Source organism: Lissotriton vulgaris, chromosome 8, assembly GCF_964263255.1.
Source record: "Lissotriton vulgaris chromosome 8, aLisVul1.2, whole genome shotgun sequence".
NCBI classification, from domain to species: domain Eukaryota; kingdom Metazoa; phylum Chordata; class Amphibia; order Caudata; family Salamandridae; genus Lissotriton; species Lissotriton vulgaris.
In genome coordinates, this window is record NC_141696.1 from 28524502 (window position 1) to 28596590 (window position 72089).

At 42.7% G+C, this 72089-nt stretch overlaps 1 protein-coding gene across 1 annotated transcript; it reads right to left on the reverse strand.

The window, feature by feature from the left end:
- Positions 1 to 8613: 8613 nt before the first annotated feature.
- LOC147693285 (vomeronasal type-2 receptor 26-like) lies at positions 8614 to 22876 on the reverse strand. The gene is made up of 3 exons (XM_086935893.1): positions 22868 to 22876; positions 18687 to 18807; positions 8614 to 9551 (listed from the first exon to the last, which is right to left on the reverse strand). Exons 1-3 carry the CDS (start codon positions 22874 to 22876, stop codon positions 8614 to 8616), a joined length of 1068 nt encoding a protein of 355 aa, XP_086792019.1.
- Between the last annotated feature and the right edge of the window lie 49213 nt (positions 22877 to 72089).

The following is a 72089-nucleotide window of genomic DNA, read 5'->3' on the forward strand; positions in this document are numbered from 1 at the left end:
GTCAGGAACTCGTGACACAGCTCGAGGCCTCCCAGCAGGTAAGAAAGGGCACACACCCAGAAATAGAAAAAATTATAGTCTCTCTATTTAGCGAAATGAGTGAATGGTTCAATACATTGGAGAAGAATCAGGAGAAGATTCAGGAATGCGGGTGAGGGCTTAGAGCTCAAGATAAACTCCTTAGTGTTTGTAGTCTCTGTGGAAAAGCCAAACAGGGAGGTCGAATTAAATCAAAAGGAAATCTTTTCTGTCAAAATGGGCGAAAAAGACCTATGGGAAAAGATTGAAGTGCTTGGGAATAACGCCTGAAGAAACAATATCAGGATTCTAAACATCCCAAAAGGATTTGAGGGGGACCACATAAAGAGGTCCATGATAGGTCTACTGAACAAATTAAACCCAAATCTTAAGATAGGTATCTTTTGTGAGGACATACAATGAATTCATTGAGATCCTTCTCACAAATTTTGAGCCAGGAAAGTACCCAGGAAAATGCGGATTCATATCAAAACATCTCACTTACAAAGAAAAAACTAGCTAAGGCCATTAAAGCAGGCAGTTACATAAAGGAAGAGTGGTATTTTCGAATCAGATCAGATATCTCTAGAGCCACCCAAGACATGCAATGGGAACTTGGCAAATACATTTAAGAATTAGGATCATTAGGAGCCCAAGCCCAGATGCACTTCTCTGCCACATTGAGAATAATGTGGAACAACAAAAGGCAAAATATTAATGACCCAAAAGAAGTGGAGATGTTGATTGAGCAAATTTAAGCACGAAAAAAATAATTGCTTAAAGAATAATGGAGGGAAAAGAGCGTTTGAATGGGTAGTTTTTTAGCAGAACTCTTGATGACATGTGGGAGGGTTCTCCAGGGTGGAGTGCGTGGGTCACAATCACAAAGGAAAGTGTGTTTAATTTTTAGCACTGGGGGGCATATTATCAAGGGGGTTTATCTCCCTATTACCTAGCTCTCGCTAACACCAGTTAGCGACAGCTAGTAGGAGATAGCGACCATCTTGGGCCCCACTTTGCATGTCAGTGATATTTATCACTAATGACATGCAAAGTGAGCGTGCCAAGATGGTAGCAACTGGAAACAGTGGCTAAAATCGCTATCTCCTATTACCAACTTTTGGAGATATTCGCGATAAACGCCAATATCTCCAAAAGCTAACACCTGCCCTGAGCAGTTCTTAGCCATGTTATCCAATGGGAGGTGGATAACATGGCTAAGAGCATTAGCTCGCTAATGCATGAATATCGCTGACTTTTCAGCAATATTCATGCATTGCAGCCGATTTTTATCGCATTTGCAATAAACCTTGGTAATACCAAGGTTTATCTGCGATAAAAATCGGTGCAGCTCGGCGATAATTTTTTCACGCTAACCAAGCAATAGCGATAATTATCGCTTTTGCTTGGTAATATGCCCCTGGGTGTGGGAGTATGTGGTAGAAATAAAGAAATAATTGAAGTCCTCATTAACTTTGAGAATATTTGTCGGATTTATAGGGATCTAGGTAGGTTATTCTTACCCTCCACTTTACAACCTAGAATAGAGCCATGATAGAACACGCCAAAGCTAGGTCCCTCAGGATTGTAACATGGAATGTTAATAGCCTTAGAATTGCTAGCAGATCATGAAAAATCTTCGAATATTGGAGATTAGCAAATAGTGAAATAATAACAATACAAGAAACTCATCTGATAAAAGAGGAATGGGTGACCATTTAAAAGAGATGGTGTGATTTGAGGTGAGCTGGCTCCATTTGGTTAGTTGGATGTCTGTGGGAGTAGCAGGGTCATTGTTTTGCTTGAAGAAGTAGGAGACATTGGGCTGGGGTTTGAAATTTCTGTAGATGTCGTGGGAGACGTTTGCAAGGTTGTTGCGGAGTTCCTTTGAGGGGGTAATGTTTGTTGATGCTGACGGTCTGGAGAATTCTTTCACGATGTGAAAGAGTTTTTTGCTGTTATTGGAGTTTAATTTGATTTGTGAAGCTATAGCCTTTTTCTTTGGTTCTCTCAACTGGCTGTGGTAGAGGTTGAGGGCCTACCTTGAGGGCAGTCTGGATGGTCGTGTCCTTGCTGGTGCGTCATCTCCTTTCCAGCTATTTACACCAATGTTTAGAGGTTCTAAGGTCGTCAGAGTACCAGCTAGACTGCTTGGTGAACCTTTTGTGGGTTTTGTTGCTGAAGGAACATTGCTGATGGTGCAGTTAGTGATCCAGCTTTTAAATTTCTTGAAGTCCTTGTTGGTAAATCTTGTTGGAAAACGGCCCTCCTTGAAAGGTCACCCAAAACATTTTGTCTTCCTCCTCCTCTTTTTCTGACCATGTTTTTGTTGGATTTAGGACTCTGAACATTTTACCACTGTTGGCCAGTGCTAAAGCAAATGTACTCTTTTCACTTAACAGGGTATTCTTGATTTACCTTTTTGGCATATTTAGTTTACTTGTAAGTCCCTTGTAAAATGTATACCATATACCCAGAGCCTGTAAATTAAATGCTACTGGAGGGCCTGTAGCACTGATCGTGCTATCCACATAAGTAGCCTTTCAGAACTGTCTCAGGCCTGCCACTGCAAGGCTTGTGTGTGCAGTACACTAAAACTACTTGCCAAGCCTAAAACTCCGCTTCAATTGTGAATATGTCTCCCCAAAGGTAGGCTGTAGGAAGCCCTAATAGCAGGGGCATGTGTAAGTAAAAAGGTGGGACATGTACTTGTGTGTTTCACATTTACTGGTATTAACCAACACTCAAATTCATTTTCCACTACTGTTAGGCCTACTCCTCTCATAGGCTAACATTAGTACTTCATTGAAACACTTTGAAGCTGTAATTTCTGATCATGTTTAATATCCTTGGAATGGTAATGATAAATCCTCTTTATTGGTTAAGTTGAATTTAACATTACTATTTTAGAAATGCCATATTTAAAAATGCTCTCACTCCTCTGTGGGCCTTGTAGCCTGTCTCCAATACACGTCTGGGCAGGGTAACAGCTAAGCTTTATGCATTCTCTCCAGACAGCCACAAACACAGGAAGGCTAGGTGTGGCTGAGAATCCATCTACATGCATCTGCATTCTGGTGGCCCTTTTTGGGCAGGAAAGGAGGATGGGGCTCACACTTACACTTCAAGAGATATTAGCCTGACCCCAAACACAGGGCCAAATACCTCCTGCAGATAACCAGGCAGACAGGTCTGGGTTGAAAGGCTATGTGTGCACTTCAAAGACCACTCTTTAAAGTCACCCACACTTCAAAGGCACTTTGGGTATAAGTACTGGGTCTCAGACCCTCTCACAACTGACATTTCTAGAACTACAACTGCACTTTGGCAGAAGGATTCCTGTGCAGCCTAAATGACTCATCTTTGGACTGCTGACCTGGAAGGCCTGCAGTTCACTTGTGTTGCCCTGCTGCCTGATGTTCTCTGATTTTGCTGAAGTAGAGCTGGACTCTTTTCTCCAGGTGTGCGCCAAAGGCTTGGTGGCTTGCCTCCTGTTATTGAGACTCAGCGAAATCAAAGTCTCTACTCTTGCTCCTGTGAATGGTTCGCTGGAAGTGGACCTAGATACCTGCAAAAGTAAAAATTATGCATCTCCAGTCTGCTGGAAGCAGAATCAGTGCATCAACCCTGTTGCAGGAGTAAAAATCGGAGCATCGCATTAGGGTCAAAAGCAGCTTTACCAGAACTCCCGCATTGACCGATTCATCACCTCCACCACAGAGGGACGATTGATGCAACCGTTTCAAAATTGTGGAGAAACCCCGCACATCTGCTTTGGAACAAATTCATTGCAGCTACAACATTTGTCTTCAGAAACCAATGCATCACCATCAACGTGTGAGTAAAATCAAAGCATCCCCTCGATTGCTGGAGTGATATCGATGCATTGACCCGCATCCCATGTTTCTGACCAGAATCAAGGTACTCTGTTCCCTGGGCCAGCGTGCCTACTGTACCAGGCCCGATCTACAGCATGGTTAGCATGAACTGTTGACTTTGCCCTGGTCCAGTGTGACCGCAAGTAACCACTGAAGCGATATATGTTTCTAAGCGCTATTTTTCACTTATTCTTTTAAAATTCATAACTCTACTAGTACTTATTGGATTTTTGTCTTTTTAGTCTTGGTTTGTTCATAATACAATACTCTATTTTTCTAAACTTGTGTGGAGTCTTTTTGTGGTGCCTTCATTGTGTTACTGTGTGAGTGTGTTGCACACACACTTTACACATTGCCTCTTTAAGTAAACCTGACTGCTCTTTGCCAAGCTATTAGAAGATTAGCACAGCTATCTGGCCTGCCCTGACTAGAGAAGTGGTTCCTTCTTGGACATGGGTATACCTCTGCCAAACAGAAAGTCCATTTGCAACTTTTCTGGTCTAGGTTGTTGGGGGAGATGGGGTGGGTGGTGTTGAACGCGTTGATTCATGTGTCAGTTGAGACTTTGCTTCAGCTCTTAAGGGAGATACTTGGCAGACTTGGGGCTGAGGCCTGTGAGCTTGTAATGTTGAAGTGGATAATGTTTTTTTCACCCAGATGAGTTCTGTGGTGTGACTGTACCTGATGTGGTCACTGGAGGTGAAGATGGGGTCTAGTGTGTATCCTGCAATGTACGTTAGGTTTTGGATGAGCTAGATGAGGCTGATGTTGATCATGCTGTTGAGGAGGTTGATAGGGTTGATGTCACTTGGGTCTCAAGATGGAAGTTTAGGTCCCTGAGGAAAATGAAGTTGTTGAAGTCTATGGTGAAGGAGTTGATGAAATCAGCATTGAAGCTGCAGAAGACTGGGCATGGTCCTGGAACAGGGCAGGTGAGGGTGTCACAATGGTGGTGTTTTGTCTGTTTTGAGCCTGAGGTTGAGGTGTTCCATGGCTAGGGTGATGTTGTCATTTGTGGAGGTGCATCGGATGGATTCCTTGTGTACGATGGCAATCCCATCACCAGGCTTGTTGATACAATCGCAGTGGGTGATCTTATATCCTTTGGGTATTGCGATGTCGGGCGAGGAAGTAAAAATACCCCACTTGACCTGCCATAACAGTATGAATGCCATGTTAAAGTCACCATCTTCAAAGATACCTATAAAATTACCACTTAGCAGGAAAAACCCTCTTGGTGATGGGGACTTTCATTAAATAGCTCTTCTTCACATGCAGCTGGCCCCACTGGTGCAGCCTCTTGTCATAAGCATTTCATAAGCGGGGCATATACAAGATGGCAACTGTGTGAACAGTTGATTTGGACGCTCCCCTGCCATTCCGGTACCAATGATGTGATTAAGGAGATTTCCCCCAGTGAAGGATTGGACATTAAGCCCTTATGCAAGACGTGACTGACTGGTAGTGAAAGCCCCAGACCTCGACGGTGATCCAGGCATTGGAACGGCATTGGCGATGGTGGTGTTGTCTGGTGTGTTGGCTGCTCACAACGCACTGCGGCACGCATCAGCATTTGCTTCAGTACCCGAAGTAGGAAGGGCCGGCAGGATCGGGTGGCAAGTGTCAAGTGACAACACCAACAAGCAGATGTCTCACAAGGCAAAACGTTCAGTGCAAGCAAAGAGCGCTAACAACAATGTTACTGCTTTGACAGCATCAGCATCGGCTAATGAACACAACACAGTTTTTAAGCACTCCAAGGCTGGGCAATCAGGAGCCAATATCAGAACACCTGGGAAAGGGAGGCGCACTCTGGCACACTCTTGCAGTTGCTAAATTGGGAGATGGAAAGATGGAAAAAGTCAATACCAAAACACTACAAGGAGAAAGTCAAGACCCCCGGAATAGTCAGCAGGAGCATCAGCAGAATTTTTTCCCACTATTGTGACTACTGTTGGAAATCCAGCAATGGGAATATTAGGTTCTCTCCTCTTGGCTTCCGAGGTTGAGATATCAGCGTTGTGGCATCGCGGATGAGCCTGGCCCGAGGAATGATGCAGAGGAGCGCATTTGGTCCCTGCAGTGTTTGCTCTACCGCCTGAACGTTTTTGAGATGCTTCTTTCCGGACTGCGGTCATTGCCAGGGAGGCACCTGCGCCTCATCCCTGGTGGCCAGTGGTAGGCCGTAGGTAGGTTTGTTCATCATCTGCTTTATTGCTTTTATTGTATTGCCTGTATTTTCATAGTTGTGTCTGCTGTTGTCTGTCTTCCCCCGCTGCCTGTATGTGGTCCCTGCCCCTTTTTCCTCCCTCTGTTCCCCTCACTGCCCCTGTGCCTCTCTGCCCTTCTGCCCTCTGTTCCACTCGTGTTTTTGTGCCCTCCTGCCCTCTGTGCCACTCGTTTTCACCTCGTTTTTGTGCCCTTCTGCCCTCCGTTCCACTCGTTTTTTTTGTACCCTTGTGCCATCTGTGCCACACGTTTTTCCCTCGTTTTTGTGCCCCTTTTGCCTTCTGTTCCACTCGTTTTTTATGCCCTCCTGCCCTCTGTGTCTCCTAAAAAAAACATACACAAAGGAGCTCAGCAACTACAGAATCATGTTACTCCTGTCCTAGCGATCCATAGTCATGGAGAAAGTTACAAACAACTCTCCAACCATCTCAGATAACACCACCTACTAGACTTCTTGCATTTGGGTTTTCTGAAACAAACACAACACAGAAACAGCTCTCAGCACAGCAACTGAAGACATCCAGATCATCATGGACAAAGGAGAAACTGCCACACTCATACCAATTGACCTCTATGTCTCCCGCAGCACCTTTATCACAAGACTCCAGAACTCTACTATACATGGTCCTGCCCTGAGCTGGCTGGCCTCCTTCCTCTCTGACCAGTACTAGCAAATCAGACTGCTGAATCCAAGAACCTCATCTGTGAAGTTCTTCAAAATTCATCACTGAGCCCTACCCTTTTCAACGTCTACATGGCACCACTTGCCACATCACAAGATCCAACGGAATTAACACGGTATCCTACGCAGATGACTCCCAGGTCATCCTCTCCCTCAAACACAACTACAACACTACCAGGACCAACTTCTACACCTGCACATCCAACATAGTTAACTGGATAAAACAGAACTGCCTAAAGTCCAGCACAGATAACACTGAAGTACTGATCCTCAGCAACAAGAGACCAACAGGCCAACAGACCTGGGACTATGCCCAACCCCAACAATCATTCTAAAAACCTCAGAATCATTGCGGATGACAGACTCACAATGGCCAAACAAGTGAAAGCCATCATCTTCTCCTGCTTCTTCATACTATGCATTCTCCACTTAATATCCTACTTGTTTCCCATCAATACCAGACGCACAGTCACCCAGGTCCTCATCACAAGCAGACTGGACTATGACAACACACTCTGATGGTATCATGAATCAACTCCTATAAATACTCCAGACCACACAGAAAGCTCCAGCCAGACTCATCCTCAACAGCCCAGTGCAACACATACATCACACCCCACCTCAGAGAGCTACACAGCCAATCAATCCAGAGCAATGGCAATTCAAACTGCTCACCCACACATAGAAACCTTTCTATAATGTTGGACCTAGTTACCTCAACTACTGCCTCAGCTTCCTCCAGCCCATCAGGCAACTGTGCTCAGCTTCACTCCACCTTGCGCAAACACCCCACATCTGCAGGAGCGGGTCAGGAGATGCTCCTTTTGCTACATGGCCTTCAAATTATGGAATGACCTTCCACACCACATCAGGACACCCTCATCCCTACTCAAATTCCTCAAGAATCTAAAGACCTGGCTATTTTACTAGGAGACAAACAGGCCTCCACATCTACTCCAGCACCTGGATACCCTGGGGGTATTAATCCCCTCAAAAAATCCACATAACATAATATAACATAGCCAGAATTAAGATGGGGTCAGCCAGTCAAGGGGAGAACACATGTTGCTACTGTTTGGAAGAATACAGCATCAGTGACTGCAGACCCATCCAGTGAGATATGGCTGTAATGCAGTCAAAGATGCATGCAAGAAGGTCAGGTGCAACCTATGGAAAGCAAAAATAAAACCTGCTACCATCAGAGTAAAAGTAATATGGGACATCAAGGAGACTACAGGCCGCCCAGGCACTCTCCATGTGGGGCGCCCAATGGATGAAGAGTGGATATAGAATTATGTGGGGTCCAAGTAGGTCCAAGGAGCTTCAAAGGAGTGTTTGAAAGTGATAAAAGGTAATGCAGGTGTTCTCTACTGACCGTAAAAGAGTGGTTCAAGAGATGGTGAGTGCTCCATGCAGGCACCAAACAGGTGAAGCCAAGTGAGTGAAAGGAGAATAGAAGTGTGAGCTGGCTGACAGAATCAAATCAGAATCTTTAAAACTAGACAACATAATTTGACAGACTCCTGTAATCTCCTTGTTGATTTGACGGTATAAGGAGGCATACATTTTTTAATCAGTTAGCTTTAATAGATCTAATACATACACCTTTTAACTGATTTGCATAGGAATAAATGTCTCTTTCTATTTACAAATGTCTACGTTCTGTTTTGGGCACTATAAATAAATGCTGCAATTTACACAGTGCTCAAAAAGGATTTTAAAAAGAATTGTTTGCAGTCTGCTCTCCATGCTTCTTCTCCAGATAACTATCCCTCAAAAACAACAAGCATGGTCCTTTTACGGATTTCATGTCATTTGTTTGCTACTGAAAGTTGTTTGTTTGCTACTAAAACTTGTTTTACTAACTAGATGTTCCCTGGTGTTCATCTCTGGCCTCAGCAGCATAATGTAACACTTGGGTATGAATATACACCCCAGCAGTCCAGCGCTGGAGCACAAGATGGCAAACACCTCCACAGCCACCATGTACTTCCCCCGCGTGCTCAGGTACGCTGGGATGAAGGAGATCCACACACTGACAAACACCAGCATACTGAAGGTGATCAGCTTGGCCTCGTTGAAGCTTCCAGGGAGATTCCTTGAGAGAAAGGCCACAATAAAGCTGACTGTGGCCAGGAGGCCCATGTATCCCAGCATGAGATAGAAGAAGATGGTGTCCCCTTCATTACACTCAAAAATGATCTTCTGAACGTATGAAGAAAAATTCTGTTTTGGAATAGGGGGAGATTTCAACAACCAAACAGCACAAATAAGAACTTGAACCATAGAGTTTGAGAAGATTATATAACTTGGGGTCTTTGATCCCAGCCATTTCCTTGCTGAGCTGTTTGGATTTGTTGCCCTGAATGCGATGACAACAACTATCGTTTTTGCTAGGACAGCGGAGACACTGAGGGTAAAAATTACCCCAAATACAGTTTGTTGTAATAAGCAGGTGAGTTCCTTAGGCCGACCGATGAATATGAAGGAGCAGAGGAAGCAGAGTATCAGTGTGACAAGGAGCAGGTAACTGAGCCCCCGGTTGTTGGCTTTGACGATGGGAGTGTTTCGGTACTTGATGAAGATACAAAGGACAGAAGCATTGAGGAATGTCAACAAACTAGCTGTAATGGCAAGTGTTAGACCCAGCGGCTCTTCGTATGAGAGGAACTCAATCTCTTTTTGGATGCATTGATCGTGTTTCTCATTTGACCACTTGTGAGCAGGGCATTTTATACATTCATCTGTACCTGAACGTGGAAAGAAAGTAAATCATTTCAACAGGTATACAATGTCTCAAAAATAGAATTAACTCATTCATTGAAATTACTAAGATGCATTAGTAGAAAACATCAAATCAATTTATTTAGGTATTAGTAGTATTTTATTTTTCTTTCATCTAATGATTTAGGAGTTTCCCCCCTTATAAAGCATTGGTCTATCAAGTACACTAGAGACCATGGATTCTCCTTCCTTTTACAGGGACAATTTTTGTTCCTCACACCCAGAGCACTGAGGGCCGGAAGAAGAGCAGTTGCCATTTTTTTTCTACGCATTCTTTCTCATTCATTTCCATTATGAGGTTAGTATAACTTTTTCCTTTAGGTCCATATTTATTTCTATGCGTTACTTCATCAGGTTTCTCCCTTCAGTCTTGAGCCCTGTGGAAGGAACAACCTAAAATGATTGCTTCAGGTAAAGTAAACTTAAGATGTTGTTAAGTCCACATCTCTATGATAGAAGGTGATGAGTTCAGAAGCTGTTCTAAATATATCTTATTCTATTTTTCTTCCATAGCAGAGCTTTCCAAATTCAATCACTAATCACTGTACTCTCAAAGTCTATAAAGGAGGACATGTGCGGTTTCTTCATTCACCCATTTTTTTCCATTTCCATTTTATTTTATAGTTCTGTGCTGTTTATAAGTCCCCTGATAATAATGGAGCAATGACTGTCCCAATTTCTTTGAGAGCCAATGAGCAGTTTGACCAACCCTGTTACATTTTGCAAAGAAGTAATTAGAGTCTTCACCAGGATTACACTGAAGGAACATTTGGGGGGAAACATTGTGTACATCACACGCGATACATTGCATGCCATTACAACACCGTGTTGTTACATCGCAAACCATTACAATGCAAATCATTACAACGACTTGCTGTAGGGGGCAGATGGTGTCGGATTTACAATCCCACACCTTCGCTACTGCAGCACAGACTGGAGTTAGAATAGTAAATTATACTATTCCAACATCCAGCACCCCCTACAGCAAGTCGTTGTAATGACTTGCATTGTAATGGTAGGCAATGTAACAACGCAGTCGTTGTAACAACTGTGTTGTATGGCATTTGATGTATCACATGCATTGTAATGTGGTCTATTTACATTTGGGGGTGCCCTGACATAAGTTAATGCTTCAGCTAATATGACCATAGCATTATCCTGTGTCACAGTGTTCTATACCAGCCAAACATTCAGAGTCTATAGGATGCACTGTAAGTGTGGATTCTCTTGTTGAGATGTTAAAACACCTGTAAACATGTCTGTCCATCACCCACTTGTAAACACCTCTGTCCATCACCCACTTGCAAACACCTCTGTCCATCACCCACTTGTAAACACTTATGTCCATTACTTACTTTTAAACACCTCTGTCCATCACCCACTTATAAACTCCTCTGCCAATCAACCACTTGTGGATTCCTCTGTCCATCAGCCACCGTGAATCCCTCCATCCACCAACCACTTGTGAACTCGTCTACCCATCAACCACTTGTAAACTCTTCTGTCCATCAGCAACTTATAAACTCCACTTTCCATCAACCAGTTGTAACCTCCACATTCCATAAGCCGCTTGTAAACTCCTTTGTCCATCAGCCACTTGTAAACTCCACTGTCCATTAACAACTTGTAAACTCTGTTGTTCAGCCACTTGTAATACTCCTTTGTCCATCAGCCACTTGTAAACTGCACTGTCCATTAACCACTTGTTAACTCCTTAGTCCATCAGCCACTTTACACTCCTCTGTCCATCAGCCACTTGTGAACTCCTCTGCCTATCCGCCTCTTGCTTAATTAAGGCTTTAATACCTGAAGAATGTATTGCACTTTCCCTCCACTTTGAGGTTGGGCATTTAGTAAGTTAAAAATGGTTGGTTTTTATTATTTCCTGTTTTCTTATTTTTTTAAATGCCTACAAGTCATTTTATTTTTTCTTTCTTTTTCAGTAAACCTTTCCTCCTATCTTCTTTCTAGCCTATTGCAATTCTTTCCTTCTTGCCTTTTACTTTTTATGATACTTTGCTTTTTCCAAACACCTAATGTAGTTATGTCATAAAAACATATATTTATCCATAGGTTTATTTATTGCTGGTCCCCATACCGGGGTTGATCATATTTTTGATATGCCCCTCATTTATAAACCACTCTGCCAGCCCTGACTATGCCAGAAGGCTTCTATGGTCCACTGCTTGTCTTTCAAACATTGACAATGGTTTGGCAGCTTCTCCCGGTGGCAAGAAAGTATACCACCAGCTGTCTTCTGCTGGCTCCTCCTCAACGGCGGAGTCCTTTGGTGTCCCCCCCTTTCTTGTTCCTAAATGTTGTCTTCCTTTGAGATTTTTCAGGTCTAGGCTCATGCCTCTTCCTTGCTTTTTTGCACCTGTCTTGCTCAGCCATACAGAAGAGGTCCAATTCACCAAGAGCTCTTCAGTCACCAGTGTATCCTCTCAGAGTTCTCTGGTTTTCCTGATTAGGACTATGGGCTCTGTTCTTGCTCCATGCCTTTTTTCTCTAGATTCTTTGGCTTTCCGGTGTGTTTTCTCCAGTGGCTCAAGCAGAGTCTGTTTTTACTTTCTTTCTTTTTAATACTTTTTACATTTCTAGTCTTTCTTCACTTTCCATACCCTCTGTTTTCCTTTTCAGGTTCTACCCTTGTCACCTGAGCCCATAGTCCTGGTCCTTTTCGAAGCTCCTGTTTGAGGCAATCTTCTCAGGTGTCTCACCTTTTAACAGAAACTCAAAATTATGGACACATGAACATAACATCATGATTTCCAATGGAAAAGGGTTAAGAGTGCATAATATAAGTGTTAGAAAAATGCACTGCTGACAGTGCATTTCTCTAACACCTGTTATGCAATCTTAACCCCTTTCTCATTGAAAGTAATTCATAACTAAGCCAGAAAAGTCACCATTAAATTATTGTCAAGTTTTGTGAAATTCCTTGAAAATTTCACAATATTAAACTTTTTTCATTAAATGTGAATTGCTGGTATTGCATCATTTAATTTTTTTAAAATGTATTTATGTTACTGGATTCTAAAATGCCTGCTGATGACTGGTTTACACAGAATATACCTTACAAAGATCCATTCTCTACTCAAGCCAGTTTCCTGCTGGACCAGACTTTTAAAGGAAGGCACGCACTTGGGTTAAATAAGTGACATGAGATATCAGCAAATCATATTACACCGCAAAAGCATGATCTCATGACCCAAAATTGAGTCATTTAACCCAGCCTAACTTTGCAGGAAGGGTTAATTCGCTGTGGGTGTATGGAAGTTCGACTGAGATAAATTGAAATACTGAAGCAAACATGTTCCACCTACAGAACTCTGCCAAAAACGCCCAGACTATCGAGCCCACAAACTAAAGACACCTGGTGACCAGCACACTCTCATACACTCACATACACTCTGAGCGGAAAGCCTAGCTTGCAAGCAGTGCTTAATATGAGCCAGTGCTTGCAGGAGGTGCTCACCCATACTCATTTTTGGAGACCCCGACCTATGTTTTCATCTTAGTCTTTGACCCAGAACTAGAGAGAAAACAAGTAGAAAAAGGATGATAGGAGGAGAGAGACAGAAAAGGAGAAACATAGAGAGAAAGGAGGGTGAAAAAAAACCTACAACCCTGAGATAAAGAGGCAGAGAAAGAGTGTGGTGCTGGATGAAAGAGGCATGAAGTGGACTCAAGTTGTTGCAGGGATTCGGACATACACAGAACTACACACAGGAAAACAGGACCTCAGTGAATAGGTGGTGTACCAACCTACCACATCCGTACCCAAAATCCCTAACAGACTAGCTTTAATGTCTCATTCGTTCTCTGTCTACAGCGAAGCTACCAGTGATAGGACAACCCAGAACACATAACTCTAGCTTGGGAATCACGGGATCCAGACACTCTTTCGCTTAGCCACTCATACCTATCTACAATGCGAATAATCAGAGATGCAGTATAGTTTAAAATGTTTATTTCAACTAACGCGCTCTATTGTGCAGTACACAAGCCAACACTAGCAGCAGAATGCATGAACACAATATAGTCAGCATTGTTACAATTCCATAAAATACGAACAGGGATAACATGTTATAGAAAACAATGGAAAATGACGGAATGACCTCACCACCCTCCCCGTGACAAGAGATAGTTTATTATAGAACAGAAGACCTCTGGGCTTTGTCAGCAGACACCCATACCTGACAGCCTAGATGCAATGTTCACATCGCAGGACAAAAACGGGTCTTCTCTCTGGAAAGGTGTCTCTCCATGTTTGTAAAAACAGGTTGGGTTTGCAGTATTAAAGTACATGATTTCCAGAAGTGCAGCGGTGTGCAGCCTGTTATGTCTAGGTGCAAGGGGCAGATCAAAACAGAATAACAAGGGGCATTGTTGTTTAACCTTGAACATCGTGTGCAGACTAAACCTCAGAGCACCGCAAAGTGCTCTGAGACCTCTCTGTATTTTAAAACTTCTGCAAGCACTCACAGCGGATCTAGCGCTGTCCTTGACCCAGATCTTACGGCCGCCATCGCTAGCGCGAGGCCACGCCCACTCGTTAGGCCACGCCCACCTCTCAGCCTATGAAAAGCGCTGATTGCAAGCGCGCCCATTGTAACTGAAGACCTCTGAGGCGGAAGCCGGGGGCTGTGTGACTCGTGTTTTAAAACTGCCGATTTTGTCTTTATTTTTCATTTGTTCAAACTTTGTGTTTTATTCAGAGACCTCTCTGTATTTTAAAACTTCTGCAAGCACTCACAGCGGATCTAGCACTGTCCTTGACCCAGATCTCACGGCCGCCATCGCTAGCGCGAGGCCACGCCCCCTCGTTAGGCCACGCCTACACCTCCTTTTCCCTAAATGTGCCTCCCACGCAAGCGCAGCGGGAGCGCCGTTTGCGCGCCGAAGGCGCGCATAAGGCAAGCCCGTCTGCGCCCGTTCGCGCCTGTCCGGGGCTGGGGGCGCGTCATTCTGCCCAACTTACCATCTACTCCCCCGCTCAACTACGCTGCCTCCAGGGACCATGGTCCTTACCAGCCTCCACTCGCTCTCGCATTTCGGCTCTTGGCCTGTCTCCGACTGTTCCCCCCGACATCCCCCCTCCCCCATTCACCCCCCTCATTTCTTCTAGAGACAATGTTCTCCTGCTACCTCCAAAACCCTCTCGGCATTCTACTTAAACACCCGGTCTCCAGTAGCCCATGCGCACGAACTTTCGGTGCTACTTGACCTTCATGCCCCAGATCTTCTTTTCCTAACGGAAACCTGGTTCTGTGATGACTCCCTCCCTGCTCTACTGGCCACTTTACCAGCCCCATATTATGCCCTTCGCGCAGACCGCCTAAATCGCAGAGCTGGGGGCGGCGTGACGGTCATCGCCCGCACCGACCTTCCTTTCCAAACTCTGTCTCTGCCAGACATCGCCACCACTGAGTATCTAGCCATTCGCACCACTTTCATCACACCCCCTCTCACCTGCGTACTCACCTATCGCCCCCCTCAATCCCCTTCACTGTTTCTCCCTGACTTTTTGGAAGTTCTGGCCACGATCACATTTAACAACTCCTCCATTTTACTCCTGAGTGACTTTAATTTTTGGCCCTCTGACCCAGCTGAATGTTCATCCTCAAAAGAATTTTCAGAGACCCTTCAATCTCTCAACTTTACTTCTCATATCCATTCTTCTACCCATATCAAAGGTCACATCCTAGACCAGATCTGGTCCTTGAATTGTCCCGTAGAGTCCTTTTCCATCTTGCCCTGCACATGGTCTGACCACTACCTGATATCATTTACCCTTCCCATTCACCCTCCGGTCAAGCCCCCTCTCCCCAAAAACATCTGGGTCCGCGCTTGGGGTAGGGTTGATCCGGAAAATCTATCCTCCCTACTCACCACTTCCCTTCCCTCCTTACAAGGCCTATCCACCCTCTCCCAGGTCAAGGCCATTGAACAGTGGCTCTCCTCAGGCTGCGACTCCATTGCCCCTCTAAAACGGATCACCTCTAAGCGTGAGAAGGACGCCAATCAGTGGTTTAATGATGATCTCAAGGCCACTAAACTAGCGGTACGCCGTGCGGAGCGGGCCTGGAGGAGAAACTATTGCCCCTTACTGCGATTGGAGTTTATTAACATCCTGACCCAATACAAAAAAGACATCTTGGAGGCCAAAACTATCTATTTCTCCTCCAAAATCCTCGCAGCAGAGAACCAGTCGAAGGAAATCTTTTCGCTCGTGCACAATCTGGCGTTTTCGGACAGAACATCTTTAAAGCCCGCCCCTTCCAAGGAACTCTGTCACTCCCTCAATAACTATTTCATTCAGAAAATAGCCACCATCAAGGCCAATATCCCCCCCCTCCACAACTTTTGTGGACCCCCAGTGTCCCCCTCCCAAGGGACTACTCACCACTCTCCCCCCTCTGACTAAGGAATCTTTGATCTCCATAATACCCCTTGTCAAATCCGGCTCCCCATTAGATCCCTGCCCTGCTCATATTCTCCGTCATATCTTTACCACTTGTCCAGACCCCCCCCTTCACTTCCTCAACAGCTCTCTTTCCCAAGGCGTGGTACCTAACCCACTTAAATCAGAGGTAATTGTACCCATTTTGAAAAAGCAGGGCGCGGACCGCTCTACCCCCGCCAATTTCCGCCCCATCTCCCTCCTGCCATTTCTGGCAAAGGTGCTCGAGCGCCATGTCACCTGCGCTCTGAGCTCCTTTGTGGAGAAGCATGGAGCTCTCGCCCCCCGCCAGGCCGGATTCCGCCCCGCACACTCCACGGAGTCCGTAGTCCTCTCGGTCCTGGACAACCTCAGGGAGGGAATGGACACCAACCAGCCCCAGGCCTTGGTCCTCCTCGATCTCTCAGCCGCTTTTGACACAGTGGATCATACCATCTTGCTTTCCCGTGTCGAGGCGGCGGGGATCGGGGGCACCGCACTGGTCTGGTTATCCTCCTTCCTGAGGGACCGCACCCAGGCAGTTCGCCTGGGTGACTTTACTGCGGACGTCCGGAAAGTTCAGTGCGGGGTCCCCCAAGGCTCTTCCCTTTCCCCTCTTTTGTTTAACCTTTATATTGCCCCTCTTATTTTCTCACTGCAACAAATGGAGGTCGCCGTGTTTAATTATGCGGACGACCTCCAGCTTGTATTTAATCTGTCTTCTTCTCCTTCTTCTGTTCTTAACTTCCAATTTATAATGATTCACATCCGGGACTGGATGAACCACAACCATCTGAAACTCAACCCAGACAAGACTGAGCTGGTGTTGACAGGTGGTTCATCCAGCCCCTGGTCTTCTTTATTTTGGCCCCCCTCCCTAGGCTCTCCTCCTATCCCCTCTACCTCAGTCAAAACATTAGGCATTAAACTTAATTCTCAACTCACCCTTCACTCCCAGGTTAGCTCTGTGGTTTCTTCTTCCTTTCTTGCACTGCGTACTATACGCAGGGTGTCCCGTTTCTTTTCTCTTTCTGCCCTCAAATTGATCACCCTGGCTATGGTCGTTTCCCGCCTGGATTACGGCAACGCCCTATATGCAGGTATACCTGCATATAGCCTACGGCGTCTGCAGCAAATCCAAAACCAGGCGGCGCGCCTGGTGTTCAAACTCCCGAAGTCCCACCATACCACTCCCCTCCTAAAGTCTCTCCATTGGCTCCCTGTTCGTGCCCGTGTCCAGTTTAAGCTTGCCTCCATTGCCTTTCAAGCTCGACTGGGCACGGCACCGGCTTTCATCTCATCTGAGATCACCCCCTATGTTCCCACTAGGGATCTACGTTCATCCACCCTTTCCCTTCTTACAATCCCTCGGTTCCGGAGAAAGAAATGGGGAGGTTCGAAATTTGCGACCCTTGCCCCCCTCCTCTGGAACTCCCAGCCTCTCGAGCTCAGAGCCTTAACCCTATTCCCACAATTCCGAAAGCAGCTCAAGGCTCATCTTTTCACGAAGTCCTTCAACTGATCCACTAGCAGTTTGTCGCTTCTTCCCCCACTTCCGGTCCTTTTGCCCAGATCTTTTGTTACTTGTAGCGCCATGAAACCGCTGGTGTACGTGCGCTTTATAACTAATTTTAAATTCAAATTTAAATTCAAAGCACCTGCACGGGTCTTGTGAAATAGATGCTTGCAGTGTCGTGCGCAAAAGCAGCCCCATGGCAGCGAAGCTCATGATAACTTAGCAATTGTTGACAATGAACCTACAAGCCTCACTATAAAGGATGGAATTCAGAAGTGGGGTTCTGAGAATTTTTTGGGATCCGGGCACTTATTTCATTTTGCCAAAAGAAGAACTGCTTTCAAGAAATGAAAACCTATGTGGAGAAGTGTGGCTCAATGATTAGAGCGGCAGACACTGATGAGAGGTCTAGCCGGGACCAGGGTTCAATTCCCCGCCTCGGTGGGTCTTGGGCTCAAAAAAATTCCACGGACCTGACAATTCTCGCCTCAGTGCCTATTCCAATCATGGAGTATCACTCGGCAACTCTGGGAAATCGCTTGCTTAATCTCCACAACGGCTCCCACAAAGCTAAGGATGCCTGGACTCCACCTGGGGGGTGCTTAGGAGTGGACGCCTCACAGGGAAAGCCAGGATGGGTTCCACAGCGGTATTTGTACAAGCGCCTTGAGACCCTTTCGGGTGAGAAGAGCGCTATACAAGTATCAATTTACATTTATGAAACAACAATTCAAAGGAAGCTCACTTAATATCTGGCACTCAGGCTTACAATCACTCAGACCTCTGACCTTCTTCAAGCCTCTGAGAAGTAATTAAAGTCCTTACTGATCCCCTATAGCTGGCTCCACTTCCTAGATTATCCTAGCACTCATCACTAACTGCATTTTTGTGCTTTTATAAATATAGCTCCTCGTTCTGCTTATCTCCCTTCCACCAATCTTCCTTACAAGAAGCATCTACTCAGGTCAGGTTCCCAATATATAAAACTGCTGATAAAAAAGAAAGAAATAGAATTGATTTTAGAGCCACCTTTATTTGAGTGAGAGTTTATCATAAGTTAAAGCTGATTCTTCAGTTTTAATGCCATATTATATATACATCATTTTTTTAAGTGTTGTCTACAAGTCATCTCACCGGGGTCTGTGACCTCGCCTTCAGAGCAGAGAATGCACTCGAAGCAGCACACCGGCTTCCCTTCCTTCGCTGCCTTTCTGTGCCCAGGAAGACAGTTTTCATTGCACACGGAGTGTGGGACCTGCACAAGGAACAAATAGAGAATGTTGCTGTAAAGGATCACAGGTAAGATGTGAGATCCGAAGGTGCACAGAAAGAAATTATTAGGAAGCTTTGCACCTTGTCCTAAGGGACTCAAAGAGAACTGAGAAGTACTTGTGAAACATATCTAATGTCCTTGTGGGAATCTCCATTTAAGGCTGAACATTCAAGACATGGTTTGCCCTTGGAGAGTTGTGTAGGTTAGAGAATCACACACTTAAATGACACATAATGACTGGTTGTCCTAGGAGTACTATTATTTTAGAGAGTTTAAGACTTTTCTTTTCTGAACAAAAACATGACAATGGCACACAAATGTTTCAACTCAGTACGGGAGTGTGCGGTCTGCATCAGGTCATGATGTAAATTGTGAGCTCTATGCATTTGCTCATAAAGTGTTGTCTTTTAAGGGCTCTTATTTCTGGTGCTCATATACAACACTTCCTTTGCTGAGCCTCATAGCAGCCTCACGTTCAGCTAGCGCTTGACCTACTGTGGTTGATATGGGGCAGGGAGACAAAGATGACCAAGGTGATGCCTGGCAGTGGTTGTCACGAGAGCACAGAGGCAAAATCACAGTGCTCACAAAGGGGTGAAAGCAGACAAAAGAATTACTCCCCATGAGCTAAATCATTCATAATGTATTTTATTGCAGATTGGCAACCACTGCTTGTTACTTATTGCTGATGGTCACATCAAACCGGCATAATGCAGGTATGTGACCACTAACTTGTTCAGATAGAGAAAGAATTAGGGTTTTGGGAAGCGCCTTTTTTAATAAAAACTCAAACCCCTCTCCCCCTTTTTTGTCACAAACAGTCTGTTCGTGAGAAAGACTAATCCAGCCCTGATGAGAGTGCGGCAATTGATTTAACCGGCACTCGAAACGCGTCGGCAGACAAAGGAACTCAACTCCTTGGTTAAATATTGCAAATACACCCCCATGTGTCCCTGATATTTCAGAGGAATTGATTTAGCCTAAATATAAGGGTGCTAGTTGTCTAATTTATCATTTTGTATGACAACTTTGTATTTCGTATTGTGTATATATTGATTGTTCTTTGTGACATTTCATTAGTTTGTATTGATGTTTGATTAGTTTATTTGTAATTGTATGTCAAAACACATTTTCACGTTGTCCATTTTCACTGTGTAAGTACTAATGTGGTATTTCGTTTAGTTGACTATGTGGTCTTTTGTGATCAAAGATATTAATTAAAATATATAATGAAATAAAAGGCAGAAATTACTGCTAAGTTAAATGTATTATTTTGCGTTCACCTGAATAAGTGTTGTGAAGTCACTAGAGGCATGGGTAATTTTTTACTTATGTAGTATAACTGGCCCTACCTACCCTCTAATCCTTTGGGCCAAACCCCTCCTTTTTTGACAATGGCAAATGAGAGCAGGAATGCCAGAGTCCCTACCGGCTTGCAGAGGATCAAAAGGCCTTGAAAAACTCCCAAGAAGCCAAGATCGAAGCAGTCTTCCTTGGTAATACAGGCCGGTTCTCATCTTGCTCTTCAGTTGCAAGGCTGTCTGTCTGTCCTTTGTTACTCGTAGAGAATAGACCCTACTATTTAAGTACAGTTATGTTATGTTATGTTATGTTATAAAGACATAATATAGCACAACGACTCACACACACAGTCCCAAGCTAAAAGAGGGCAAGATGCCTTATCTTTCATCGCTTCTTGGTCACAAAAGCATATGCGAATGTGAAGTGGAAGCCTGTTCCAATGAAGAGGGTCAGATGAGCAAAGGATCTACCACCCATCCTAACTGTGTCAATACAACGTGGGCAGACCAATCATTGATCCTTAGATCTCAGATTTTTGGTGCACTGGTAAATTGACGGTTTGGTTAGGAGATACATTGGCCCTTTTTTTCCTCAAAGTTTTATATAGTGCAAACTAGACCAGAGACATCGGGTATCAGAGCACAAGTTTCGTTACAGAAGACACGTTTACTTTTGATCGGCACGGGAAGATTAAGTGATTGCCCAGAGTCACAGGATGTTGAGTATCGTTGCCAAGACTCAAACCCGGTTCCCCAGCTTCGAGGTCGTCCGCTCTGTGCTCTCCCTGACAAAGCTCTGTGTACTAGTCACAGAAGTTTGCAAGTCACTCACTTTCTAATGGGAAGCCAGTGCAGTGATATAAGCGTTGGTAGAGAAGGTGTGCGGGCAGGAAGTTTAAGGACAAGTCTGGCCACGGTGTACTGGATAACCTGACGTCTAGATAGGAGGGAGTCATTGGCCACTGCCATGAGCTCATTGCCATATCTAAGCAGCTCACCACTAGTGCCTGTGTGAAAGTCCTCCTTGTGTGGAGAGGCGGCCATTGAAACACTAGTCTTAGTAAATATGGGAATGCACCAAAATCAATGGGTGGATGTGTGCTGCCTTGTGTCACTCCAGATTTACTAAGCAACGCAATGTGCCTCTGAATGTCTTAGTAAATCTGACAAGCCCTTGTGTTGGCCTCTGTCATCTACGTGACGCAATAGCAAAGCAAGGGCTTTGTAAATCTGGCCCCAGGAGAGCAGCTGCATTCAAGGGCCCTTATTTATGAGGCCTTGCGTCAGTTTTGCGCCGCCGGTGCGTCACTTTTTGTGACGCACCAGCGGCGTACAAAATGCGCCTTGTTGCGCCATATTTAAAAAGTGACGCATCTTGGTAGATGCGTCACTTTTTAAACCCCTGCGCCACATTATACCTGCGTCAGGTATAATGTATGCAGAGTGGGCGTTCCCCCGCAAAAAGCCTCGTAAAAGTGACGCTGTGAAATGTATGAGATTTCACTGCGTCACTTTTAGGATGCTGTTGCGTCAAAATCTTGCGCCTGCCACACAGCAGGTGTACGACTGACGCAAGACCTTTCACATGGGGCTTTCCCCATGTGAAAGGACGCATTGCTGGAGTTGCGTCACTTTTGTGACACACTCCAGCAATGCGTCACTTTTGCGCATACAGATGCATCAGAAATACTGACGTATCTGTCCTTCCTTGCTACATGATGCGTCATACATTAAATATGAAGCATCATTGGTGTCGCAAGGAGTGCGCAGTAAAAAGTGACGCATCGCTGTTTTCACGCACGAATGCATCACTTTTCATAAATGAGGCCTCAGGTAAACTGAAAGGGGACAATGGAGGAGTCTAAAATGTCTGTCAGCAGCCCAAGGCCCCGTAGACACAGGGATTAGGAGAGTTTCCATGGTAGAGCAGTGGCTTAACAATAGCCCTTGCAGCCTCTACAGTATGGGGGGCCACTGTGCTCCATGGGGTCCCCTCCAGCTCTGTGCACAGTGCACAGGCAGTAGGCTTGAATGGGTCCGTAGTGTAGGGGGCCCCTTCATGTAACTTGCAGGGGGTCCCCCTCAAGTTTCGTTATGTCACTGTGGTAGAGCCAATTTAATAGGGTTGGATGCATTGTTTTATACTTTGTAGGAGGCTCATCTGGTACAGCTGTTCTGGGTTTGCTTGATATGACCTTGGAAAGTGAATTGTGGTTGTGGAGACTTGTCATTGGCGAGAAGGTTAAGGGTAAAGCTATAATTCTTCTTGAAGTTCAGCCATCTTTAGGGGTGATTTAAGTGTGCTGTTGTTAAATAAAATGTTAGTCCTTGTTGAGTTTGAAATTTGGCACACTGCAGGGTGAACAACCTTTACAACGCAGCTTTTACAACGCAGTGCCTTTACGACGCAACTTTTACAACGCAAACCATTACAACGCATTGCGCTGGGGGGCGCTCTAGGATAGGGAATCGATTTAATTTACTATCCAACACCTTCCCTACTATCCACGGGGACTGGAGTTGGAATAGTAAATTAAACAATTCACTATCCAACACCCAAAAGCACTATGCGTTTTAATGGTATGCGATGTAAAAACCGCGTTGTAAAGGCATGCGTGGTAAAAGCATGCGTTGTAATGTCATACATCCCACTGCAGACATTCAGGATCTGATGATGTTCGCACAGTGTCACACACTGGATATCAGTTCTCAATGACAACCTAAGGTAAAGTTGGGTTTACCATCAGCATCTTGATTCAGAGTGAGGCAGTGAATTCCTAAAGAGGATATTTTTGTAAACTATATTTTGGAAATTATGGTTGTGTCATACAATATTTTGTGCACAATTCTGTGACATACAAAAATAAAATCTTCTTGAGGTTGAACCTGCACCAGGTGAACCGCCCTTGTAATCTTTGCCCACAATGATAGCCTAGGTACCAGATTGCACAACAAAGTATTACTAAGCCAAATATGTTATTGGATTTCTCCAGTTTTCACTCTAGCTTTTTATATGAGAATCCACTGTTTGCAACTTCCTCATTATTTGAAGAAATTGTTTCCATTATTCTGAGTATGTTTCTCAAGCGAAGAGTCTGACAACTGAATTGCAGCTTTGAGGAAATTCACAAGGGAAATTTCATCAAGCCAACCAGATGGCTGGTTGGAGATCTATCTCTGGGACATACATTTAATACAGTTATTTCCATTGATAGCTTACTGCTCTCACAGTTTGTAACACTGCTAAAATGTTATAAAATAATAGTCTTTTAAAAAAACTGTTTACATAGTGCTTTATTTAATGTTTTGATGAAGCGTACATTTCTAGATGATATGACATCATTTATGTTTAACGTTTTTTTTACTTCTTATTCTTCTTCTGACCTGAGATGATTTAGTACGGGAGTGTTTCTTGTAGCACTTCTTTTCTACTTTATCTAAAAGTAACTGATGCCCTCCTATATTAACAAGAATATAGGCCAACACCTTTACAAACTATAGGCGACAAAAAACAAAAAGGTTGAGGTTACACTTAAGGGATATTTTATGAATTGCGTTTTTATTTGTCACCGCTCTGATATATACAGCTACACTTTCTAAAGAAAGAATATTTGTGATTGCTTAATAAAAACTGTTTCAAACCTAGACTTAATTTTTTGCAGCGCAACCACACCTACTTTTTTGTTGCAAGGAAATAGCACTACCCGTAACAGAAGTAAGCATCGTACTATGACTATACATTATAAGTAAACATTGCTTCCGAGAAGTAGGTTACTCAGAACCTTATTTAAATGAAGACCGCAACAGCACCCTTTCTTTTTCAACCCCCTCCTCCATACTATAATATTAGCTCCAAAGATGTAGCACTCCCAGTCGGAAAAGTAACCACCACATTATAAGTAAATACTGCTTCTGTGAAGTATCCCACCCGCTGACTGACTTAATAAAAAGAAGACCGCAACACACTGTTATTTTCCCACCATTATTTGTAGGCCCCACGCAAATTATATAAACGGCCCTTGAGGAGAAGTGTGGCTCACTGGCTAGAGCGGCAGACTCTGAACCAGAGATCAGGCCCGGGACCAGGGTTCAAGTCCCGACGCTGGGGCAGCTGTGCAATTTACAAGTATATTAAATTTAAAATGTTTTAAAAAATGACCTCCACAGTCCCTGTCCACCACCTACTGACCACTGTAGAGAGTTAACAGTGTTCCTAAACTCCCCTTTCCCGTACTCCTTTGAAGTAGGTCACAAAATAGCTGACAACAGTGAACTGTTCCCACCCAATAAGAAGCAAACTTGTACTCAGAACACTTTAGTCAATAAAATGTCCATGGTGTCCTGCAGAAGGGGAGGGAATGGATTTCATCACTTCTACTTTTATTGCTTCACAACCAATAAACATTCAACTTTGGAAGGTCCGGCAAAATTTACCTTCACAGTCCCTGTCCACCACCTGGTGACCACTGTACAGAGTTAACAGTGTTCCTACACTCCCCTCTACAACTTTTTTCCCCGTACTCCTTTCAAGTGCATCACAAAATGTCTGACAACAGTGAACCGTTCTCGCCCAATAACGAGCAAACTTGTACTTTGAACACTTTAGTCATAACATGTCCATGATGTTCTGCAGAAGGGGAGGGAATGGCTGTCAACAATTTTACTTTTAATGCTTCACAGCCAATGAACATTAAGCATGGCAAGGTCCTGCTTGGAACACGTTACCCAATGACATGTCCCTAATACTCCACGAAGGGGGAAGGAATCACTGACAACACTTCTACTTTCAATGGCTTATAGCCAATCAACATTTAGCTGGGTATAGTCTTCCTTGGAACAGGTCAGCCAATCAGATGTCTCTCCTACTCTGCAGAGGGGAAGTGAATGGCTGGCAACACTTCTACGATCAATATTTTGCAACCATTCAACATTAAGCTTTGGAAGCTCCTCCTTAAAAGACGTCAGCCAATCTGATGTCCCTCCTAGTCCATGGAGAAGAAAGGAATAGCTAGCAAGACTTCTACTTTCAATGGTTTGCAACCAATGAACATTAAGCTCTGGAAGGTACTCCTTAGAACATGTCAGCCAATCCGAGGTCCTTGTTACTCTGCGAAGGGGAAGTGAAAGGCTAGAACCACTTCTACTTTCAATTGTTCGTAGCCAATGAACATTAAGCTTGTTGTTGCAACACCTCAGCCAATTAAACATTAATTTTGTTCCACACACAGATACAGAACACACCCTCCCCCATATTAATACATTTCCTGTACCAAAGTGACACTATCCCTGATAAAAGTGAACACTGCATTATAATTAAACATTATTCCGCATTATATTAAAGGAAGGCCGCAATACGGTGCATTTTTGTTTTCCCAATATAATTTCTACAGCCACCTGAATCCCCCTCCCAACATGAGTAAAGCCCCGGGGCTGCGGGTGACCCAGAGGACCCCGCAATTATTTTTAAGAAATGTCCCATGGACCTAGCCCACCCAGGGGCCTCATTAAAATACTATTTTTTAAGAAATGCCACGGGACCTAGCCCACCCAGGGGCCTCATTAAAATAAAACTCAGGAACTCGCGACCCCAGCTTTATTCCTTTTTTTTGCCCTGCGGTTCCTTCTGAGACCCCCCTAAGCATGCCTAGGGGGTCAGGGTGTTTCTACCCTACCCCCTTCTCTTGTTTTATACCTTTGTTGATCTGTTTTCTGGTGACTCACTTCTACCGAGCCACAAGATGGCTGCCAATACTTCCTAGTTTAGAGTGTTTGCAGCCAATCACAGTGAAGCTCATGCACAGGACATAGGCTCCACCCAGATATCAAAACTTTTATTTTTCTAATCTCCCAGCAACTACTGACGGATTTACACCATTTAATAAAAATTTCGCTTTTTAATCCAAGCACTACCTTTTTGTCAAATTTGGGGCAATTTTCTTCAGTAGTTTCGGCTGTAGCCTTGCACAAAGTTTCCTATGGGAAATTGATTTTTTTCACTCTTATTTTTTGAATTTCTCTAAATCTACTGAATTAAAAAAAAAAAGGTTGCTTTCTGAACCAAGCTCTTCCTTTCCGCCAAGTTTGGGGTAATTCTGTTCAGCAGTTCGGGCTGTAGCTTTAGGTAGCACCATTTCATCATGTTGCACATTGGGGAATTTTCAGTAGGTTACTAGGTTATCATGAGACTGTATGAATAGAAGGAATAATATTATGGAATTCGTATGTACATAAGCTATAGGTGCTAAATAGATTAATGCATTTTGTATTAATATGTGATTTTGTGTTTTACAACTATGCACCGATTCTTACAATGGTGGTATTTAAGGCTTGAAAGAAAACACCATTGTTTGCCTTGCAACAACATTCTATTTTTGAATTGATTTTTATTTCGTATTTTACGATTATCTCAATTTTATATAATGAATTGACAATTTTGAAAGGTTTTATGTATTTTAAAACAACATTGTTTTAGAAATATTACGAACTCCAGTAGATACTTTTTCTATGTCCACGATGACGTGTCTGTAACTTAAACTGCACTGCCACTTTAAATAGCTGGATACTTTCCCAGAGCGTTGCCATGTGATCAAGGGCCGTTAGGCTTGAAACGCGTTATGGCAGAGGTGCAGGGAAAAGCACAATAAAGATTTCGCACTTCCAAACTTCTGGGTCCGCTGTCGTCTTTTGGATTTCGTGGTTGGCGACTGTTACTACATATACAAACACATATACATATATATCCAAACTTGCTAAAGAGGTCAGGCAGAGCAGGTACCACTTTCCAGCAGATGTCCCACATTCTTCAAAAAATTCCTTTAACCTACCTGAGATTGAGTGTACAACCTAGTCACTGGAAATGATCAATGGGATTGCTTCATGACATCATGGGTTGGTAGCACTTCTGCAAGGATTCCATGCTGCACATTAGAGTTGTGAGTTTTTTATACAGCAAGATAGATACTCCAGATGCCACTGTTGTGAATTACACCTTCCTTACCTGAGAGTCATCAGCCCATAAAATGAGCTCTGTGTTGATATTGACCTCTTCGTCTTGTTGGGGGTCAAAACTGCCCACATTAATGAGCTGGATGTCATCATCGCTGAATATCTGAACATTGAAGATGTCATAAGCAAGCAGGGCGTCCCCGTTCTTATCGAAGTATAATTCATCACCGGTTGGCATTGAGACATTGACAGTCCTCACATAGTGGAGCACCTATGGGGTTGCAGCACAAACACATATTTTGCTCTTATTAAAGGTTGTGCTAACATGTGGAAAGTGATGAAAATTAAGAATTGTTTAAGAAATTGTTTTTGCATGATTTGTCTTGTCAGTAGTAGAGTGTTGAGCATTGCACTACAAAATTCACAACCAGACAGATGCAGGTGATCACTTACAAGCATCTTTGCCATTACGGTGACTGCCTCATCTTAACATACAAATAGGTTAAGCACAGAAACTTAATGCATCAATGTGGGCACCTCAAGACCATTATATAACCATTGCATTACCTTAAGCAAAATGCTCAAAGTGCCATAAACACCTCTGCACAGTGCCTTAAAATATGTAGGGAAGCAAAGAAAGAAAGTCATGAATGTGTATGTGTTTTACTGCATGTATAAACCCATCTATCACTGGAGTCACATTCTCTGCTAAGACAAACACTAAACCATGCCAGATTGGCATGGATTAAATATTTTGCTGCAACTGCAATTTTGTAACCATTTACTTATTTAGAAGTTGCAGCCTTTCATCCAGTTTCTGAATTAGCATGTTTTTTTATGGGTTACAGATTGTGCCAGAAAAGCACACTGGGGCACATTACCAAGCAATAGCGATAATTATCGCTATTGCTTGATTAGAGACAAAAATGTATCGCCGACCTGCGGCGATTTTTATGACAGATTAACCTTGGTATTACCAAGGTTTATCACAAATGCGATAAAAATCGGCCGCAAAGCATGAATATCGCTGAAAAGTCCCCGATATTCAGGCATTACCGAGCTAATGCTCTTAGCCATGTTATCCACCTCCCACTGGATAACATGGCTAAGAACTGCTCAGGGCAAGTGTTAGCTTTTGGAGATATTCGCGCTTAGCGCAATAAAGTTGGTATTAGGAGATAGCGATGTTAGCGACTGCTTCCAGTCGCTAACATCTTGGCACGCCCACTTTGCATGTCATTAGTGATAAATTTCTCTGACATGCAAAGTGGGGCCCAAGATGGTCGCTATCTCCTATTAGCTGTCACTAACTGGTGTTAGCGACAGCTTGGTAATAGGGAGATAATTTTATCTCCGCTTTCTTGGCTTTTAAAGCAAAAAAAGCAGAGATAAACCCCCTTGATAATAAGCCCCACTGTTCTCTGTTTTTATCCCAAATGTGTAATTATGAAGCTATATTTAATTTCTGTTACCTAAAGTTTTCTTGAGCTATTTTGGAGGTATTTTCCTCCAGGGAGAAGCTGGAGTTAGTAACATTATTTTAATTGGCTCACAAGGATTGTGTTAATATCATCTGTGGAAATGACGTCTGCCTTTGCAAGTTGAGGATTGTTGATAGCATACACAGGTCCATCAACATGGCATCTATAGGAGCAGCTAATTGGATCAAAATTGGCATCCAAATCTGCCTTGTTTTAATTCAACCCAATATCTGTTTCTTCCACCACTCTCACATCCTCTCTCTTCATCTCATTCTAGCTGGTTCATTCAATACCTATCTTCTAATTTTGCTAGTGTTTTGCTATCTTTCTACTCCTTCCTCCTTTTTCTACCCTTTTCTCTCCTGATCCCCATGATGATGAAAAGTGTATCACCACCCCAAAAATGACCTGCTTGCCATCTGGCATGATGAACTGGGATAACGGCCTAAAGTGTAGAAAGAAGGAAAAAACCTTGAAATGTCCATGGACCCAAAGCTATCGATGAATGCTAAAGTTGACAAACTACCAAAAGCAAGCGTTGTTACTATGAAAACTCTGCAACAAATCTTCCCCAATTTGGGTTTTCCACACAAGGTCCAAGCAACCTTCTCCCTTGTTCTGTCCAAATTCGATTATGCCAATAGCCTCTACCATGGATCACCTTCAAACCATGAAAAGACTACACCGAAGTCAGAATTCAGCTTGCCAGACTACTCTTGCATATCAAACCTTAATACCATATCTCCCCTGCCTTGAAAGCCCTGCATTGGTTACCGGTTGCCAGAAGATCCATGTTCAATCTGCTTTGTATCACTCACAAAGTGATATATGTAATGGGACCGCTCTACATTAGGAAGAAAAATCACCAAACGCATTCAACTAAGGAACCTCCACTGTAGAGTGGCACCTCACCTCAAAGTACCAAGGTGCAAGAAAAAAAAACATGGGTAGCACATCCTTTTATGTTCAAGCAGACAAACTATAGAACTTTTTACCCCCCAACCCAAGATCTACGGAAAACCACCTTATCTTCAGAAAACTACTCAAGAATTGTCTCTTTCTCACTTAAGCACCATATGCAAACAGAAATATACAGCATATCCCTCTGTATATAAGAATGTATTTGTACTATAGATATGTAACCTATATATATGTGTATTGCTTTGTATAAACATATAGAATAGTTATCTTTTTGAAAAAAACTGTACAACAACACTTGAAAACCAGAGTTAATCTATTGTATTTTTAATCCGCATATACTTACTTCTTGTATGCATCTATATACCTTCCATTTACTTGGATCTATATATTTATTACTTTTCCCCTAAAAAAGTATATTCAACGCACTGCCCTATTTCTCACCGTATATCTCTATCAATATCTTAAATCTACATATACTTACTTCTCTTGCATGTACTTATGGATCTATATATTTATTACTTTCTTCCAATTCAGCATATCTAATGCACTACCCTATTTTTCACCCTATAACTCTCTCAATATATCTTCTAACTCAACTCCCTGACTCATCTAAAACCTATTAATACTACTCTTTCCAGTGCACTACCCTATTTCTCACCCAATACCTCTATCTATATATCCCCTACATCCTCTCTCTCATTAATCCCAAACCAATAGCACTACTATTATCCACAAAAAACCTGTTCTAGACTCTCCCCTACTCTACCCCTCCTTGCATCGCCTAATACCTCTTTTACTATACCAATCCCCCAAAACAAGCCTTTCTAATCTCTTCCGTCTGACTTTTCCACTCCACATCCCTTTTTACATCATCCCAAACCTCCTACTACTGGTATTACCACCAAAACAAACCCCAAAAAATGTCTAAATCCTTCACTCTTCTATCCCTCTACTCTCTTTTTCAATCAAAATAAAAGACCATCATGCCCACTTCTTAAATTTCATATTTCACTATACTAATTTGCCACTAATACTTTGTGAGTTTTAGACTAGCGTGCTACTCGCTGAAAAAGCAATTCAACACCTCATATGGGGTAGCAAGCTCTCTATATCGCAAACCTTTTTCCCTCTTCGATCCCTCCTCGGCCCTACTCTATCTAAGTAACTGACTACTCAAATTACTTTCATATTTGACCATACTAATTCAACACAAATTATTTATGGGTGCCGGAATAGCATACTATTCGCCAAAAAAGTGCTTCAACACCCCATCAGGGGTAACAAGTGCTACATAAATACAAACCTCTTCACCTCTTCTATCCTTCCGCTATTCTGCTCAAATCCAAATTATTGACTAATATCCAAAACTCAAATTACTTTCATGTTTCACAATACTAATTCACCACTAATCCTTTATGGGTTCCGGAGTAGCGAGCTGCTCGCTGAAAAAGCAGTTTGACGCCTCATCAGGGACTATATAATTGCAATTACAATACAATACAATACAGCTGGGTGAAAGCTACTCTTTTTATCAGTTTGCCTAGGAAAGGTTCATTTGAAATTGGTATGTAGTTGTCAGGGTTCAGCTGGTCCAAGTTTGTTTTCTTCAGTACTGGGCATGATTATGACTTTTTGAGTTCTTCTGGAAATAATCCAGTAGTTAAGGAGTTGTTGATGATTCTCCTTACTGGAGGTGCAGCAGAGGTTGTTGAAAGAATTGTCTTGAAGGTTTGCGGTGGACACGCGTCAGCAGTGCTACTGGCAGGCCTACTTGCTTTGACCAGATCCATAAATTCATCATGTGAAATGTGTTGGAAGGAACAGAGAGGCTGGTTTTGAGTATTCTTGGATTGTAGCTTTGTAAAAGGTTTAGTGCTGATGCTTTGTCTCTGTTTTACGTATGAGTCCAAAATATCTGATTTGTCTACATAATGATTTGCCAGTTTGTCAGTGAACTCTTGAGTAATAGGATGAGCTGCTTCTAGGCAATTTTATTTACGAAATTCTGTGAGACTTTTATAGAATCTTTATTTGCACACAGCATTTTGAATTCTGTCTGAATAGTATTTTTGTTAGCTTTTTTGATAGTCGACTTGTACAGTCTGTTAATTTGCTGTAGGCAAAGTTTGTTTCTAGATCTCTACTGGAGGTTAGTTGTGTTCTAAATTGAGTTTGTTCCACGGCCTATAGGTGGATGCACGTAAGGAGGGGTTAGGTGCGTCGCTTTGTGTTGTTTTATGTTAGAAGACAAGCAAATAGTGGTCTGACCATGTGACTGGAGACATTGTTTGAAAGGTAACTAGTGCTGTATTAGCAAACATAATATCTATTATGTGTCCAGCGATGTGTGTGAGTTTGTGGATGATCTGATACAGGTTCAGTGCTTCTAGGCTAGTGAGGATTGTTTTCGGATGGGTCATATTTGGTTTGTCAAACCTAATGCTGAGGTCATCTAGAATGCATAGGTTGGAGAGTAGTGTTTTTAGGTTTGAAATTGTGTCTTGAAATGTGTCTGGGAAAGTTGCCTTGCTAGGTGGTGGTCTGTAAAGGAGCAGAAAGTTACAGTAGGAAGATGGTGTAGGATTGCATCTGGTGAAAAGGTTCTCACTATCTTTTATGGAGACGTCATCATTTTTAGAGTTATGTAAGGTTTGCCTGAGCACAACAGCTAGGCCACCTCCTTTTTTGCCTAGAAGGTTTTGGGAGATTGTTTGATAGCCTAGAGAAACAGCTTCATGCAGGACTGGAGCCTGTCATCTCCCAACCATGAGTCAGTGATGAATAGTATGTCTGATGTTGCATCAGTGAGAAGGTCGTGGATGTGATGTTTGATCATAGAGAACAATTGAGCATTTATTAGTAGACAGTTTAGAGAATGTGCTTTGGAGATAGTATGGCTATGTTCTGTAGAGGAGTGAGGAGTATTTTGTGACCTTGCAGCTGGTGTGTCCTTCGTGTTGGGATTAGCTGTATGAGGGTAGCAATTGTGTGACTGTTCTGTATCATGGTCCTTGCGTAGAAGGCTAAGAAGGCATTTTGATAGGTCTTTGTGTGTAGGTGGTGGAGACCGTGTTTCAGGGTGAGTTGGTTTGCTGTGTTGTTTTTTTAGTGTAACCTTGTTGTGCAGTAGACATGGAGAAGCAAAGTTGTGAAGTGTTGCACGTTCCTTTTTTTATTTGCGTCTGTTTATGGTGGAGGGTGTATGAGTTAGGGGTAGTGGTGGAGCATGTGGGTCATTTAGGTAAAGTTCTAAATGATCCAATGGATGAGAGGCAGTTAAAAGAGTGTCTTGTGATGATGTATGTGTGCTAGGTGTGGTGGAAGAGAGAAAGCATAGTATGGGAGTTTGTTCATTTGTGTAATTTGAAAGGTGGGTGTATGTTTGTAGTTTGTGATGGTAAGTAGTATAGGGTGTGCTGGTGTGCGTGATTTGTTTTGTTTTTGAGGAGTAGTGAAAGGGGATGCTGATGTATTTGTTTTATAAAATTAATTTTAATAGCATTGTTTGTGAGTGAAAGTTGTAAGGTAAAGCGGTGGTGATGTGTTTGTGAGTAGAGTATAAGTTATGTGTAAGAGGGGATTAAATAGATTTGTGAGTGTTTGTCTGAGACTTGTTTGCTGCAAGAGGGAGTATTTGTGGTTTAGTGGGGCATAGATGTTGTGTGGTTGTGTTTGTGTGGTAGAAAGAAGAGGAGGGTGTTGGTTGGAGAAATGATGGAAGGCTGAGTATAGGTTTGATTGTGACAAAAAGGAGTCTATTAGGAGTAATTAGAGCAGGGAGTGTGCTCCTGGTTGGGAGCTCTCCAACCCCAGCTCCAACACCAACCACATCCCAAGCCCTGTGCGAATCCCTCGCCACCTTCATCCACTGCAAGATAGCAGCCATCCACAACAGCTCCAACACCCAGACAGCCCCAACAGACAGCAACACAACAGACCCTCTGCACACCATCGACCACAACCCCCTGCTAGCCTGGGCCAGCATTAGCATCGATGAGACCAACAATCCACTCCGGCTCTCCGTCAGACCCATTCCAGCACCACGCCTTCAACAGAGCAAGCAGCTCCATCGCACCCCACCTGCGCAACACCATCAATCTCTCCCTTGAGACCACGACCTTCCCAGAGATCTGGAAACCCGCCGAAATCAACGCCCTACTCAAAAAACCTAAGGGACCTGAAGAACTTCCGGTCATCTCTCTGCTCCCCTTCCCGGCTAAGGTCATGAAGAAACCATCAACAGACAGCTAACCCGATACCTCGAAGAAAACAGAATCCTGGACCCTTCCCAGTAAGGGTTCTGCAGCAACCACAGCACCGAGACTGCCCTCATTGCCGCCACTGACGACATCAGGACCATGCTGGACAACGTTGAGACCGCAGCACTCATTCTCCTAGACCTCTCTGCCACCTTCAACACTGTCTGCCACCACACACTATGCACACACCTCCATGCCGCAGGGATCCAAGACAAGGGTCTGGATTGGACCAGCTCCTTCCTCTCCAACAGAACCCAGAGAGTCCACCTCCCCCATTCCATTCCGAAGCCTCCGATATCATCTGTGGCGTACCCCAGGGATCCTCCCTCAGCCCAACGCTGTTCAACATTTACATGGCCCGCTCGCACACGCAGCACGACATCAACATTATCTCCTATGCCAATGACACTCAGCTGATCCTCTCCCTCACCAAGGACCCCATCACCGCCGAAGCCAACCACCACGAAGGAATGAAGGCTGTCGCCAACTGGATGAAGACCAGCCGTCTGTAGCTGAACTCGGACCAGACGGAGGTCCTCATCCTCGGCTCCAACCCTACAGCGTGGGAAGACTCCTGGTGGCCAACGGCACTGGGGGCAGCTCGACACCCACCGACCACACACCCAACCTGGGAATCATCCTCGACTCAATGCTCTCAATGACCAAGCTTGTCAACACCATCTAACCCTAGTCCCAGAAGCCAATCACACAGGACATCCTAAGATTTATATCCAATGGAAAGCCTAGCCCTAGCTCTAATCCCAACCTAGACCCAGCTACCAATCACACATAAAACCCCTAAGCCCTAAGTCCAATAGAAAGCCCAGCCCCAGGAACCAAACTGAAACCCTAATCCTATCCACAACAAGATCAGTAACCCTAAGCTCTACATCAATTAGATCACTGACCCAGGAACCAATCAGAACCCTCAAATGACAACCAATGACAACACTAACCCATATCCAATAGAAACACCAGATGCAACCACCAATCAGTGCGCACATGTACCATCCAAAATCAGACTATATAAGGACCCTGCGACCTCAGTCAAGGTTTGCTGCCCAGGGATTTAGAAGCTGCTACTGTATTCAGAATCTCCTAGTGCACAGACAGGCTCAATCCACACTTTAGACTTCTGCAGGAAAGAGCCTAACAAACTTTGTCCTCTGACAATACTAACAATACTGTTTGTATAAAACTTTACTCACTCTCCTAGCAAAAAAGTGAATGCAGAGGGCCATATGTAGGTGGGAAAATACCTGTCGGTAACGGCCGATTTCGGCCGTTACCGACTGGTATTCGTAATTCTAGATGTTAATGTTAATGTTAGCCAAACTTTTAGAGCGCACGGCTACCCCAAGGGGTGTCCCGGCGCTTTAGCAAAGAGGCCCCTAGAAACAGAAAAAAACCAAAGGCAAACACACTACAGTTATCGCAGGTTACTAGGTGAAGAGCAGAGTCTTCAGCTCCTTCCTGAAAGCCAAGAGGTTATTTGCTTTCCGAAGGGAAAGTGGGAGCTCGTTCCACAGGCAAGCTGTTACGTGTTGGAAGGAGCGACCTCCCATCCGCACACGTTTGACCACAGGTACCTCCATTTTGGCCAGATCCGCCGACCGCAGAGACCTCCGTGGCACATAGAAAGCAATACGCTTCCTCAGGTAGAAAGGGCCAGTCGCATGGAGAGCTTTAAACGCCAATGTGAGGAGTTTAAATTTAATTCTCCCAGCGATTGGTAGCCAGTGCAACCTGGCTAAGAGCGCTGAGGCTCTTGCTCTCCTGGGCAGGCCATAGATGGCTCTGGCCGCCGAATTCTGTAGGGGGCCTGAAAATTACTGATTCTGTATATTTACCGAATCGGTAATTTTACCGAATCGGTAAAGTACCGATTCGGTAAATGTACAGAATCGGAATTTTGGGATGTAGGTGGCACTGGAAACAGTGCCACAGGCCCTTAGAAATTCGTTATTTACCATGAAATACAATGGCATGGTAAATAACGAATTTCTGTGTACATGCACATCTGTGCATGTACACCTGTGCCATGTGGCACGCATACATGCCCTAAGGGCATGTATGTGTGTCACATTGCACACAAGCCAAAATCAGGGGTGCTACAGGGTGTCAAAGTGACACCCTGTCCCCCTTGACAAATCGGTAAAATTACCGAATCGGTATTTACCGATTCGGTAATTGCCATTGATTCCTATGGGCCTCAAGGCCCATAGGAATCAATGGCAATTACCGAATCGGTAAATACCGATTCGGTAATTACCGCATATTACCGATTCGGTAATATTTACAGAATAATTACCTACATGGCATTTACCGAATTGTAAATACCGAATCGGTAAAATTCGGTATTTACGATTCGGTAAATGCCATTTACCTACATATGGCCCAGAATCCCTACAAAAACACTGCTTAAACAACTCACAACGATTACTGCTGTCTGAGAGCACCCTCTGTTCACTCTCTGATGCAGAATATCGCTGTTGCTGAGGGGAAAAGGACAGTGTGAGTAGGGTCTGGTTTCATTCACTTGCTAACACAAAATGGCAGCTGGGGTGGATTGCTTAAGATATAGGTCTGAGCACAGAGCAAGTGAGGAATTAGGAGGGAAAAACAAGTAGCCACAGGGAATGTGAGAAAAAAACAACAGATTTTGGACTGCAAATCCCACAATTCAACAGGTTAAATTAAACAATCACGGGAAAATAAAAGAAACACGTTTCTACACAAAACAGGTGAGCAATGATACAATCACGGGCAGGTTAAAAACGTTTAAACTGTAACAACCACAAGCAAAAACAGTAAAAAAAGATGCAATCACAGGTAGGGAAAGTGGCTTTTTTAAATTTTAGGAAAGAGACAGCACTGGTATGCCTTCTTACCTCTTCCTGGTCTTTAGGACACTGCAATCTGGGGAACATCTACACTGCAGCTCACAAAATGGATGTGAATGTTTTGGGGTACACCCAGCAAACCTTTAAGGAGCCTGGGCAGGTGTGAGAAGAAGGCTCATGGATTCCTGGGGGTTGAAAAGCTGCTCCTCTATTCAGAATTCATTAGCTTTTAAGGCTTACCAGGATACCGGGGTGGAACTTAGTCAGGCAACAAGATGGCCACTCTTTAGAAGTCTTCTTCAAAGAGCTTCCACATATCTACCGATCAGGTGGCAGCCTGCCTAAAGAAGCCTTGATGTCGACAGTGTGCTTGGCAGGCCCATGATGACTGGTGGGCCAACTTGGTGATGTGCTCTTTTGGGCCCGTGCTGGGTAATCATTGAAGCCTGCTTGGCACAGTCCCAATGCTGCCTATACTCTGCCTATACTCTGGGCCCTCACTGAATGCTATGGAGGCAGGTGTTGGAGGCTATCCTAAGGCTGCTACACCTAGTGCCATGCTGGACCTGGGGGCGGGCTGCCTGAATCCATCCATGCCATCGAATAGCCTAGAATGCCTGTGGCTTTTTGGATTCTGGGTATCCAAGTCACCTGTTTTGGGGAGCTTGCTATTGAAACTTAGTAGGCCCTGCTGGGTTCTCAGCTGTTTCCCTGAGACAATGTGAGAAGCCGGCGGCTGGAGCACAAAGGACATGCGGTGAGTGAGTGGGGGACTGCACCTGCGGTCACCCTTCAAATAAACTGCTCTGGTGTGGGCCCCTACCAAATTGATCTTACGCAACTAGTCCTGGGGACTTGACTGTAATATTGAACCAAGGCAGCAGGCAGGCTAGGTAACCACCACATATGACATGAGCCACTGAGGTGCTGATGCCCTGCTGTTCAAGACGAGCTCTGGAGTATGGAAAACGCTACACCCCGGGGCACAACTGGGAAAATATTAGAACTGCCTTGGAGGCACCACAAGCCCGACTAACTAAATCCTTATCCAGGGACTGCTCATGCCCCTTGCTGCACCTGGGTGAGGCTGGGCCACAATCGGCTTAATCTATATGACCTGCCCCACTCGGATATATCAGCAAAGATACAGTAAGTCTGTGCTCTGAAGTTGCACGTTGTTATTTTATGTTATCTTATGTTAATAGGAACTTTTATAGCGCTCGTTCACTAACGGTTTCTTGGTGCTGGAGGAGTTACTTTCCAGAAAGAGTTACTGGTACGGATGCTCCTAGTCTAACTGTAAGCTTTGGTGAAGAGCCAGGTCTTTACCATCTTCCTAAAATGAAAGAGGTCTGACTGGGGGCGGGAGGAAATTCCAGAGTTTGGGTCCTAATATTGAGAAGCGTGAGCCTCCTGTTCTTTGTCGTCTACAAACTGGAACCTCTAAGTAGTTCATGTGCCGGTCCCATGCAAGGCTTTAGAAAGAATACAACCAGCTTTAAACTTGGAGCGTTGCTCCACTGGAAGCCAGTGCAACTCTTTTAGCAGCGGCTTGATGTGACATCGTCTGCCTTGTTGGATTATAATTCTGGCTGCTTGATTTTGTATTAGCTGTAGATGATGTATTTGATTGCGCTGAAGACTTAGGTATATAGAGTTAGCATAGTCAATTCTTAACATAATCAAAGAAATTACAATTTAGATGCATGCCTCTCTACTGAAGAATCTTCGGATTTTCCTCAGTTTCCGCAGTTGGAGGAAACAAGCGGAGGTAACTGCTCCAATCTGCGTGTTCATGTTTAGGTCTGAGTCAATGTGTATTGCTAGGCTTTTTATAGATTTTTTTAATGTCGGAGGCGGGCCTAACTCGGAGGGCCATCAGGCGGCAGTCCAATGCTGGAGTTTATTGTTGGGGATGAGGATTTCAGTTTTTTCAGCATTTAGTTTTAATTGATTTTTTTTTTCATCCTTTTCATGATGAGCAGCATGGATGTTTTTTAAAATTCCTGGGACTCTGTAGATTCATTGATGGGGAAGACTAGCTGCATATCATCAACATAGTTGTAGATTTGCACTCCCATCTGTCGTAACGCAACATAAAGAGGATGGATATATATATATTGAAAAGATGTGGGGATAGGGATGGGCCCTGTGGGACAATTTGAACAGAGAGAGACAAACTGACTGTTTTCTATCCGCAAGAAATGATTGAAACCATTTCAGGGCTGTGCCACTGAGACCTGCTGCAGCCAGACGGTCCCCCAGATGTTATGGTTGACGTTGTCAAAGGCTGAAGACACGTCCAGGAGAGTCAGTGCTTGAGTGCTGTCTACATCTGCCTTCCCCTTTAGGTCATCCTTTACAGCCAGAATAATTGACTCCGTGGTGTGAGCTGCACGGAAACCGGCCTGATGTGGGTCTAGAACGTTTTTTTTTCAAAAAAGGAGCTAAGAGTCTTTGCTATGTGTGTCTCCAACACTTTAGCTAAAAAGGGGAGAAGCATTATTGGCCTGTAATTGTCCAGCCTCTGCGGATCAACGCCCTCTTTTTTCTGAAGTGGGATAATCACTGCTTCTTTGAAAGCTTGTGTGTGGAACTGTCCCTTGAGTTAAGGATAGATTCAAAAGAGAGAGGGTGATCTTAGGGAATGCTTTGAAAATGGATTTTTGTAGTTCAGGTGGACATACATCATTTGTGGAACCCGATTTTATTATGTTTAGGTACTCCCAGAATAGGTCTTGGTCTATGCACGGGAAGGTAGTCTGGATGTCAGTAATGGTATTTACAACCCAATTGTCCATTTCTTGATGTTTGGTATCAATGGATTCCTGAATTTTCTCTATTTTTTCAATGAAGAAATTGCTTAGGTCATTGCACAGTTTCTGAGTAGCGGGAATTGGTGGAGTGACACGATCAGGGTTAGACAATTCCCTTACTGTGTTGAAAATATCTTATGTTTTATTAGTTGACTTCAACATCTTGTTGGAGAGCGTGCGTCCGCTGCATGTTCGCGTTGGGGCCATTCTTTTCTGTGCACCGGAGTTGGAGCTGACTCCGCCCACACCCCACCTGATTGGCTGAGAGCAAGTCTAGGTAGCCAATGGTAGTAGGCTGTTCTCTGAGACCAGCGGCGGGAGAAACAGGTCACTAATAGCAGACTGGCTAATTTTCTAATTTAAACAGTGCAGTTTGAATTAAAGCAAGAGTCTACAATTTCTTAAATGTGGCGCATGTTTAAAACTTTCAGCTTAATGAAATTCACACAAAGTCATTAAATTTCAGCAGTATGAAACAAGTTTAAAAACACATTTCTATTGTTTCTAAAAATATTAACCTTCTTTCTATACCGCAGATCCCCAGCTCACCCAATATCCAGCGCAGAAATGGGTAAACCGGATGGGTGGCAATCGCAGCTAACTTTTGAGGGCATGCAACCAACCTGGCATTCAGAGAAGGAAGCACCAGACGAGGACCCTACTGACCATCCCCTGGAGGACTCTCAGGAAGACAATGACCTCAAAGAGTCCCTACTGGAGGTCAAAAAAAGTCCACGCATCATTGATGTGAAACTTGATCCGTTGAAGAGCCACTTAGATCATATGAAGGAGGTTGACAAACACGAAACACTAGACCCCCTAAAACCTGTGTGTCAAATGTGGATGCCCCTCCAGCACACATCTACAAATTAATAAACGATGGATTTAGGCCCAGATCTTTGTACTGGGGTGAATGTAAGACATTGTTCTGCATTCTGTCCATCAACTGTGTTTTTTGCAATTTTCACCCCGAGTGGGCTGGGTATGCTCAGACGTGAGTCCAAGGCTCTCCACATCACTGGAGTCAAGCTATCCAGGCTGAAGAAGGCTTATAGCCAAAAACCAGTCCTTGGATGCTTGATTCCGGTCTAGGAAAGACATGGCTTGGTAGTTCAAGCTGGACTGTTCCCATGAGCCACAGGGTCAAGGCTGATTTGCATATAGCCATTGTCTGACCTAGGGTGGTGTGGAGTGCAAAAAAACGATAGATATAGGCACAGATCGTTGTACTGGGGTGAATGTAAGACATTGTTCTGCATTGTGTCCATCAACCGTGTTTTTTGCAATGTTCACCCCGAGTGGGCTGGGTATGCTCAGACGTGAGTCCCAGGCTCTCCACATCACTGGAGTCAAGCTATCCAGGCTGAAGAAGGCTGATAGCCATAAATCCGTCCTTGGATGCTTGTTTCCGGTCTAGGAAAGACATGGCTTGGTAGTTCGGGCTGGACTGTTCCCATGAGGCACAGGGTCAAGGCTGATTTGCATTTAGCCATTATCTGACCTAGGGGGGTGTGGAGTGCAAAAAAACGATGGATTTAGGCCCAGATCTTTGTACTGGGGTGAATCAACCACTAGATCTCTGGCATGGAATATCTAAGGACTCAACAATAGCAGAAAGGCCTGACTGGTCCACGCTTAGCTCATTAGGTAGCACTAGACATGTTATCTTCAGGAACTCTACCTAAAACTGCATACAGCGCAGATTTTCACACAGGCTGGTGTCCAGATGCCTACATATCCCTATACTCTAACCACACAAGGGGTGGTAGCAATATGGATGCACAAAAATATTCAAAGGCACTTGAGGCAAGCTCAATGTCATGATAAAGGAAAATACTTAGGAGCAGATTTACAAGCCCCTTGCGCCTCATTTACGCCGCCGTTGCATCACTTTTGTGATGCAGCGGCGGCGGAAATATTGCTCCATGGTGCGGGGGTACTTACAGTGTGACGCACCTGGGAGATGAGTCACGTTGTAATGCCCTGCGCACATGTAGGCGTTCCTGTGCAGGGGGGGTGGCGTTCCGGCGCAGGAACGCCACCTAAAAGTGACTGAGTGAAATCTACAAGTTTTCTCTCAGTCACTTTTAGGCCCATGCTGCGTCAAAACCCTACGCCTGCCTGAAGCAGGCGTAAGGATTGACGCAGCATTAACTAGAAAGGACCCCCAGAGCATTGCTGGAGCTGCGTCGCGCTTGCGATGCAACTCCAGCAATGATTCACTTTTACGTCACAGATGCGTCACGCATCTGTGCCATTTTTGCCCCTTGGTGCGCCGCATTGTAAATGCTTTAGAAAAAGAAGAAAGTACCCACACTTCAAATTGTTTAGTGTGGGTACTTTCTTCTTTTTCTAAAGATTTATTGGGCCCAACCCCACTTCTGTCCACAGGGCCATACCCCCCTAGTTCCCAAAGCATTGTAAATGCAGCGCATCCATGATGGTGGAGATGTGGCGCACAATAACTGCTGCATCCCTGCTGATTTGCCCCTTAATCCTTACTGGCACATTACTCACGCATCCTGTAATACTAGCCTCAATCTATGGCCTAAACACAAACAACCCCCCAAAATATTTTGAAGTCTGGAGGCTGATTGAAAGCCTCAGCCTTTGAGGTATCATGTGCGGGGAGACTTTAATGTGACACTGGACAACGGGAAACAACACTTACAACGCAACTTTTACAATGCACTATCTTTACAACTAAACTTTTACAATGCAACATCCATTACAACGCATGCCATTACAAAGCAACCATTACAACGCATGTCACTACAACGCATACCGCTACAACGCATGTCATTACAACGCAGTCATTACAATGCATATCATTACAACGCATACCTAGACTATCCAACACTTACCCTGCTGTTGCACCCCCTGGAGCTAGAATAGTAATTTTACCCCTACACTATCCAATACTTACCCTACTGTTGCATCCCCTGGAGTTAGAATAGTAATTTTAACCCCTACACTATCCAACATTTACCCTTAGGGGGACCACACAAATCATACCTTGATTCCTACATGAGGGTAGCTGGAACCCTTGTGGCTATGCGGTCCCATGATTGAAAGCCAGAATACAGTGTTCACTAGTTCTGGGGAAGGTTAAGTTTCCGTTGCTGTGTGAGTAGTGCTCCATGGATGGGCCGATGTGTCATATACTACTGTACTTGAGATGGATCTGTGCTGTGACCCCTTATCTCTATATATCCGGCACTATCTGCTGATTTGGCTGTCTGAAAGACTTCTGGAACAAGCAATGAAAGGAGCTCGAGAAACTTCCTGCCTATAGAGTAGTGAAGGTGCAACCAGCAACTCCCAGCTAAATTTCAAAGAACGGGGATACGGTCTGAGAGAGGATTGTGTTGTCAAGAAGGAGTTTGGCCCTACTTACAGACTGCCGGGGGACAGTACTAGCACTTGAAGGTACCCGAATTGCACTTTTTGTGCCCCTTGCTAGTTGTAGAAACGAACAACTTGTGTTGATTGACTGGATCAATCATACCATGTGGTCAGTCCTGCACAGTAGGACACAAGGGCTCCTTGGTAGTTACCTGCTTCCGTTCTCTACCATGAAGGAAATCCCTTTAAAGGCACTAACCAACACATGGGTTTCTGTTCCCCATTAGGGGATATCTGACTCTAACATTTTGCTACTTCTAATTACACCTAACAACAAAATACCACCACTGTATGCAAATTCACCGTTTTCCACACCACATGCCAACAGCAAAGTTGCTTATTATGATTCACCCTTAGAGTTAACTACCAATTCTACAATGCCCAAGAGGTACCTGTTTTTGCTCAGACTGCCTCTGGCTATTTTACCAACATGGATGACTTTTCCTTGGATTCCTTAGACCCACCATTGCATTGAAATTGTGCATTTATAATTTGGCTCAAAAAGGCATATATAAGTCTGCCCTGGATTAAAATTTGGATTTCTATTTTGTTACTTCTTTTTTATGTAGATTTGTTTCATGACAGCAATCTGTTTGCTTTTAAACAGAGACTAACTCCCAGACCGCTCTGCTGTTGAACTGGTAGTTGAGGTATTAAACCCTCAATCTTAATCATACAAAGTGCAAAGAGAACTGTCCCTGGTGAACACTTCAGCGGTTCAAGTACGAGATGGAATTGTTTGGGATAAGGTACCATTTGACATTTTTGGTCCGATAGAGATTTTCAAAATACTAGATGTTTGCAAAATATTGCTTAATGACATTATCTCTCCTAGCAGCATCTCTGATGATTGGGATATTAATACTGTAAGATCTGCGCTCACTGAGGTGGAACATTACACTGTATTCTCGAATGAAGATATGTAAAGTGAAACATTTAATTATGATGAAAGGTTTTGTTACCATCACCACACACAACACTACTTATACAGAGCTGGGACTTCATGCGCAGTATTTTATTAGAAACACTCAGAACACTGTCCTACACCACCATTTGGTAGCTTAAAAACATACTCAAGCATGAATATTTACTAGCAATAACCCTGTAGGCTCAGAGTATAAACTTCTCCCTTCCCGGGCAAAGAAAATGATGATGTTTAGAGCATGTCTAATAACACGACAAACCATTTTCCTGAACAAAACTGTGCAGCAAATATCTTGCCTATGATTGGCCAAGATAAAAGATCTTGAAAATTGATTTGCACGTTTTAAAAATTGGCAACAATTCACAAGCTATGCAGAGGAAAAGCTCAACAGTATGTTAAGGAATGGTACATACATTCCAGTTCAGAAGGGTGGCTGGTAGTGCCATTGAATACTAGTCGCTGTCATGCACATTATCTAAACAATGTGAAGGGTTTTATAATAAACAGACTGGACCCACATTATATGTAGACAAACACTCAGCTTACAGCGTGGGAAAGTTAAACCTTCAATGGCTGTAATAATCCATGTTAGATGAGGTGAAAGAACACTTGTCTTTCCTTTCAGCTAACATTTTTACACAACTTTATGTTAGGTCCAAATAAGCCACGACATCAACACTTTTCGTATGCCATGACAACGAATTGTGGAAGGAGTCACAGCTGATACATGAGGTTGACAATGAATTTTGAAAATGCTCTAGCAAAGTTTACAATTGTGTGACTACTTTATTGACTAGAATTTATTCTCTGAGTAACATAGTGTCGCCAGCTATTGACACCCTACAGAGTGACACGTTTATCTTACAACATTGACAAAATCGGCTTAGATCTATCATGCTATTAAGTTTGACTTTACAGACTCTGAGGAATGGTTGTGTGCCCTGGAAGCATTTGAATGTAATTTATTTGTTCCTGCCATACAATTGAACACTAAAGAAGAAAATAATGGCAAAGAAGGACGCAACATACACAATGTTAAACATCAGTTGAGCAGTTATGAAGCGTTAGTGGAGAGATTTATGCACAAGATACAGGTCTTGCCTTTTAATTACAGGTATAGGAATGGAGACAGAAGGTTTTTCTTAGCAGTACAGCCTGCATGAAAACCTTTGGCCAACCTTAAATTTGTAAGGAGATTGGACATCACGGAGCCTATAATGGGTCCAAGGCAAACTTAGATTGTTATCTGAAGGGTTCCTCAACTGCTGTAATTTGTCCAACATTCAGGTTACTTTCCAATGGGGGTTATTTGATGTTGAATGACTAAGGTTGCTGTGGGATGAAACCAGACGGCCCTCTGTAGTGAAGGTGTTGCAATCTGCTTATCTGTTATGAAATTAATAGTGGCACATTCCTATTCCCCCCCCTTGACTCCTCCTGTTGGCGTGTTCCACTGGAGTCTGCTTTAGAATGTTGAGATACTCCAGGCAGTCTGGAGAGTTAGGTGACAGAAATAAAGTTGTTCCTACCTTCTCCTGGTGTCAAGAACCTTCTTTACAACACTGGCGATGAGAGTGGCGTAGGGGGCCAACCTATCACCTCCCCTTTCTGTGCTCTCTCCGTTTGCTGCTGTTCCGAATGAATCTGATGTGCCATTGGAAGTATACTCGATAGTTGATTGATGTGGAGACAGACTCGTGTCCCTGTTGACAGTGCCTCGTTTAATTTGTGAAGAAGCCAGCGGACAGTGAGGATTACAGCGAAAGGTGGCTGGGGCGTTGTGTGGTCCTTGCTGTATCAGAGACTGCTTCACTCCTTGGCCCCGTTGGCACTACGTGGGAGTTGGTTGGTGAGTCCTGTGCCCAGCCCCTTCCCTGCACTGGGACCGCTTGTGTTGTTCCACTTTTTGGGGGTGAAGGTGACAGGGACAGGGAACAGAGATTCTCACCTCTTCAAGTAAGGTGCCACTCTATCCTCTGTTCTCCTGTGCCCTGGCCTGCGTTCCTCAGTGCTGCTGTATGACTTGTCCAGCGAGGTTTCCCCTCGGTTTGTGCCGCCAGAGCCTGCCTCCACCGCTGCTCCACGTTGACCTCCTACCTGACAATAACCAAGATCTGCTCCCATCAGAGTGCCCGCCAGTTCCTGCTCAGCAACGTGTGGAACCATCCTGTGGGGGGGCAGCTCGGCAGTCATTTCTGTCAGACGAGAGGCACGCTTCATTCGCGTCAGAGGATCCGCGTCAGTTTCCTTGTCCTCAAGCGCTTCAAGTCGAAAGAAGTTTCCTGTCAGCGGTGGGCAGGCGCCGTTCTGAAACACTGTCCTCCTGGTCTCTGGCGTTATTAGGCCTGCGCAGCTGCATTGCAGATCATCCTGTCAGGAAGCCCTGCAAGTGATGGAGCAGACGCGATTCCAGTGCTCCAGCTCCCTCAGGGCCGCCGTACATTTCTCTTCAGTAATCTTCCAGATTGAGCAGTGACAACAGCGGTGCCGCAATACAGATTCAAGAGTTTGTTTCAGCAAAGGTTAATTCTTTTCCTTTGTGGCACCTCCCTGGTCGTCCCTGCCTCACGGTGTTTCCAGTCAGTGTTTACAATCTGGTGCTTCAACCACCTTAGAGCCGTCAATGACAAAAACCGTCCGGATCACCAGCGGTTACAGAGTGGTGTATTCAACTTTCAGCACCAGTGGTCGGAGTTTTCCATTGTATTTTTTTTTCTGAAGCTTCTACGAAGTTAGTCGGGTATTGGGAGAGTGGTTAATGGTGACCTGCGACATCTTACCGGTGGAAGAAAGAGGCATTGGGGACTGCTGGTTCCAAGTAAGACTGCCGCATGACGGATCCAGTCCTATTTGGTCCTCGTTTATACTGTGCTTAGTGATATTGGGGACTACCTATTCTATGTAAGACCTCCAGAAGACTGTCACGTCTCCCATACAGATTTGGTCCTCGTAACCTTGTGAGCCTGTGAAGAACATTTCCCCTGGGACATAGTTTTGACACCCACTCACCTTTCCTTCCTGCAGCCATTAGCCTTATGTAGCTTTCCCCTCTTCCCCTCCCTCCCCTAAATCTAGGAGACCTCCGTGGGTACAGTTTTGCTGTTGTATTCTACCATAGCTACCAGGTACATTACTGTACCCTGTATTCAGTTTTCTCCTGTTTTTCCTGCAGGTACTGTTCCAACCAGGGCAGGGGTCTTTGAGTCCTGTGGCATTCTACATCTCTGTGATAAGTTATAGGGTGCATTGTAACTAGTGTAAGTATAGGGGGTAGTAGTGAAAACCGGTACAGTAGGTACTTTCTGCAGTGCAGTAGAGTTTTCCCGAGTATACAGTGTCCTTTTGTCAGTCTTGTTCCTCTGTACATTTTCATAGCCTTGGGACCGTTTTGAGTGACTTTTCACTGCTTTACAGCACGTGGGGAACACATGCACTGCAATGGTGTTTCCTTCCATCAGTCCAGTTTGTGCCTCTAGCATATTTTCATAGCGATTTAGCACCGTTGGGGGTACAGTCCTCCTTCTTTTGGGCAGTGTTTACATTCATCACCCCTGCATGTGCCTTGTAGGCTTATATACATATTGTAAGATTAGCTAGTTGTCGTCGCAAAAGTTATCCTAAACATTTCTCAGCCTATTGACTTTATCGTAATTTGAGTAAGTACTGTAAATTCTCCCTCATGGTGGCATCATCCATGAACCCACCCCCCTCCTTTTTAAACGATATAGGGGATCCAGATATCCACTGGAAAGACTGGATCAACTTATTTGATTCATACCTCATTGCCATTGGGGGGGAGAAATTTTCGGCTGCACGTAAGCAACATAGGTTACTCCATAATCTAGGAGTTCAGGGAAGAAAAATCTATGACACCCTTCCTGACCCAGTGTTGGAGGATGATGAGATAGACTTAGATGTGTTTAAATTACCTTGATAAAACTAGAAACCCACTTCGGGGACAAAGTTAATGTAGTTCTTGAAGGGAAACAACAGTTACAACGCAACTGTTACAACGGACTACTTTTACAACGCAACTACTACAACGCAGGATCCTTTACAACGCTTGCCTTTTTCAACGCATGCCATTACAATGTAAGTATAGGTAAGTTTATCTTTTTCAAAACATTTATTTAATTTGGGTTTTGGGGTACAGGGGTATTTTTAGGGTTCAGGGCTAGGTTTGGGTTATGGGGTACAGGGGTATTTTTAGGGTTCAGGGCTAAGTTTGGGTTTTGGGGTACAGGGGTATTTTAAGGGTTCAGGGCTAGGTTTGGGTTATGGGGTACAGGGGTATTTTTAGGGTTCAGGGCTAGGTTTGGGTTTTGGGGTACAGGGGTATTTTTAGGGTTCTGGGCTAGGTTTGGGTTATAGGGTACAGGGGTATTTTTAGGGTTCAGGGCTAGGTTTGGGTTATGGGGTACAGGGGTATTTTTAGGGTTCTGGGCTAGGTTTGGGTTTTGGGGTACAGGGGTAATTTTAGGGTTCAGGGCTAGGTTTGCGTTATGGTGTACAGGGGTATTTTTAGGGTTCAGGGCTAGGTTTGGGTTATGGGGTACAGGGGTATTTTTAGGGTTCAGCGCTAGGTTTGGGTTATGGGGTACAAGGGTATTTTTAGGGTTCAGGGCTAGGTTTGGGATATGGGGTACAGGGGTATTTTTAGGGTTCAGGGCTAGGTTTGAGTTTTGGGGTATAGGGGTATTTTTAGGGTTTAGGGCTAGGTTTAGGTTTTGGGTACAGGGGTAGCTTCAGGGATTAGGAATAGGTCTTGGGTATAGGGGTACAGGGGTATTTTAAGGGTTCCGTTTTTTAAAAAACGACTTTAAATAAATTAAATTAATTAAATTAAATTAATTAAATTAATTAAATTAAATAAATTAAATATTTATTAATTACAATTTTTAAAAAAAGAGATATACTTACCTATACTTACGTTGTAATGGCATGCGTTGTAATAGCATCTGCTATGTAATGACATGCATTGTAAAGGCATGCGTTGTAAAGGATCCTGTGTTGTAAAAATCGCGTTGTAATGGTATGCGATGTAAAAGATGTAAAAGTGTGTGTTTTAACGTCATACATCCGTTCTTGAACGGCATAAGTTTGCTCTCCGTGGTCTCACCCAGTTGTGTGTATTTGGAGAATTGAATGATTCCCTCATTAGGGATCAGCCGGTGAGGTGTACATATAACCCTCGTATAAAAGTGAAGTTACTTGCCAAGAATCCCTCGTTGAGAGAAGTTGTCTCCATGGCTCAATCCATCGAACACACTGCGAAGTGTATTCTGGAGATGAACCAACCAAAAGAACCCATCAGTGGCGTGAACAAAATTAAAAGTCTTGTTCTTGAGGATGAAAGAGAGGGGGAAGTGCTTAAGATCAGGGTGAAGGATGTTAAAAGTGAGAAACCTTTAAGTATCACAGAGGGGTTGAAATGCTTCAGATGTGGGAGCAGCAATCACCTAGCCAACAATGTCCACTGTACAGCACGTAATTCCACTTGCATTAAGTGCAATAGAAGGGGCCATTTTGCCAGAGTATGCAAGGAAGGGGAGATGAATCAGGTAAAGATGGTACGCAGTGAAGATGCTCACACTACAAATATTGTGTTCTAGGGATAGCAAAGTGCGCCTGTGATTTTCTCCGCAAAGTTCTCTATAGCTGTATGGCGAGAATTTATGTAAAATACATATTGTTTTTCCTGCATATTTTCAACCTTCCTTGTGCCTCCCCTCCCTATAGGTCCTTGACCTTCCCTCCTTGTTTCTCTTATACTTCAGGTTTCAAATGTTTTATTATCTGACCCTCTCCTCCTGCCTCTCCCCTGTGATACCCCCCTCTACTTTCCCCCTGTTCCCTATTATTAGCGAAGGGAGATGTGTTGCAATCTGCTTATCTGTTAGGAAATTAATAGTGGCACATTACCCCCCCCCCCCTTTGACTCCTCCTGTTGGCGTGTTCCACTGGAGTCTGCTTTAGAATTTTGAGATACTCCAGGCAGTCTGGAGAGTTAGGTGACGGAAATAAAGTTGTTCTTACCTTCTCCTGGTGTCAAGAACCTTCTTTACAGCAGAAGGTTTCCAGGATTCTGACCTGTTGGACAAATGTGCATCTTACACCATTTGTACAGGTAGAGGGGTGATGGTTTGGCCTTCATTTCCTATTTGCAATGTGACCTTCGATAGTCTGTGTAGAGTGAAAACCTTACTGCTTTTAAAGGAAGTTTCTTTAACATTTGCAAAAGAGATGCTAGACCTGCGACTGGCAAGGTTTTCTTCTAAAATACAACTGCTACTACACACCAACCTCCCACAACACTCACTTCAGAGAACTGGTACACTGTATATTTAAAGCTTAAAATATTGCAGGAGTGGTAAGTTTTTTTAAAGCGATTGGGTCAGAGTTTGTTAGCACTTTCCAAACTGTCTTCGGAGTGATACCATCTTTCATACCTGACCTGGTTTTCAGCGTCTTTGGAGGCATACCAAGTGCCCTATTGCCGGGATCATGATTCTATTTATGCTGCTTCGTAAAGGATACCCTGCCTGACCTCCAAAGGGAAGTGATACTACCACATGTGCTAATATGTTGTGAACATATTCTGCATTATTTTTGCATGCCCTTACTTCAGGAAGAGAATGACAACTGGTCTTTGTCCTTTCAAACAGTATGGCTATATTTCACTGTTTGTTGTGCACTTTTTAGTGTGCCTTGGATATATGCCTTGGGATGCAATTGGTCAAATCTACTGATGTGAAATTGCTGAAATTTGCACAGATGACCTGCATGACTGCTGTTGCTGCAAGATGAATTTCATAAGCTCTCTCTGGATTCCTTGGCTCCTGGATTTTCGGATCCTGGCTCGTTCACTTCACATGCACTACTGTCACTCCTTCAGTGACTGCTGATTGGGTTAGATGGTAAATGGTCAAAATATCGATTCCAGAATATAGACTAACCTAAATATCGACTCCAAAATATAGAATGGACAAAATATCGAATGGACAGAAAATATCGTTTTGAAGGTAAGTAATGTAATATCGATTTTAAAAATATAGACAGTCAAAATATCGAAGTACATAATATAGTTTATAAAAAATATCGAATTTTTAATAATATCGAATTTTTTTAAGTGTTTTGTATGTTAGTATATGTGTGAAAAGTGTATATATATTTTGTAATTTATTTTAAGTAATTAATTTTATGTTATTTCATTTTTGCGTAATTTATTCCTGTAGTGGGTTGTGGGTTTATAGGGGATTAGGGTGGGAAGTAATTTAATTATAATTAATTAAATATGTTAATTAATTCATTGGTATTTATTTTGAATAAATTGTTAATTAATTGATAATAATTAATTCATAATTGATAATTATTTTTTATTAATTGATTAATTGATAATTATGTGAATTATATTAATTTATTTTCACTAGAGTGGGAATAGTAAAATGTACCCCTATGCTATCCAACCCTTTCCCTACTGTTGCACTCTCTGGAGTGGAAATAGTAATTTTTACCCCTATGCTATCCAACGCTTTCCCTACTGTTGCACTCTCTGGAGTGGGAATAGTAATTTTTACCCCTACGCTATCCAACGCTTTCCCTACTGTTGCACTCTCTGGAGTGGGAATAGTAATGTTTACCCCTATGCTATCCAACTATTTCCCTACTGTTGCCCCCTCTGGAGTGGGAATAGTAATTTTTACCCCTACGCTATCCAATGTTTTTCCTACTGTTTCACTTACTGGAGTGGGAATAGTAATTTTTAGCCGTACGCTATCCAACGCTATCCCTACTGTTGCACTCTCTGGAGTGGTAATAGTAATTTTTACCCCTACGCTATTCAACGCTTTCCCTATTGTTGCACTCTCTGGAGTGGGAATATTAATTTTTACCCCTACGCTATCCTACGGTAATAATATTGTGTATTTTTTACTAATATTATGTTAATATATATATATATATATATATTAACAGATATGATTGTATTTTTTTTATAAGTTAAATTAGTTATTTAATAATTTTAAGGTAATTTAAGTATTTTAAAGTATATTTTAGCTATTTTTTTATATTTTTTTTAATTTTACATTATTTTTAAGAAATTCGATACTTTTAAAAAGTATATATATATATATAAGATATTTTGGGTTCGATATTTTGGTACTTACCTGTTTGTAAATAGGAATTGGATATTTTGTCTGTCAATATTTTGGAATCTATATTTTCGGTAGTCTATATTTTGTCCCTCAATATTTAGTCAGTGATCCGGTTAGATACTACTATGTTGGTTCTTTGAAGCTTGTGATTCGGCTGCCAATGGAAACATCGTCAGTGAAAGCTGGAATCAACATTGTTTCTACTGACTCTCGGAACATTTAACTATTCATACCGTTTTAAGAACCTTTTAAATTCTGAAACTTTTTAATACAAATATTTATTTTTGTTTATTATGCAGATATTAATTGCATATTTGTTTTTAAATTGGCTTTGAACGCAATTTGGCTTTCTTTATGCGTTGTCATTAAAGTGAAAAAATGTTTTAGACTTTTAGGTTTGATGAGCAATTTAAACTTTGATTTTAGTATACTTTAAGTTAATATTAAGCCTCTTATTCACCTTAGAGACAAGTAGTGGGTGTCATTAGGTTAATAGGCCCTGTGCACAAACGCTTCCATTTTGCATGTTTATAACATATGTTCTAGCATGCCTGTATGAAATAGTGTACTTATCTTAGTAGGCACATTATCATATCTTAGAACATTCTGTCCAAGGAATGGGTGCAGTGTGCAAACTGTCCTTGTTTGTTGTTGTCTGCTCAATGACAGCTCTGAGTAGCTAGCATCAACATTGCCAACTACAGCAGAGCTCAGGCACAGAACGAGTGGGTCCAGTTTTATTATATTCATTTGTATACACTTCATGATTGCTGGTTTACCTGGCACAACATCCAACTCCCCTAACACCTCCTTCGGCAGCTAAAGCAAAGTGAAAGAGAAACATTGAATGCAAGCCCCCATCATCACCCAGCCCAATGCCGCAACCAACCTGAAAAAAGCAGTCCAGAACTTGAACACATGGATCACCAATGCTGCTGACCTAGTCGCTCCTATCAAAACCGCTAAAACGTACACCTCCACCAAACAAGCCACCTGGAACATATGGGACTCATTGCAATGAAACGCAGCTGCAAACAACTGGAGAGAATATGGTGCACCAGCAGAGATGCTTCAGACCACCAACGACTCAAAGCCACAAAAAAGCACACTCTAGCAGACCACACAGAGGCAAGCACCAACCACACAAAAGAACTCTTCACCTTCTTCAGAGAGTTTTCTAGCTTAATAGCCACCGGGAACACTGTTCCCCCTTCACAGGAACTCTGACATGCCCCAGTGAATCACTTCCGCAACAAGATATCCACCATCTACAGAAACTTTGAGCCCCAACCCACCAACATCCTTAGCCTCCTCACTCAAATGGAAGCTTCCCCCAAGCAGCATCTCACCCCATGGGAAAAAGCTCACCAAACTGAACACGACAGCCATCATGAACTCCATGCCCTCGTGAAGCACACATGAACCTGTGACTCGAACACCTCTTCAAGGTAGGCAGGTACCAGATCAGCCACCAACTCACCACCATCCTCAATGTATCCATAGCTAAAGACAACTTTCACGATGCATGAAAACAGGCAGAAGTCAGACGTCTCCTCAGGAAAACCTCTGCAGTTTCGAGCAAACTGCAGAACTACTGTCCTATCTTGCTGCTCCCTTTCACACCAAAAGTATTGGAGAAGGCCATCAATTGACATCTCACCAATCAGCTGGAGAGAAGCAACCTTCTAGATACATTCCAATCATGTCTTGGCACCAACCACAGCACTGAGACTGCACTGATCACCACCAAGAATGACATTGGCACCCTACTTGTCATAGGAAAATCGGTGGTTCTGATCCTAGCTTTCGACACCATATACCAAGCGAGAAATACTCAGATGGATTGCATCATTCCTCACAGGATGAACATAGAGAATCCACCTTCCTCCCTTTTTCTCGGAACCCACAAGTACCAACTGCGGCATCCCTCAAGTTTCATCCCTCAGCCTAGCCCTACATGACACCTCAAGCTGACTCCATCAGAACCCATGATTTTAACATGGTATCTTACGTCAACAATACCCAGCTCATGCTCTCACTCTTAGCAGACCTAACCACCACTAAGACCAACTTCTACAACTTCCTGTTGAATGTCGCAGAATGGATGAAGGACAACTGTCTGAAGCTCAACACTGACAAGACTGAAGTGCTGATATTTGGGAACCATGCCTTCCTCTGGAACGACACCTGGTGGCCCGCTGAACCCAGACCCATGCCCTCACCAAAAGAACACTGCTGCAACCTTGGCAATATTCTGAACAGCAAACTCATCATGAATCTAATCACCAGTCAGCTGGACCATGGCAACACACTAGATGCAGGTACCCTCACTGAACTCATGAGGAGGCTCCAGATGATATGGAACTCAGCGGCCGGATTGATTTTTAACCTGTCCAAATGGACCCCTATCTCCCAACCACTTTGGAACCTCCAATGACTCCCCATCCAGAAAAGATACCAATTCAAGTTGCTGACACACCTACAAAGCCCTCCATGACCAAGGATTAGCATATAGGAGCCATTGCCTGATCTTCCACCAACCATTCAGGAACCTTTGCTCTACCTCCCTTGCTCTCGTACAGATACTGCACATCCGCAGGAACCACAGCGGTTGCGGCTCCTTCTCCAACCTTGCCACCTAATCCTGAAATGCTCTCCTTCTTCAACTTTGAAGGTCACCCTGAACTTCAGGAAGATTCTCAAGACCTGGCTGTTTTACTAGACGCATCAACCATGCTCCAACGGCCGAATTCGGCCATTACCGACCGGTATTAGGGCTCCTACATCTGGCCCATAATGTTTAAAATGCCAATCTGTGTATTTCTTGTGTCTTCATTTTGGCAGTTAAGGCAAATTAGTTAGCGTATAAACGGTGAACCTGTTTCTATGACTTTCCTGGGGGATTTAGGGTTAATGAGAGTTGCAATGTTCTGAGGTTACAGACACCATCAGTTATCCTGTAAATTGTAGGGGTCCAGATGGAGCACTGTGAGCTGGCCAGGATCTAGGTCAACATATTCTGATTGTATGAGAGGACTAAATCCCCATATATTTGAGGCTTATGTTGCCCAAATGAAAAATCTTACTGAATTACTAGGAACAGTGGGGGAATTGTGCCAAGTGGGGTACACGTTTCTCACCTGTCTATGGCCAAAGGACACAAAGAAGTACAACGTGTTATGGTGACTGCCAAACTACATTTAAGACACTTCTGTGAATTAAGACCAATACCCTCAATAGTTTTATGTGCATGTGTATATGTGTTTACAGAGTGCACACCTAGCTGGAAGCAACAGATTGCTGGACAACTGCTGAATCCCTGAATTAAGATTTGGAATCGTTTATAGTGAAGTAGGATGTTTGGAATGTGAACTTTCTTTCTGAAGTGGTGGGTCTGCATTTTCTTTTGGAATTGCAGAAAGGTGGGGCAATCCTATGTTGATGGGTAACTGTTTTAGATCTTGGGATCTTGGGAGCATAAACGGAGAAGAATTCTACTGTAGTTTTCATTTTTGCATTTTTTTATTCTCTTCTGTCTGGGGATTTCATGACTCTGCTATGGCACCGCCCAACTGAAATAATACACTTCCATGTGTGAATACGATGCTGCTTGAAGGGGAGCCAGCATAGTTCCAATAGTTATACTTATACATGTTCAGAGCTCTGATGAGTTGTGCAGCCACTTGTAAGATGCATTTCAGGGGATCCAGTGTGGTGTCCTGGAGACTGTAGAATACTTTAAATATTTCCAAAAGGACTAAGGCTTGGACTAATGTTCTGATGTTCATTTACAGATGGTATGTCTTTAATTTCTTTTAATGAAGGGTTGATACCATTATGTATTTGTACTCTTGGCAATTTGTTGTTTCATGGAGAGCTCAGGGCCAATGTTGAAACCAAGTGATTTTATCCTCTATGTCAACTGGGGGCTATACACTTGCCCAAGTAATTTCAAAAACCCAAGTTTGAAATTTTGATTGCTTTATAATATTCTTCTAAAGGAGGGAACTCTATTTTGGTTGGGTTGGATTTTAAATAGACACAGAACATCCAGTTCTGAATGAGATAAAGGCAGGTATTGAAGTAATGGAAGTTTGAGCGGTTGAAATTGTCAGAAAGACACAATATTGAGGTCAATACTGTTAACCCACAATTATGTTAATCAAGGACATTGAATAGAACTACATTGTCAGAGTACGATAGTATTATCATTTCATTATTTATATTTTCTGCATCGCCCTTTTTATAGTTCCAGTCACCAAATACCCTGGGATGTGGTGGGTATCTCGATGTAGTGGTTGCAATAATATAGCCATGCAAAATAATACATATGATATGCTGGAGTACACCAATGTGCGTAATTAGAGTATTGGTAGGTGATGGCCTTAAGGAGTGAAGATGTTGGTGAGTTAAGTCAGCAATATGGGATGGAAGGTCTTTCAATTTAGAAGAAAGAAGTGTGTGATGGGAGGGAGTATTGTTGTCTGACTGATGTTGTCGGAGTGGGTTCTGATATTGTTTCTGAAGTGGAGAGGGGATTTATGCCACCACATCTCCTAATTGAACATTGGATAGGTGTTTCTGAAATGGGGGAGACACAGTGCATACCTGCCTTAAAGAAGGTTCTATATATGTTGCTTTACTCAATAATAATGATCATAGAGAAGATAGCATTAGATGTAGATTTGAATGTTTGTCTTGGGTGATGTTTTCAGAGGTGCATCTCCATTTCTTTCCTTGTGCTCCTTGTGCTCAGATGGAGATTGTTTTATGAGCAATTATAAGTATCCTGGAAGAGATGGGGTGAGTCTGAAGGGCATATGTTCAGTCATGTATTGAGGTCCATGGAATTCTTCATGGCACTGTTCTATGCATTCTTGAGTGTATCTGAAGTGGGCTACAGGGAGTTAGCCTTTGTGAGAGACAATGGAGAAGATCCCTAGGGACCAGTGCATTTGTTTTTCGCTTCTCAGTTTACCTGGGTACGTTGGTGTGATGTGATGGATTTAGGAAGAATTGAAAAGGGATCCATATAGTCCTCAGGTATCGGGAGCTTTTACTGGGTTTATGGTGAGGCAGTTGATTTACCTTCGGAGAGTGCAGGCTCTGTGCTGCTTGGTGTAAATGGTTTTGAGGAGAGCGTACAGTGATTATCTCATTATCTTGGTGGTTTAATGTTGAGTGAGGTTGAAGTTTATGAGAAATGTGGGCATATGGGTATTTTAATGCAAAAATATAATTCATGTTATAAGCATTTGTGGTTTAATTCCACTGGTGAACCAGAAAGACTAATCCTGGTGTAAAATGGACCGCTTCAGTGCTCACAATGATTTAAAACATCTGCTCAGAGACATATGTGAGGCACTGAAAACAGTAACAGTATTTGAATCATAGGCAGATAGAGGAACGGAATGAGAATTATAGGAATTAGCTATGACTAGCAACGTTGCTGGGTTTCTGTGACTCACCTCTGAAGTGCCTCTTGCCATGTGAGTAAGACAAAGAATACCTATTTCATCATCACTGACTCTTGTATGGAACATAACTTCCATCACCCATTATGGAAGAAATGTAGGCTAATGACCCATTTCTCTTCTGTTGTTTGATTTGTAATGCAGTTTCATATGTTTATTGCGTTTTCAGCACATTGATCTCAAGATGTAAGTCCAATCTGTGGAAAAGTTGTATTCTGTATCTCTTTGCCAGCATGGTGACTTCCACATATCTTCCCACAAGGTCTCCACACTATAGAAGAGCAAGTTTGAAAGATATGAAGAAGGAATGCAGGACATCGCTGCCTGGATGACAAACAGCTGAATAAAGCTAAACACTGAAAAGACAGAAGTCCGAGTCCTCGGAACTACCCCATCAGCATGGGACAACATCTGGTGGCCCATTGCTCTAGGCAGCTTGCCCACCCCCACATACATTGCCAGAAACCTTGGCCAGAACCCTTGGCATCGTACCCGACTCATTCCTCTCCATGAACCGAAAGGTCAACTCCATCACCTCCGCATCCTCCGCTAGACTTTCAAATGGATTCCCCTGAGTCAAGGAAGACAGTCATCCACACACTCATCACCAGCAGGCTATACTACTGAAATGCTTTCTATGGAGTCATAAACAAGTCTGTAGTCCGTAAACTCCAGACGGTACAGAACACCGCCGCCAGATTCATCCTGGGTATCCCTCGACACGAGCACATCAGCCAACACCTACATAGGCTCCACTGGCCCCCCGTTGAGAAGTGTGTCACCTTCAAGATCCTCACCCACGCCTACAAATGCCTACATACCACCGGAGCCCAATACCTCAACAACAGAGTCATCCTCCATATACCCAAAAGAAACCTCAGATCAAGAGCCAAAGAAGGGGTGAGATCCTCCTTCTACATCATGGCCAAGACCTGAAATGAGCTCCAATTGACATCAGGCGTGCCCCCTCCCTGAACACCTTCAGGAATCTTTCAAGGCTTGGCTCTTCTGCTAAACGGAACTGCTATCCCCCCCTGCCCTCCAGCGCCTTGAGACCTTCACAGGTGAGTAGCACACTTACAATTCCCTGATTGATTGATTGATTAATTGATTGATGAAGCTTTGGAGCTCCATCTATATATATAATAAACAGCCTGCAAATTCAAAGCTAGTGCTGACCATGAATATATCCCCAGGGGTTCTGGCAGCGGAGGGAGTAGGAAGTGCTTCAAAGTCAAGAAGTGAAATGCTGACTTTGCAACATTGGTGCCAGATTTGCTTTTTGTTTAACATGTTTGAACTCTAGAACTTTGTTGTAAATAACACATGTATCTATCCTAAAAATAATGCTAAATCTAGGACTCACCATGAAAGCATAAAAAAGCTATTGAATACTGGTCCAGATTTCAGTGGGGTGTTTCTTGTTTATGGGACAGATATGCCCAAACTTGAACAAAGGGTAAAATTGTTGCTTAATGCTGTTAACATTTTGTGATTTCATAATCTATATTTCCTTTACTACATGAACTGTAGAGTAGTGTTATTGTGTTATCTGGTGAAAGGTATACATAGTAATCAGTGTTTTACCTGCCATGGTTGAATGTTATTGGCATCAGCACAGGCTCCATCAACAAATGGTCCTCGCCCTGGTTCACAAGACATCAAAGAGGTCAAAGCATGAGCTATGGCATACACTGCAAGATAGGCATGGTATGTGTAACTCAGGTCAAACAGTTCAAACATAAGGAGGTCATGTTTGTTGAAGGTTTGGTTCTCTGAGCAAGGTGTGGAGATATCATATGTGGCTAGACTAGTCTTGAATTCTGTCTCCATGGATCTTTGCCACTTGCACTTAAACACTTTCTCCCAGAGAAGTTTAATAAATACATCATTGGGATCATGTAAGGGATCAAGGTGAGTGATGAATTCTTCAAAACCTGGAATCTTGGCATAATGAGGGGCTACTCCGAGTGATCCGTTGAACAATCGCCAAGTCTGCTTAGGGAAGAGTCCAAGAGTCATTGTGAATGATGCTGTGAAGACAAACACCTTATCCGTCACATTCTGTGCAGCAAAGAACCCTATGAGATTCTTGAAATGCACCTCACAGCTATGTACCACAATTATTTTCACAGCATGTCGCTGGGCCATGCCTATGATGTGGAGGAGCTTTTCTCTGCCATAGCTCAGGTGGATTCTTTCAATGAAAGCCACACAGCCTCCGTTTTCCTCAATTACCCTTTTCATGTCTTGTCCTCCCTGCCATCCAACATCATCATCTGAGATGATCATTCCAAGCCATGTCCATCCAAAGTGTCCTGTTAACCGTGCCATGGCAATGTTCTGCAAGTTGATGTTTGGTAATGTGCGCAGAAAGGATGGGAACTGAAGCTTGTCACTTAGAGCAGCGAGCACTGACCCATAGCTAATCTGTTTTAGAAGGATGCAAAGCGGAGTTAGTCTGTTTATCAAATTTTATGTATAACGACAGTACATTTAGGGCCAAACATGAAGATAAATGGCTATTCATGATTTTGAATCTTGTGCAAAACCAAAATACTCTACTGACTCCATGCTAATCAATACATATCAGGAAATGTCATTGCTAGAAACTAAAACAAGTATGGTCACCAATTCAACACACTTATTGACATGGTGTTTTTGCACAGTACTGGCATTGCAGCATTGTGAGATGTCTTCCATTCCAGTAGGTAAGGCAACAACACAAACTGTCACTTTACCTTTAAGTCGGTCACTTGGGACTGCTGTCTTTACCTTTTACTTTTGGTTGGTTAAAGTGTCATTCATCCCTTGCTTCCACCCACTACAGCAAAGAGAATCGAACAGTGGGTTGGCCACTTCAGCCACTGGCTCCTCTCTCTGTGACAACCAGCATTTTGTTTGTGTAGATGTGCTCATGAGTTAGCAGTCTCAATCAATTAATCAATAAGGGATTTGTTAAGCGCGCTACTCACCTGTGAGGGTCTCAAGGCGCTTGGGGATAGGAAGGTGTGCAGCTCTGATTCAGCCAAAGAGCGAGGTCTTGAGGCTCTTCCTGAAGTTGTGCAGGGTGATGGAACATCTGATATTGAGCTAGAACTCGTTCTAGTTTTTTGCTGCGATGTAAAAGTAAGTTCTTCTATCTGCTCAAGCTATGCAGATGCGTGGGGTTTCAGTGAGGGTGAGGTCAGTGGAGCGGAGGTTTCTCTTGGGTATGTGGAAGGAGACTTTTTCATTGATGTAATGGGTCCGGTGTTGTGGCGGTATTAGCAGATGTGAATGAGCAGCATTAAGGTTACTCTGTTCTCGACGGAGAGCCAGTGGACGTCTCATAGGTGCTGGGTGAGGCGGTCATGTTGTGGGATGACGAGGACAAGTCTTTGTTGATTTCGGTGTAGAGGGCATTTCCGTAGACCAGTCTGCAGGTTATGAGTGCATGGGTGAGTGTTCTCCTGGATTCGGGGGGGGGGGATCTATTTGAAGGTCTTGCAAAGGATGCAGAGGGTGTTGAAGCACGTGGTTGAGATGTCATTGTTCTGTCTGGTCATGCTGAGGGAGTCGAGTATGATACCGAGGTTGCGGGTGTCATCTATGGGTGTGGGGGGGTTGACAAGAGCAGTGGGCCACCAGGTGTTGCCCAATGCTGAGGGGGTGGGTCCGAGGATGAGGACTTCTGTATTCTCTGAGTTGAGCTTGAGACAGTTGCTGCTCATCCAGGAAGAGATGTCTTTCATTCCTTCCTGGATGCTGAGTCTGGTGCTATTGGGTTCCTTGGTGAGGGAGAAGATGAGCTGGGTGTTGTCTGTGTAGGATGCTATGCTGAGTCCATGCTGTCTGACGATGGCAACTAGGGGGGCCATGGAGTGTCCGCGGGTCAGCTCCCAAAGTTTGTGACGGGAGGGCTGCCTCTAATGTTTGACCTTATCCTCTGTTTCTCTGGAGTCACAAGGTGGGATATGTGATGTGAGCTACTCATTCTATTTCCTTTAGCTTTCTCATTCACATATATGGAAACCACCAGTATTCTTGTCTGACTCTCTCTCTCTCTCCTTTCACATAATCTCTCATTTGTCTCTCCTTATTCTCTCTGTCTCTCTTGCAGTCTTTCTTAGACTTTGGCTCATTTTCCACCTCTGCTTATTTCACTCTTACACACACACACACGCACACACACGCACACACATTCACACATGCACGCACACACTCTCTTGGTCTCTCTCTCTTTCTCTCTCTCTTTCAAGGTGCATATTCTTTTCAAATTGGTCTTCATTAACTTTTCCTAAATTCTCAGTCATGACTGAGATATCAAAAGCCAGCATATATTAATAATACATGAAAAGCTTCTCAGAACAGTCAGTTGTTTAGCTCCTTATGTATCCATCTTATAATTAACAATAGCAGATGTCGTGTTCAAACAATGGAATCTCTAACTATGAAATTTCTCACCACTTCCCTTAAAGCCAATCAAATATTAGCCTTTTTCACTTGACAAGGATCACTGACATAATATCGAGGGACATAATACCGACTACCTAAAATATCGGCGACAAAATATCGACAGACAGAATATCTGCTTTGTGTCGACAAACAGGTAAGTACAAAAATATCGAGTAGAAAATATCGTTTACTAAAATATAGTTTGTAAAAATATCGACTTTAGTAAAAACAATGCTAAATTGAATTAATATTAAAAATTATTTACTAAAATATATTTAAAAATACTTAAATTAACTTATAATAATTAAATAAATAATTAAAGTTATAAATAAATTGTTTACAATCATATTTGTTAAAACATATATATATAGTAACATAATATAATTAAAAAAATATCCAATATTATTACCGAAGGATAGCGGAAGTGTAAAATTACCATTCCCACTCCAAAGAGTGCAACTGTAGATAAGGCGTTGGATAGCGTAGGGGTTAAAATTACTATTCCCACTCCAGAGAGTGCAACAGTAGAGAAAGCATTGGATAGCGTAGGGGTAAAAATTACTATTCCCACTCCAGAGAGTGCAACAGTAGGGAAAGCGTTGGATAGCGTAGGGGTAAAAATTACTATTCCCACTCCGGAGAGTGCAACAGTAGGGAAAGGGTTGGATAGCGTAGGGGTAAAAATTAATATTCCAACTTCTTAGAGTGCAACAGTAGGGAAAGCGTTGGATAGCGTAGGGGTAAAAATGACTATTCCCACTCCAGAGAGTGCAACAGTAGGGAAAGCGTTGGATAGCGTAGGGGTAAAAATTACTATTCCCACTCTAATGAGTGCAACCGTAGGGAAAGGGTTGGATAGCGTAGGGGTAAAAATTACTATTCCCACTCCAGAGAGTACAACAGTAGGGAAAACGTTGGATAGCGTAGGGGTAAAAATTACTATTCCCACTCCAGAGAATGCATCAGTAGGGAAAGAGTTGGATAGCGTAGGGTTAAAATTACTATTCCCACTCCAAAGAGTGCAACATTAGGGAAAGCGTTAGTTAGCGTAGGGGTAAAAATTACTATTCCCACTCCAAAGAGTGCAACAAATACCAATAAATAAATTCACATATTTAATTAATTATAGATAAATTACTTCCCACCCTACTCCCCTATAAACCCACAACCCACCACAAAAATAAAATTAATTAAATTAACATAATTATCAATTAATCAATCAAATAAAGTTAATTGGCAATTAAAATGTAATTAGTTACAAAATAAAAATTAATTAACAATTAATTTCAAACAAATACCAATAAATAAATTTACATATTTAATTATTTATAATTAAATTACTTCCCACCCTATTCCCCTATAAACCCACAGCCCGCTACAAAAATTACATTAATTAAATTAACATAATTATCAATTAATCAATTACATAAAATTAATTGGCAATTAAAATGTAATTAATTACAAAATAAAAAGTAATTAACAATTAATTATAAACAAATACCAATAAATAAATGTACATATTTAATCATTTATAATTAAATTACTTCCCACCCTATTCCTCTATAAACCCACAACCAGCTACAAAAATTACATTAATTTAATTAACATAATTAATAGTTAATAAATTCAATAAAATGAATTGTCAATTAAAATTTAAATAATTACAAAATAAAAATGAATTACCAATTAATTATAAACAAATACCAATTAATAGATTTACATATTTAATTAATTATAATTAAATTACTACCCACCCTATCCCCCTATAAACCCACAACCCGCTACAGAGTTAAACTACGCAAAATTTAAATACCATTAAATTCATTATTTAAAATACATTATAACATAAATAAACATAAAATACACTATAAAATTTTTTTAAATTTTTTATATTTTTTATAACCTATATTATGTACTTCGATATTTTGACTATCTATATTTTAAATTTCGATATTACATTACTTACCTTCAAAATGATATTTTTGATGTCTATATTCTGTCCATTCAATATTATTTCCAGCCTATATTTTGAACTCGATATTATGTCCATTCGATATTTTGTAGTCGATATTTTGTCTGTTTACCACTTGACAAATCATATATGTAATTACATCGCTTCAAAAACCATACTACATCAACATTTCTGTCAAACTTCTGATTGTGTCCCAAGAGTCTGCAGGTGGTCTTTTTTCTATAAAAGACCATCAACATGGCCAACTCAACATGTGACCATTTCAAAACATCTTCCAGCCACTAAGAGATATCCAGACCCTTTTTTCCTCCCCTTCCGATTTCACTCAATAGACACAGCAGTAGTTCTAATGGAATCTCTAAACCAGGCACCTCTTTTACTATCATATGATAATAATATTCCTGCAACTGGAGATACCTGGGGCACGTGTCATTTGATCCGGGTGCATCTGCTCAATACAGTATGGGGATGAATATGTGTGGTGTTGTTAGAGTATTTTTATTTTATTTTAAAATAATGTATAATTCAGATAAGCTTCACTTAGCATGACTATCCCAAAAATGTACCTCAAATTGCAGAGATGTAGTCTTCTGCACCTACATGAGTTTTCTCTGTTTGCTTTTCTATTGTAGAAAATCAGTGGAATTGAATCCAGATGTTTGGTTTAAAACATTTATAAATTGCATTAATTTGTGCTCCACTTGAGGAAGTCATGTCATGTCATGTCCAGGATATTTTTGACTTTGTAACCTTCAAGATTCTTTTGCTCAAGCTTTTCCTAGAGACCATTCATCAGTCGAACTGTCTATTAAATTTCTGTATTATATAAATGACATGTAATTTCCTCATTTCCTATACACATCTCATTCATTAATGTGTAGTAAAAGTAGGAGTTTATGTATGTATCTTATTGAATATATCTGATGTATTAGAACATGCATTGGCTTACTAGGATGATACATTGAGACACTTGCAGTTCAACTCTATTATGCCACCATTGAAGTGTGTGAATTTGCTGCATAAAGCCCTATTAAGGGTCATTTTTAGAGATATATGCCAATCATATGCTATCACACTTCTTTTCCACCACACAAAAATCTCAGCAGCATTCCCCTGACCTGTCATCCTTAGAAACAGAAATGAGACAACAAGAACTCTTGGCTGCACTCCAACACCTCAAAAAAGATAAGGCACCTGTACCGGATGGCTTCACTGTCGAATTCTACCTCCACTACTCTAAACTATTAATGCCTAAATTACACCTTTTGATTAACTCCTTTTACTATTTGGGGAAATCTAAGGGTTCTTTTTCAGATGCTCATATTTGTTTAATACCCAAAGAAGGCAAAGATATGAAATATTGTAAACATTTTGGGCCCATATCACTTGATAATATTGATTACAAGATTTTTTCCAAAGCACTAACCTTACGCTTAGACCCTATTTTACCAGCTATATTAGGCAAGGAACAGTCAGGCTTCATGAAAGGGCGAGTAATTACTAATAATATTTTATCTAAAGCCCCTCACTTAAAACACTCTCTTGCATCTATAGCGCTAGATGCAGAGAAAGCATTTGATAGAGTTGAATGGAAAAATGTATTTTACACTCTCAAATGGATTGGCTTTGGCCCGAAATTTACGACTTTAATCTCACTTTTATATTCGAATCCACGCGCTGCTGTCTGTGCCAATGGTCTAATATCATCTTTTTTTGATCTTGGCAGAGGAGTGCATCAGAGCTGCCCTTTATCCCCCTTTCTTTTTAATTTGGCTCTTGAACCCTTTCTCTCAAAAATTCATCGAAATGCGCAAATCCACGGTTTTGAAACCCGCACAATCAATGTCAAACTTGCAGCGTTAGTGATAATATTCTGATCTTTATCTATAACCCCAGTGAATCAATTCCTGCCTTTCCAAAAGAGGTTCAATCCTTTTAATTTCATCTCAGGGTATAAACTGAACATTGATAAGTGTGAATTCTTACCTCTGACTAAATGTACTTTTAAAACTGATTTTGTCTCCGCACATTTTACTTGGAAATCCTCCCATATTAAATACCTAGGGCCTCATTTATGAGGCCGTGTGTCACTTTTACGCTGCCGTGCGTCACTTTTTGTGATGCACCAGTAGCGTAAAAAATGCACCTTGTTGCGCCATATTTACAAAGTGACGCATCTAGGTAGATGCGTCACTTTGTAAACCCCTGAGCCACATTAATCCTGCGCCAGTTATAATGTATGCAAGGGGGGCGTATTGATGCAAGGAAGAGTCGTAGAAGTGACTCAGTGAAATCTATGAGATTTCACTCCGTCACTTTTAGGACACCGTTGCGTCAAAACCTTGTGCCTGCCTCACAGCAGGCGTAAGACTGACGCAGGCCCTTTCACATGGGGCTGGACCCATGTGAATGGAAGCATTGCTGGAGTTGTGTCACTTTTGTAACACACTCCAGCAATGCGTCACTTTTGCGCTTACAGATACGTCAGAAATACTGACGTATCTGTAACTCCTTGCGACATGATGCGTCATACATTAAATATGATGGATCAGGAATGTCGCAAGGAGTGCGCACTGAGAAGTGACGCGTTGCTGCTTTCACGCAGCGATGCGTCATTTCTCATAAATGAGGCCCCTAGGTTTAAACTTCACACCCACAATCAAAGACACAGTAACTTTATGCATGAATAATTGTATTAAAAACATCTCGGAGCTTACTGCTAAGTGGCATCCCCTTTATCTATCCTGGTGGGGTCGTATGGACACTATAAAAATTATGCTCTCCCCAATAATTTTATATACCATTTCCAATATTCCGGTCCCCAATTCTACTAAATTATTCAAATCTGTTAATTCAATTAAATCTTCCTTTTTATGGAACAATACAAAACCCTGTGTGTCTATTTCCAAGCTAACTAGTCCTAAAAATGAAGGAGGAGTTTATTTTCCCAATTTCCTTGATTATCAAAAAGCATTCCTATTACGACAAGCCTCATACTGGTTGCTTGAACCTACAGCAGAATATCCCTTATGGGCTTCAGTTGAAAATTAGTTTTTGTTCACTTTTTCATTTCAAGAATATCGCTCTTTCTCTCCTAAACCCCAAACATTATCTACTCCTATATATAAGCTCACTTCCAAACTTCTTAGCCCTCTTTACCCTTCAAATTATGACACGCTTGACTCTTTATTAGCTTCAACCATTTGGCACAACAAAACTTTACTAATAAACAACAAACCCTTTTATTGGAAAACATGGAGGCAACACGGTTTAATATGGGTCCACTCAGTTTACTAGTAAATCTGCCAATTCTCATACTAATGACTCGCTCACTGATATGTCCACCCTTTTACGCACTAAACCTAAAGCATCAACTTTATATACCTTCCTTCAATCCATAGGCATAACAGGACAAAAATGTAGTATTGAAATCGCTTGGGAGAAAGATTTTTCTGTAGTATGGTCCCTACCATTGTGGCATAAGATTTGGATTAAATTACGTGAAACCTCAAGAACAGCTAGTCTAACACAAACATTGTTTTACATCTATAATAGGCTTTTGCTATCTCCACACACCTTAAATAAATGATTCTTCACTATACAAGATACCTGTTGGTCTTGCACATCCCCAGACGCTGATCTATTTCATATGCTTTTTACGTGTTTACCTGCATATAAGTTTTGGAAACGTGTCTGGTCTCAATGAATTCCATTTTTGGCACTAATATTCCTTTTTCTGTAACAGACATTTTCCTGGGGAGCCTTTCTCCAAGGTGGGGTAATTGCGAAATTAATGTCAAAATTATTGACTTATTAATAGCAGTCGCCTTTCAACAAATAACAAAAAACTGGGAAGATTTCTCAAAAATGTCTTACAAAGCTTGGTGGTATGATGTATGCCACAATCACAGATTGTATACATTCCCTACCTTTCCTCTACACATGACCACGAAGCGAATACAGTTATGGTCACCTGTTACAACCTTCTTTGATAATTGTGCATTGCAACATTCTTTACCAAACCCGTCTCAACAGGAAGTACCTAACCCTCCATAATCCTCCTAGATGCTTTTCTACTTTTTGTATATGTCTGCATTATAATATTTCTTATTTTCTTTTTGCTGTGGTTTTATCTTTTTTTTTCTTCTCATTCATGTGTTTATGCTGGAGTACATATGTGATGGTCTGCTTCATTATTGATTATATGTATTGTATATTGACACCACTTTACCTTTAATAACATTCTCTTTCAAACTGTAAAAAAAAAAAAAAAAGATATATGCCAACGTTTATTTTCCTGTGCCTTTCTATCTAAGCAGATTCCATGCCAGTCTATTTATTTTTATTTATAATTGATTCAGTGTGTTTGCTTGCTTCAGAGACATACCTTATGTTAGTTTTCTCACAAAAGACTTTGCATATTTTATATGATATAATTTAAAATGTATTAAGTAACCATTTGCTGCCTTCAGCAATGAACTTATTTTTTAATAAACCTATGACTTTCCCCCTGGAATGTCAGTGTCCTCCCACCACATTTTCTGGGAATCTGAACCTTGTGCTCCGTGCTAGATCTAAGCGTTCTACTGGCGGTATAACATGTGAATAGATCTTGGGAATAGAGGGGGCCAGTTCCGTGAAGCGCCTTGTGCATTGAGCACCATGTTTTAAAAGAAATTCTCCTCTCTACTGGTAGAGAGGCAGTATGTTATAACTACGGGCAGTCAAATCACCCAAGTTGATGTTTCGCAGGCTTCTTTTCCAGTATCTCGGTCTCTGAGGCTGGATTTTACTAACTCTCACAGAATCTGAGAGGAGAAAGGTGATGCAATTGTGGTCTGTCCAGTCACTCCGGATGATAGATTCAAGATGAATGGAATTGACCTAACCGATAACTAGATATAAGGTAGCTACTTTGATGTGAGTAGGGCTGTCACAGATTTGGATTAGGTTAAGGTCTACCAAGAAGGATTTAAGGCTATTGACTGCTGCATCGTTCATGTCATTCCAGTTGAGGTTGAAATCCATGATTGGTCAATTAAGGGAATGTTGTCTTGTGGAGGGTGGTAGAGCGTGTGGAATTTGCGTAAAGGCCTTTTTCTACATGCAAACTCTATGCATAGGTATTAACCCTTGATGACAAGACAGCAGATTGTGATTGACTGATAGATTGTTTTGATGTATGCAGGTGATCTATTTAACTTAATGATGTCATCGTTAAGAGGCACTAGTATGTCAAGGATAGGTACAGATGAGCCATTTAACCAGGTTTGGTCAGCACTAGGAGGTCAGGACCATGCTGGGGTCATAGAAGTCTTGTTGTTAGCCCAGTTTGGGTGTTCAAATTACAGGGGAGTCACCATTTTAGATTTAGGAAGAGGCCTAGGTACACTCACATTATTCGCAGTAAAGGGCTTGGAGGTCAAGGGAATAACTGGGCTGATGATGTGACTTATGGAGTTTAGCAAGTCTGAGCTAGCTGCTCTAGAGGAGTGCTGAATGTGCATACTAGTTTGGTGGATGCAAGATAGGGACTCAGTCCCACCTGGAGTAGAAAGAGATTTGTTGTTATGTATGGTGGCCACTAAGTTGGATCAAAGAGGGGAAAAGGTATTGTCAGATAAGGTGTTGATGATGTGAGATGATACATTTTGAGGCTTTTGGGGGTCACCTGAGGAACTGGAGCTTCCTTGGAATGGGGAGGATTTAATGCTAGTCATTGTGTTCTCGATGATGGGTTAAATATTGTCAAACATGCCTATGTTGCAGTCTGAAGATTGGATAAGGATGGTCCCATTTTCGTAAAGGGAAATGTGTGCTTCTGCTCTGTATACTGGTGAGGGGGCAACCGTAGGTCTAAGTCCATGAGAAGTCTTCCTGAAAGTGTTAATCTGGAGCAATGAGTAAAAGTCCTTTCTCCATTGAGTATGTCTTTACATAAAACAGATGAGCTCCCTTATTGTTGCACCTTTTTTTAGGCAGAAGTAAGGATCTGAGATAAGTGTTTCTGGGTGGGACTTTAGCAGTCTGTGTTTAAAATTGTTGATACCTTTTTTGATAGGTTAGGGGGATATATGATTATAAAAGCATTCTGGCCAGACGGCTCCAAATTAGTCAATAAGGAACTTGAGGGTTTTGGATCCATATCAGAGCTAATCGCCACTAATGCCCTAAAAAATGTTTCACTTATCTCCTGATGCATCAGCTCTATGATTCCCATTCTGGATAGCACATATTGGTTATCTATCCGTCCAAGCCAGTATATGTCGAGTCAATTTTCTTTCGGAGTGTTGTCAGACTAAGAGTTCTTTACAATGGACCCCACTCATTCTACCCACAAGACCAGTATGCTCTTTCATAACTACTAGCTTGAGTTTACAGTTATTCGGTTCTAATGCCATTTTATTCTAAAGATCTCTCAGTTTAGCTTTCTGTGTGCAGTCTTTAGATAAACACCACTTATTGATGACTTGAATGCATCCCATTCCATGGTCACATTATTTCGTAGCAATCAATATGGTCCCTGACCTTAGAACAGAAGACAGAGTCTAATAGTGCCTCCTTATTTAGTCAAAAAGTGGGTATTTTTTACCTTAATCTCAACTAGCCCTATTATAAATAGCAGTATGTTATGTTTCATATAGTGCATGATGCAACTAGAAGCAAGAGCTGTATGCGCCAAGCCACAACCTGTTCCTAGAGAAGGGCCAGGTCTTCCATTTATTCATGTAATTCACGAGATAAGGAGGTGGTTTAGATGTGCAGGTGCAAGTCATACTAGGTTTTAGGAGCAAAGTGTGAGAAGGCATGATCACTGGATCAGGTTCTGGTTTGTGCAAATAGCAATTTAGCTAAGCGTAGTTGTCTGGTAGTTTTGTGGAAATTTAAGAGGATTTTGAGATAAGTGGAGCCAAAGTTGTGTAACATTGTATGTATGCATGAAGAGTTTGAAGAGTGTTTGTTTCTGGACTGGGAGCCAATAGAGCTTCTTGAGGGGTGGGATGATGAGACTGTGGGTGGGATGTTGAGGGTGAGCCTGGCCATTGATTTCTGTATGGTCTATAGTCTTCTGGTCAGCGCAGATTTCATTTTGGCATAGAGTGAGTGTCCGTAGTCAAGCTTAAGAGGGCTTGGGTGGTAGTTCAGCTAGGGTTGCTAGGGAGTCATTTGAAGATCTTCGTGTGTGAGCATCTTGCATGTGTAGAAGCAGCAGATGAAGTTGGGTTCACGTGCCCCTTTATTGTGAAGTGGTTGTTGAATCCTATTTCGAGGTTCTTTGCCTGGTTTGCCGGGATGGGTGAAGGTCCAAGTTTGGCAGGCCACAAGGTGGAGTCTCAGAGTGAGGTGTCATTGCTGAAAATTACCAAATCCATCTTCTCTGTGTTGAGCTTGAGGCAGATGGTTTTCATCCATCTGGTGATTTCAGTCCTTCAGGCAGAGAAATTGGTCTGGGAGTATGGAACTTATCAAAGAGGGAGAGTATGATCTGGGTGTCATCAGTGTAGGATTTGAAATGAATTCTGTGGTCCTGTATGATGCTGGCTAGTGGTGTCATGTAGCTTGAACAGGGTGGAGTTGAGCAAGGATTCTTGTGGAACTCCGCAGATGAGGTTGATGCATCCGGGGTGAGGGGGCCAGGCTGGCCAATGTGGTGCAGCGGGTTAGGGTGGAACAAATCCTAGGAAATATGGGTATATGGATACTGGATTCATACATGCACAAACATTACTTGTGTTTTGCCCTGCTGTATTCGCCTAGACTGACATTGATGGTTGTGGGTAAGCCTCCAATCTTTTGCTTTTTCGAAGCAGCATGGTTTTGGCTAGAGAACCCAGCACTAGAATAGGCAGTCTCATACATAGGAGTGCGCCAACAGTGAAAGGCCAGACAATGCAGGCAGAGTGCAACAGAGACACTAGAGGGACAACCCGCTAAGGAACAGGCTGCTGAAGAATGATCCGGCTTGTGGAGGATGTCATGTACCACAAAACTCATCAAGCATCAGCTTTGGAGTCAGAACATGGTGTGTCAAGCGAGGATGCTGACATTAATAATGTTTTAACTTTGGACCTTATGATATCAGGCCTGGGGCTGCTTTCAATGACTACTGGCCTTATGCCTTGAAAAGGTCTGCTTAGATACAGGCTGGCCCTGGGGGGGGGGGGGTCATGGTTAGGAAGGAAGGGTAAAATAGGCCAGGTGGCTATGACTTCTGCTAAATGTTTAAGGATAGGAGGGTGGGTTGTAGGCACATAAGGATTGGGGTAAACAGCAATTCCTCCTTGTGGAAATCTTGCAATAGATGCCTCCTGAGCTGGGGCCTTCCCATTAT

Coding starts and splice junctions, on each gene's coding strand:
- LOC147693285 (XM_086935893.1), bottom strand. Junction 9,552..18,686: donor AGGCGAGGTCACAGACCCCG/GTGAGATGACTT, acceptor GTTCAGGTACAG/ATGAATGTATAAAATGCCCT.